The sequence below is a fragment of the Balaenoptera acutorostrata genome, chromosome 9, assembly GCF_949987535.1.
Source record: "Balaenoptera acutorostrata chromosome 9, mBalAcu1.1, whole genome shotgun sequence".
Classification (NCBI taxonomy): Eukaryota; Metazoa; Chordata; class Mammalia; order Artiodactyla; family Balaenopteridae; genus Balaenoptera; species Balaenoptera acutorostrata.
The window spans coordinates 104,624,894-104,696,982 of record NC_080072.1 but is presented as its reverse complement, the minus strand read 5'-3'; the positions used below and the strand labels follow the sequence as shown (position 1 = coordinate 104,696,982).

General features: G+C 37.9%; 1 protein-coding gene across 3 annotated transcripts; it reads right to left on the bottom strand.

Moving 5' to 3' along the window:
- Positions 1-44,575: 44,575 nt before the first annotated feature.
- On the bottom strand, positions 44,576-70,694 carry CHEK1 (checkpoint kinase 1). 3 transcript variants are annotated; one of them, XM_007183405.2, is made up of 13 exons: positions 70,623-70,694; positions 69,772-69,856; positions 67,664-67,887; positions 66,405-66,469; positions 66,243-66,312; positions 62,290-62,478; positions 61,523-61,627; positions 58,390-58,485; positions 54,252-54,360; positions 53,886-54,063; positions 53,384-53,515; positions 46,692-46,793; positions 44,576-45,457 (listed from the first exon to the last, which is right to left on the bottom strand). In XM_007183405.2, exons 2-13 carry the CDS (start codon positions 69,834-69,836, stop codon positions 45,362-45,364), a joined length of 1,431 nt encoding a protein of 476 aa, XP_007183467.1. In that variant the 5' UTR covers positions 69,837-69,856; positions 70,623-70,694; the 3' UTR covers positions 44,576-45,361. The 3 variants fall into 3 exon arrangements, with proteins under 3 accessions (XP_007183467.1, XP_057409928.1, XP_028022620.1); XM_057553945.1 differs by lacking the exon at positions 70,623-70,694 and adding an exon at positions 70,394-70,593; XM_028166819.2 differs by lacking the exon at positions 70,623-70,694 and adding an exon at positions 70,122-70,282.
- Positions 70,695-72,089: the final 1,395 nt, after the last annotated feature.

Sequence of the window (72,089 nt, the reverse complement as noted above, 5' to 3'; positions counted from 1 at the left end):
ATGGTAAATGGGAGTGTTTCCTTAATTTCTCTTTCAGAATTTTCATCATTAGTGTATAGGAATGCAAGAGATTTCTGTGCATTAATTTTGTATCCTGCAACTTTACCAAATTAATTCATTAGCTCTACTAGTTTTCTGGTGGCATCTTTAGGATTCTCTATGTACAGTATCATGTCATCTGCAAACACTGGCAGTTTTACTTCTTCTTTTCCACTTTGTATTCGTTTTATTTCTTTTTCTTCTCTGATTGCCATGGCTAGGACTTCCAAAACTATGTTGAATAATAGTGGTGAGAGTGGACATGCTTGTCTTGTTCCTGATCTTAGAGGAAATGCTTTCAGTTTTTCACCATTGAGAATGATGTTTGCTGTGGGACTGTTGTATATGGCCTTTATTTTGTTGAGGTAGATACCCTCTATGCCCACTTTCTGGAGAGTTTTTATCATAAATGGGTGTTGAATTTTGTCAAAAGCTTTTTTCTGCATCTATTGAGATGATCATATGGTTTTTATTCTTCAATTTGTTAATATGGTGTATCACATTGATTGATTTGTGTATATTGAAGAATCCTTGCATCCCTGGGATAAATCCCACTTGATCATGGTGTATGATCCTTTTAATGTGTTGTTGGAATCTGTTTGCTAGTATTTTGTTGAGGACTTTTGCATCTATATTCATCAGTGATATTGGTCTGTAGTTTTCTTTTTTTGTGATATCTTTGTCTGGTTTTGGTATCGGGGTGATGGTGGCCTCATAGAATAAGTTTGGGAGTGTTCCTTTCTCTGCAATTTTTTGGAGGAGTTTGAGAAGGATGGATGTTAGCTCTTCTCTAAATGTTTGATAGAATTCACCTGTGAAGCCATCTGGACCAGGACTTTTGTTTGTTGGAAGGTTTTTAATCACAGTTTCAATTTCATTACTTGTGACTTGTCTGCTCATATTTTCTATTTCTTCCTGGTTCAGTCTTGAAAGGTTATACCATTCTAAGAATTTATCCACTTCTTCCAGGTTGTCCATTTTATTGGCATAGAGTTGCTTATAGTAGTCTCTCAGGATGCTTTGTATTTCTGCGGTGTCTGTTGTAATTTCTCCTTTTTCATTTCTAATTTTATTGATTTGAGACCTCTCCCTCTTTTTCTTGATGAGTGTGGCTAACGGTTTATCAAGTTTGTTTATCTTCTCAAAGAACCAGCTTTTAGTTTTATTGATCTTTGCTATTGTTTTCTTTATTTCTATTTCATTTATTTCTGCTCTAATCTTGTTGATTTCTTTCCTTCTGCAAACTTTGGGTTTTGTTTGTTCTTCTTTCTCTAGTTCCTTTCGGTGTAAGGTCAGATTGTTTATTTGAGATTTTTCTTGGTTCTTGAGGTAGGCTTGTATAGCTATAAACTTCCCTCTGAGAACTGCTTTTGCTGCATCCCATAGGTTTTGAATCATCGTGTATTCATAGTCATTTGTCTCTAGGTATTTTTTCATTTCCTCTTTGATTTCTTCAGTGATCTCTTGGTAATCTAGTAACGTATTGTTTAGCCTCCATGTATTTGTGTTGTTTACGGTTTTTTCCCTGTAATTGATTTCTAATCTCATAGTGATGAAGTCAGAAAAGATGCTTCATATGATTTCAATCTTCTTAAATTTACTGAGGCTTGATTTGTGACCCAAGATGTGATCTATCCTGGAGAATGTTTCGTGCGCACTTGAGAAGAAAGTGTAATCTGCAGTTTTCAGGTGGAATGTCCTATAAATATCAATTAATTCTATCTGGTCTATTGTGTCATTTAAAGCTTCTGTTCCCTTATTTATTTCCATTTTGGATGATCTGTCCATTGGTGTAAGTGAGGTGTTAAAGTCCCCCACTATTATTGTGTTACTGTTGATTTCCTCTTTTGTAGCTGTTAGCAGTTGCCTTATGTATTGAGGTGCTCCTATGTTGGGTGCATATATATTTATAATTGTTATATCTTCTTCTTGGATTGATCCCTTGATCATTATGTATTGTCCTTCCTTGTCTCTTGTAACATTCTTTATTTTAAAGTCTATTTTATCTGATATGGGTATTGCTATTCCAGCTTTCTTTGATTTCCATTTGCATGGAATATCTTTTTCCATCCCCTCACTTTCAGTCTGTATGTGTCCCTAGGTCTGAAGTGGGTCTCTTGTAGACAGCATATATATGGGTCTTGTTTTTGTATCCATTCAGCGAGCCTGTGTCTTTTGGTTGGAGCAATTAGTCCATTCACGTTTAAGGTGATTATTGATATGTATGTTCCTATTACCATTTTCTCAATTGTTCTGGGTTGTTTTTTTTTTTTAAAGTTTAATTTTTATTTATTTATTTATTTATGGCTGTGTTGGGTCTTCGTTTCTGTGCGAGGGCTTTCTCTAGTTGTGGCAAGTGGGGGCCACTCTTCATCGCGGTGCGCAGGTCTCCCATTATCGCGGCCTCTCCTGTTGCGGAGCACAGGCTCCAGACGCGCAGGCTCAGTAATTGTGGCTCACGGGCCTAGTCGCTCCGTGGCATGTGGGATCTTCCCAGACCAGGGCTCGAACCCGTGTGTCCTGCATTGGCAGGCAGACTCCCAACCACTGCGCCACCAGGGAAGCCCCTGGGTTTGTTTTTGAAGGTCCTTTTCTTCTCTTGTTTCCCACTTAGAGAAGTTCGATTAGCATTTGTTGTAGATCTGATTTGGTGGTGCTGAATTCTCTTAGCTTTTGCTTGTCTGCAAAGCTTTTGATTTCTCCATCGAATCTGAATGAGATCCTTGCTGGATAGAGTAATCTTGGCTGTAGGTTCTTCCCTTTCATCACTTTAAGTATATTATGCCACTCCCTTCTGGCTTGTAGAGTTTCTGCTGAGAAATCAGCTGTTAACCTTATGGGAGTTCCCTTGTATATTATCTGTCATTTTTCCCTTGCTGCTTTCAATAATTTTTCTTTGTCTTTAATTTTTGCCGATTTGATTACTATGTGTCTTGGCATGTTTCATCTTGGGTTTATCCTGTATGGGACTCTCTGTGCTTCCTGGACTTGGGTGGCTATATCCTTTCCCATGTTAGGGAAGTTTTTGACTATAATCTCTTAAAATATTTTCTCATGTCCTTTCTCTCTCTCTTCTCCTTCTGGGACCCCTATAATGCGAATGTTGTTGCGTTTCGTGTTGTCCCAGAGGTCTATTATGCTGTCTCCTTTCTTTTCATTGTTTTTTCTTTATTCTGTTCTGCAGCAGTGAATTCCACTATTCTGTCTTCCAGGTCATTTATCCGTTGTTCTGCCTCAGTTATTCTGCTATTGATTCCTTCTAGTGTAGTTTTCATTTCAGTTATTGTATTGTTCATCTCTGTTTGTTCTTTAATTCTTCTAGGTCTTTGTTAAACATTTCTTGCATCTTCTCGATCTTTGCCTCCATTCTTTTTCCGAGGTCCTGGATCATCTTCACTATCATTACTCTGAATTATTTTTCTGGAAGGTTGCCTATCTCTACTTCATTTAGTTGTTTTTCTGGGGTTTTATCATGTTCCTTCATCTGGTACATAGCCCTCTGCCTTTTCATCTTGTCTATCTTGTTGTGAATGTGGTTTTTGTTCCATAGGCTGCAGGATTGTAGTTCTTCTTGCTTCTGCTGTCTGTCCTCTGGTGAATGAGGCTATCAAATGGATGCATTTTTTAACAATTCCATATTCCTCAAAGCGAAGGGGTTCCCCAGGGCAGGGAACATGAAGAGGAATGCAAAGTAGGTGTTAAGCTTTTAGGAGCTTAAAACAATATTGCAGATCTTTCTCTCTGACCCCACCTTTTCCATCCCTGTAGAAACCATACCCACTTCTACTTATCACGGTGTTCAAAACTCACCCCTTCTTTGGCTCTTGAGAGTTTTCAGTGAAGTGTCTACTCTTAACATAATTATAACAATAAAATGACTCCTTTTAATTTATTTGCTTCATAAACAGAACAAGTCATAATTATCTTAATTAAGTCTTTTTCTCACACACAGTGTTATTGGTTCATCTCAGCATAGAGGGGCAGGTGGAAATAGTATAATAGTCCCTCTCACTTTGTATTAATGTTATGTTCTTCAAAGTGTTTTCACATCTGATCCTCAGAAAAGAGCCCAGAAAGGTAGTCAGGAAAGATAACATCATCCTTAGTTTATAAGTAAGAAAGTCTGACATAGAAATGTTTTATTTATTCATACTCCATGTTGTTCCAAACTTGCCATGTTTACAGAACAACAGTGAGTAAGGGCCAGATTTCAAAACCAAATCTGGGGGCTTCCCTGGTGGCACAGTGGTTAAGAATCTGCCTGCCAATGCAGGGGACATGGGTTTAAGCCCTGATCCGGGAAGATCCCACATGCCGCGGAGCAACTAAGCCCATGCACCACAACTACTGAGGCTGTGCTCAAGAACCAGTGAGCCACAACTACTGAGCCTGTGTGCCACAACTACTGAAGCCCACATGCCTATAGCCTGTACTCCACCAAGAGACGTCACTGCAATGAGAAGCCTGCGCACCGCAATGAAGAGTAGTCCCCACTCACTGCAACCAGAGGAAAGCCTGCGAGCAGCAACGAAGACCCAATGCAGCCAAAAATAAGATATAAAATAAAATAAATTTATTTTTAAAAATCTACTAAGTCTTTTAGATACAGAAAATTATTTCTGGTAATAGTCCTCTTCCTGATATATACCCCCTTTCTAAATTCTTTTAGGCAGCTAAGGAGGAGGTAGAAAGCTTTTCCTGATTCTGCTTGGTTTTGAATGCCTTTAGCTCAAAATAATCCACAGGACAAAGTGGCACATTTTGGCACATTTCTGCTCCCTTTTAACTTCTAAAAAGTAAAACATTTAAACTAGATTCCTTACTTCCCTAACATCTTTTATCTTTAAACAGTGCTAAAATTCTATCATTAACATTCCTTCCCAATGTCACATATGAAGAATAAAATACCCATGAAAGACATAGTCCTTCTCTAGATGGTGTCTGAGATGTTAAGGGAGAGTGATGTTATTTATGGGGATAACCTTGACCAGACTGTAATTCATAAAAAGTGAATCATTCCCAAACTGTGGTATCTTAAATATTGTTTGTAACAAGTTACCTATAACACATCCTTATGACTGATTACAACACAACCAATTTGCCACTGCTCTGTAGCTGAAAAATCACTGGATTACAAAAAGTTGACCTTTTCAATGGATTTTCTAAAGGGTTTGTGCAAATTTTCCATTTTAAAGGAAGCTTCCTCTGTGTGTTATAAAACGTCATCATAATTTGTCTTCAAAAAAACAAAAAAAAATCTGCATGATCTCAATCTGAGCTATTTCCACCACACTATGAATATTAGCCAAAATGGTTCTTTCAAGACCAAAATCAAACCTCTGTCCTATACAAGCCCATTTCCTATCAGCTGTTGCTCTTCACACCTCTGTTTAAAAGCCCCTGAAGAAAATAGATGAAAGCCCTTGAAATCAACTGGGTAGTCTTAACAGTGCCTTTTGCAGAGCAAAAGTCTTTAATTGTGATAAAATCCAATTTATCAATGCTTTTGCTCTGGTTTTGTTTTGTTTTTTTTTTAAAGAGCACCAGATTCTTTTTTTTTTTTTTTAATTTATTTATGTTTGGCTGTGTTGGGTCTTCGTTTCTGTGCGAGGGCTTTCTCTAGTTGTGGCAAGCGGGGGCCACTCTTCATCACGGTGAGCAGGCCTCACTATCGCGGCCTCTCTTGTTACGGAGCACAGGTTCCAGACGTGCAGGCTCAGTAGTTGTGGCTCACAGGCCCAGTTGCTCTGCGGCATGTGGGATCTTCCCAGACCAGGGCTCAAACCTGTGTCCCCTGCATTGGCAGGCAGATTCTCAACCATTGCGCCACCAGGGAAGCCCTTTGCTCTGGTTTTTATCAAAGTTTTTTTTTTTTTATGATTTATAGGAGAGATTTATTTGAAGAAATATTACCACATATAAAAACTACATCGTCTTAATTTCCACTCATACAGCGGTAAATTTGATATAATGCATAATTAAGAGATTTTAAAATCCAGAATGGACAAAGTACTGCACAGTTTGACCACAAAGTCAAATTAGTTGATAAGCAAACCTCCCAGAACAGCTTCATGTCAGCCGAGGCCACAAACATCGTGTACAACACACCTGAATTGACAGATTGTATGTTAAAAAGGTAGCAACATCAGTGCACGTTGGGGATCCCTGGTGCCAGAAACAAAAGAAGAAAAATAAAATTGTACTAACATTGTAGATACTTTTTTTGAGGGAGGGGGATAAATATTAACTAAATATATTAAATACAGCTAAATCTATTAGCTATATATGTTGAGGAAATAAAGTCAAGTATGTTGTTACAATTTAAGAGTAGGGAAGTTCTGGCTTCCAATAATGGTGGATTTGTTTGGTTGAACTAACCTTCCTTCAGATAACAATGATAAACTCTGGATAAAAAATTTAAAAACTATTGGAAAGTTCCTCAAAAGGAACTGGAGAGAAGTCACCTCTAAAAAGACCAGAACAGGGTGAGATTGACGGTTCCGTGGCTTTATGCCTCAGGGGACTTCTCAATTCACATATCATAGGGTGGCAAAAATCCAGTTTACCGGTTCGAGGGTTCAAAGAACATAGGTTGGGGCTAGCAGAGCAGCTGTAAAATTAGGGGGAAATCCTGGAAAGAAGGGAACCACAGAGGGGATAAACTCCAAACCTTGAGCATAAACTGTGACCAAATTCTTGGCTGACACTGACTCCAGAAGCTCAACAGCAATAGCACATGGAAGCAGAAAGAACTGAGCAGAGATTTTAGCTGTTATCTACCTCAAAGAAGACCGAGTTTGGAGTTCAAGTCAACCCAAGTTAACTACCTACTAGAACAAAAGTCAATATTCTTCAGAGGAACATACAGAGTCCAGAATCTCTGAAATGCATCATTCACTATATCCACTATATAGTAAAAATTATTAGACATAGAAAATAACAGGAAAATGTAACCCACAGCCAATAAAATTAAAAAAAAAAAAAGATATTGGCCCCAAGATGAACCAGGCATTGAAATTAGTGAACAAAAGCAATAAACAACTATTTGAGATATGTTCAAGAACCTAAAGGAGAGAATTAAGAGGTACAAACTTCCACTGACAAAGAAGTCATGGGGATGTAATGTACAGCATAGGAAGTATAGTAAACAATATTGTAATAACTTTGTATGGTGATGGATGTTAACTAGACTTATTGTGGTGACCATTCTGTAATGTATAAAAATATCAAATCATTATATTGTACACCTGAAACTAATAGAATACAGCAAGTCAATTATACTTAACGATAAATTAATTAAAAATTTTAAAATAAATAAATTAATTAATTAAAGGGGGGAAAAGAACCTAAAGGAAAGTAGAGTCATATGAATAAACAGGTAGGGAATCTCAACATAGAAACTGAAACTATTCAAAAGAACCAAATGGAAATTTTAGAACTGAAAAGTTCAATAACTGAAAAAAAAATCACTACATGTTTTTAACAGCATATTGGAGACCACATAAAGCCAGCATATTTGAAGAGAGATCAATAGAAATTATCCAATCCCAAACAGAGAAAAAAATACTAAGAAAATTAACAAAACCTCAATGACATATGAGACAATATCAATCAATATAAGACATAAGTGGGGCTTCCCTGGTGGCGCAGTGGCTGAGAGTCTGCCTGCCAATGCAGGGGACACGGGTTCGAGCCCTGGTCTGGGAAGATCCCACATGCCACGGAGCAACTGGGCCCGTGAGCCACAACTACTGAGCCTGCGCGTCTGGAGCCTGTGCCCCGCAACGGGAGGGGCCGCGATAGTGAAAGGCCCGCGCACCGCGATGAAGAGCGGCCCCCGCACCGCGATGAAGAGTGGCCCCCACTTGCCGCAACTAGAGAAAGCCCTCACACGAAAACTAAGAGACCCAACACAGTCATAAATAAATAAATAAATAAAGTATTAAAAACTATTAAAAAAAAATATATATAAGACATAAGTAACTGGAGTCCCAGAATGGGAGACAAATAATGAGACAGAAAAAGCATTTAAAGAAATAATGGCCAAAATTTTCCCAAACTGGGTGAAAAACATAAACTTACACATCTAAGAAGCTCAGTGAACTGAAGGTAGAATAAATATAAAGAAGAACAGGCATAACATAGTCAAATTACTAAAATTCAAAGATAAATAAGAAAAACTCAAAATTGGTCCAAACAAAAGAAACATTGTAATAGGTAAATAGGAGAACACTGATACAAATGTTGGCTGACTTCTCCTCAGAAATAATGGAGAGCAGAAAACAAGAGAATTATATGTTCAAAGCAATTTTTAAATTTTTTAATTAAAAAATACCTGTCATGGGACTTCCCTGGTGGTGCAGTGGTTAAGAATCCACCTGCCAATGCAGGGGACACAGGTTCAAGCACTGGTCCGGGAAAATCTCACAGGCCGCAGAGCAACTAAGCCCGTACGCCACAACTACTGTGCCTGCACTCTAGAGCCCGCAAGCCACAACTGCTGAAGCCCGCGCACCTAGAGCCCGTGCTCCGCAACAAGAGAAGCCACCTCAATGAGAAGGCTGTGCACTGCAATGAAGAGTAGCCCCTGCTCGTCACAACTGGAGAAAGCCCGTGCACAGCAATGAAGACCAAACGCAGCCAAAAATAAATAATATATTAAAAAAAAAAAAACTTTCAGGCAGAATGTAATAAATAAGACATTTTCCTTGAAAAATGAAGGTAAGAAAGAAACTTCCATATAACCAAAAACTAAGAGAATTTACAACAAACAGACCTGCACAAGAAAAGTTAAAGGAATTTCCTCAGTCTAAAGGATAATGATACCAGATGAAACTTTAATCTACAAGAAGAAATGTAAAGAACTAGACATAGTAAATATGTAGGAATATTTAAGACATACATACTATTTCTTTTCCCAATTTTAAAAGCCATGCCTGAGTAAAGCTAAAATTATTTTTAATGTAAATAGATCTAATATATCTGACAATAGCAGCACAAAGAACAGAGGAAGTAACTGGAACAATGCTTTTCAAAAGTTCTTATTTTTAAGTGAAGTAGTTCAATATTAACGTTAATTCAACTGTGATAAAATATAGTAATCCTTAGAGAAAAATCATTTTAAAAATATAGAAAGGTACAGCTAAAAAGCCAATAGAAAATTAAAATGGAATATTTAAGATATTTGATTAACTCAGATAAAGGCAGAAAAGGAAGAACAAAAGAACAACAATTGGTTGGGTCAAATTGAAAAATGGTAGACAAACAAAGAAGTATCGAATTGTAAATAAAAATCCAAACATCAATAATCGAGAAGGACACATCATCACTACAGTGGTCTTCCTATCAAAAGGAAATTAGGTATGTATAACTGGATCACTGTGCTGTACACATAAAACTTACACAATATTGTAAAGCAACTATACTTCAATAAAAAATTTTAGACTCCCTCTTTCAAGAACACTGGAATCACAGCTAACTGCTGAACAATCATCGATAGAAAGACACTGGAACTCACCAAAAAAGATACCCCACATGCAAAGACAAACAAGAAGCTACAGTGAGATGGTAGGAGGGGCACTATCACAATAAAATCAAATCCTATAACTGCTGGGTGCGTGACTCACACACTGGAGAACACTTATACCACAGAGGTCCACCAACTGGAGTGAAGGTTCTGAGCCACATGCCAGGCTTCCCAACCTGGGGGTCTGGCAATGGGAGAAGGAATTCCTAGAGAATCAGACTTTGAAGGCTAGAGGGATTTGATTGTAGGACTTTGGCAGGACTGGGGGAAACAGAGACTCCACTCTTGGAGGGCTCACACAAAGTAGTATGTACGGAGGGCTCACACAAAGTAGTATGTACATCGGGACCCAGGGGAAGGAGCAGTGACCCCATAGGAGACTGAGCCAGACTTATCTGCTAGTGTTGGAGGGTCTCCTGCAGAGGCGGGGGGCAGCTGTGGCTCACCAAGGGACAAGGACACTGGCAGCAGAAGTTCTGGGAAGTACTCCTTGGCGTGAGTCCTCCCAGAGTCCGCCATTAGCCTCACCAAAGAGCCCAGGTAGGCTCCAGTGTTGGGTCGCCTCAGGCCAAACAACCAACGGGGGGGGGGGGGAACCCAGTCCCACCCATCAGCAGACAAGCGGATTAAAGTTTTACTGAGCTCTGCCCACCAGAGCAACAGTCAACTCTACCCACCACCAGTCCCTCCCATCAGGAAACTTACACAGTCCTCTTAGATAGCCTCATCCACCAGAGGGCAGACAGCAGAAGCAAGAAGAACTACAATCCTGCCGCCTGTGGTACAAGAACCACATTCACAGAAAAATAGACAAGATGAAAAGACAGAGGGCTATGTACCAGATGAAGGAACAAGATAAAATCCCAGAAAAACAACTAAATGAAATGGAGATAGGCAAACTACCAGAAAAAGAATTCAGAATAATGATAGTGAAGATGATCCAGGACCTTGAAAAAAGAATGGAGGCAAAGATCGAGAAGACATAAGAAATGTTTAAAAAAGATCTAGAAGAATTAAAGAACAAACAAACAGAGATGAACAATACAATAACTGAAATGAAAACTACACTAGAAGGAATCAATAGCAGAATAACTGAGGCAGAACAGATAAGTGACCTGGAAGACAGAATAGTGGAATTCACTGCTGTGGAACAGAATAAAGAAAAAAGAATGAAAGAAATGAAGACAGCCTAAGAGACCTCTGGGACAACATTAAACGCAACAATGTTCACATTATAGGGGTCTCAGAAGGAGAAGAGAGAGAGCAAGGACACGAGAAAATATTTGAAGAGATTATAATTGAAAACTTCCCTAATATGGGAAAGGAAATAGCCACCCAAGTCCAGGAAAGGAATAGAGTCCCATAAAGGATAAACCCAAGATGAAACATGCCAAGACACATAGTAATCAAATTGGTAAAAATTAGACAAAGAAAAATTATTGAAAGCAGCAAGGGAAAAGCAACAAATAACATACAAAGGAACTCCCATAAGGTTAACAGCTGATTTCGCAGCAGAATCTCTACAAGCCAAAAGGGAGTGGCATGATATACTTAAAGTGATGAAAGGGAAGAACCTACAACCAAGATTACTCTACCCAGCAAGGATCTCATTCAGATTCGATGGAGAAATCAAAAGCTTTGCAGACAAGCAAAAGCTAAGAGAATTCAGCACCACCAAATGAGATCTACAACAAATGCTAATCGAACTTCTCTAAGTGGGAAACACAAGAGAAGAAAAGGACCTTCAAAAACAAACCCAAAACAATTAAGAAAATGGTAATAGGAACATACATATCAATAATTACCTTAAACGTGAATGGACTAATTGCTCCAACCAAAAGACACAGGCTCGCAGAATGGATACAAAAACAAGACCCATATATATGCTGTCTACAAGAGACCCACTTCAGACCTAGGGACACATACAGACTGAAAGTGAGGGGATGGAAAAAGATATTCCATGCAAATAGAAATCAAAAGAAAGCTGGAGTAGCAATACTCATATCAGATAAAATAGACTTTAAAATAAAGAATGTTACAAGAGACAAGGAAGGACACTACATAATGATCCAGGGATCAATCCAAGAAGAAGATATAACAATTATAAATATATATGCACCCAACATAGGAGCACCTCAATACATAAGGCAACTTCTAACAGCTCTAAAAGAGGAAATCGACAGTAACACAATAATAGTGGGGGACTTTAACACCTCACTTACACCAATGGACAGATCATCCAAACAGAAAATTAATAAGGAAACAGAAGCTTTAAATGACACAATAGACCAGATAGATTTAATTGATATTTATAGGACATTCCATCTGAAAACTGCAGATTACACTTTCTTCTCAAGTGCGCACGAAACATTCTCCAGGATAGATCACATCTTGGGTCACAAATCAAGCCTCAGTAAATTTAAGAAAACTGAAATCATATCAAGCATCTTTTCCAACCACAACACCATGAGATTAGAAATCAATTACAGGGGAAAAAAACGTAAAAAGCACAAACACATGGAAGCTAAACAATACGTTACTAAATAACCAAGAGATCACTGAAGAAATAAAAAAGGAAATCAAAAACTACCTAGAGAAAATGACAACGAAAACACAACAATCTAAAAACCATGGGATGCAGCAAAAGCAGTTCTAAGAGGGCAGTTTATAGCAATACAAGCCTACCTCAAGAAACAAGAAAAATCTCAAGTAAACCATCTAACCTTATACCTAAAGGAACTAGAGAAAGAACAAACAAAACCCAAAGTTAGAAGAAGGAAAGAAATCAAAAAGATCAGAGCAGAAATAAATGAAATAGAATCAAAGAAAACAATAGCAAAGATTAATAAAACTAAAAGCCGGTTCTTTGAGAAGATAAACAAAATTGATAAACCATTAGCCAGACTCATCAAGAAAAAGAGGGAGAGGACTCAAATCAATAAAATTAGAAATGAAAAAGGAGAAGTTACAACAGACACTGCAGAAATACAAAGCATCCTAAGAGACTACTACAAGCAAATCTATGCCAATAAAATGGACAACCTGGAAGAAATGGATAAATTCTTAGAAAGGTATAACCTTCCAAGACTGAACTAGGAAGAAGTAGAAAATATGAACAGACCAATCACAAGTAATGAAATTGAAACTGTGATTAAAAATCTTCCAACAAACAAAAGTCCAGGACCAGATGGCTTCACAGGTGAATTCTATCAAACTTTTAGAGAGGAGCTAACACCCATCCTTCTTACTCTTCCAAACAATTGCAGAGGAAGGAACACTCCCACACTCATTCTATGAGGCCACCATCACTCTGATATAAAAACCAGACAAAGATACTACAAAAAAAGAAAATTACAGACAAATATCACTGATGAATATAAATGCAAATATCCTCAACAAAATACTAGCAAACAGAATCCAACAGCACATTGAGAGGATCATACACCATGATCAAGTGGGATTTATCCCAGGGATGCAAGGATTCGTCAATATACGCAAATCAATCAATGTGATACACCATATTAACAAATTGAAGAAGAATAACCATATGATCATCTCAGTAGGTGCAGAAAAAGCTTTTGACAAAATTCAACACCCATTTATGATAAAAACTCTCCAGAAAGTGGGCATAGACGGAATCTACTTCAACATAATAAAGGCCATATATGACAAACCCACAGCAAACATCATTCTCAATGGTGAAAAACTGAAAGCATTTCCTCTAAGATCAGGAACAAGACAAGGATATCCACTCTCACCACTATTATTCAACATAGTTTTGGAAGTCCTAGCCATGGCAATCAGGGAATAAAAAGAAATAAAAGGAATACAAATTGGAACAGAAGAAGTAAAAGTCTCAGGGTTTGCAGACGACGTGATGCTAACATAGAGAATCCTAAAGATGCCACCAGAAAACTACTAGAGTTAATCAATGAATTTGGTAAAGTTGCAGGATACAAAATTAATGCATTGAAATCTCTTGCATTCCTATACCCTAATGATGAAAAATCTGAAAGAGAAATTAAGGAATAAAAATTTTTTTAATAAAATAAAATGCCTAAAAAAGGAAATTAGGCAAAGTATATGAGATAACTGGCCTATAATCTTTTAAAATCTCAAGGTCAAGAAACATAAAAACAGAGAATTGTTCCAAATTAAAGTAGAATAAGGAGATATAAAAACCATAGGTGATCCTGACTTAAACATAACTTAAGGGGAAACATTTTTATAAAGAATATTATTGGGACAATTGACAAAATCTGAATATACTCCATAAAGTATATACTAGTATTAGAACAATGTTAAATTTCCTGATTTATGTAAAATAAACTAGGTTTTCTATGAGAAAATCCTTATCTTTAGGAAATACATATTAAATTATTCAAAGGAAAAAATAACACTGAGACTTAATGGTGGAAAAGATTATTTGGACTAATACTCACACTGAAAAAAATAACTAAAAAACTGGAAAATATTTTAAATATCCTAAAAGACCCAAAGGGCTAACAAGATAGTATGGAATTGACACACCAGAGTTTATTTGTTTTGTTTTGGTTTGGTTTGGTTGGGGTTTTTTTGGGTGGTGGGGGTGGGGGGCATGATGAATGGCCTGTAGGATCTTAGTTCCCTGAAGAGGGATTGAACCCAGGCCCTTGTGAGTGAGAGCACAGAGTCCTAACCACTGGACCACCAGGGAATTCCCAGCACAGCAGAGTTAAACGGAAAACAGAATCCAGAGAGTAAGTGAATAACTGAAGCCACTTTTTTCCTGTGAGCGTTTGACAATTCTAGAACTAGAACTTTTATTTTGATGGTCAAAGGGAAGGAAATTTAAACCCACAGCACACATAGAAGGTAGAGACACTCTACTGCCTATACCCCAGTGTGGAGGTGAACCAGAAGTAAACCAGCCCTTTCAGAACTGAAGCTCAAATTCCCATTTCCTGGAGAGTACAATAAACCTCAAGTATTGAACTTTATTTAAAGTGGTTCCAAAGTGTTAGTGCCCAAAAGTGCCCAATAGAAGCAAATGCACATCTTCTCTGGATGAAGTTTTCTTCATTTCATGCTCAATTTACTCCTAGGAATAATTATTTAAGGATAATGAGCAGCACATTTTAAAAGATAACCTAGCAGACAAAGAAATAATCACAAGTAACAGTAGAAACAACACACAGAAACAGATCCACAAAGACTTCAGATTGGAATTTCAAACACACAAAACTGTGTGCAAGAACCAGAAAAGAAGAAGAAATTAACTAGAATGTAGCACAGAAACAAAAATAAGTGAGAGATCAAGAGACATGAAAGACAGAAGATCTAAACAAGTTTAACTGGATTTTAAGGAAAAGAAGAGACCAAAAATGGGCCAAAGGCAATATCTGATAAAATAATGACTGACAGTTTTCCAGAATAAATTAAAGGCAAAAATTCACAGACTGAATATGCCCAATGAATCCAAGCAAGATAAATAAAAATAAATCTACATCTATATATAGCACAGTGAAATTGTAGTCACCTCAGACAAAAAGAAAATCTAACACATCAACCAGAGACAAAAGACAGAGTCCCTAGAAAGGAACAATGGTTAAACTTACAGCTGACTTCTCAACAATGATGGAATGGTAGTATCACTGAAATAACTATCAGCATAGAACTCTCTATGAGACAAAGCATATTCTTTAAGAATTAAGGCCAGAACTTCCCTGGTGGTGCAGTGGTTAAGAATCCACCTACCAATGCAGGGGACATGGGTTCGATCCTTGGTCCAGGAAGATCCCACATGCCACGGAGCAACTAAGCCCATGCACCACAACTACTGAGCCTGTGCTCTAGGGCCCACGAGCCACAACTACTGAGCCCACGTGCCACAACTACCGAAGCCCCCGTGCCTAGAGCCCATGCTCTGCAACAAGAGAAGCCACCGCAATGAGAAGCCTGCACACTGCAACAAAGAGTAGTCCCCACTCGCTGCAACTAGAGAAAGCTGGCACACAGCAACAAAGACCCAACACAGCCAAAAATAAATAAATAAATAAAACTAATTAAAAAAAAAAGAATTAAGGTCAAATAGGGCATTTTCAGACAAGCAAAATCTAAGCACCTGCAGATCCTCACTAAAAGGAAATTTAAAAAGATAAAGGAAAGGAAAATGATCCCAGGAAGAAGACCCTAAGAAGGAATGAATAGGAAAAAATAATTAAAAGAAAAATATATGGCTGAATCTACACTATATGGATAAAATAACAATAATGACTTAAAGGATTAAAAAAAATCACACATTTACATTTAAAACTTATTTACACCTAAGGGCTTCCCTGGTGGCGCAGTGGTTAAGAATCCACCTGCCAATGCAGGGAACACGGGTTTGATCCCTGGTCCGGGAAGACCCCACATGCCACGGAGCAACTAAGCCCATGCAACACAACTACTGAGCCTGCACTCTAGAGCCCATGAGCCACAACTACTGGGCCTGCGTGCCACAACTACTGAAGCCCGCGTGCCTAGAGCCTGTGCTCCTCAACAAAAGAAGCCACCACAATGAGAAGCCCATGCACCGCAAGGAAGAGTAGCCCCCACTCACAACTAGAGAAAGCCCGTGTGCAGCAACGAAGACCCAACGCAGCCAAAAATAAACAAACAAAAATTTTTTAAAAATGAATAAAATCTATCTTTCCAAAAACTTATGTACATCTAAACTGCTTCTGGGAGGTGGAGTAAGCATACTTTTCCCTATTCCTCCCTCTGAATACAACCCCTGGACATTATATATAAAACATAAGAAGAATCCTTTGAAAAGGAAAGACAAAAATGTAGAGACCTCAGGACCGAAGGAACAACACAGGGTTGAGTTCTCTGGGACTTTTTTAACTTCTTATATACCAGATAGAGAGCTGAAGAATCCAGCAACCCAGAAATGCCAATGGGCAAAGACAAAAATGCCAAGGAAAGCCTATCTCTAAACAATGAATCAATTAAGAGGCAATTTGTCAAAACAGAAAACTTTTAGATGATAACCACTCCATTAGAGCTAAATGCCATAGAAAAAGCTATGGCCCCACCCCCACCTGTGCAAGCAAAGCCAAGTGAGGAGGCTGCACTTCCACCCTAATGAGGCTACAGTTAGGTGCCCAGCATCCCTCCTGGGGTTGTGTCAGAGAAGGTCAAGTAGGGAGCCAGCAATTTCATCCCACGGGTCAGTAACAGGGCCCTTGCCAAAGAGTGTCAGTGGAGGCCATGGAGGAAGCCAGGACTTGTGCCTCCAGTCAGCAATAAAGGGGAGTAGCTTCCCACACTCACTGGAGCCAGATCAGAGGAAGTGTAGTGGGAGTCAGGACATTCACCACCTCCCGGCACTAACAAGGCAATCCTCATTGCAGTATCAGTAAAGACCACATGTGGAGCTGAAACTCACACCCCTGCACAGCAGTAATGAAGAGCACCCCAACCTGGGTGTCAACAGAGGTCAAATGGTGAACCTGGACATCTACCTCTACCTGATAATAACAAGTTAATATCCCTTCTCATTGCTGGAGCAGTATCACTAAAGACCAACGAAAGCAAAAGTTCAAAACAAGATTCAGACTACAGAACATGATTTTTGAAAATCCAAATTTCAGTTGAAAAATCATTCACCATATCAAGAACCAGGAAAATCCCAAACTAAATGAAAAAAGACAATCAAGCAATGTCAAAGCTTAGATGACAGAGATGTTATAATTAGCTGAAAAAGATTTTAGCAGCCATGATAAACATGCTTCCATGAGGAATTACGAACATCCTTAAAACAAGTGAATAGAAAGCCTCAGTTGATGAAATACCAAATGGAAATTTTAGAACTGAAAAATATAATAACCATCATAAAAAGTTCAGTGGATTGGACTCACGAGCAGGATGGATGGGTGAGAGGAAAGAACAAGAGAACCAGAAGATAGAACAATAGAAATTACTGAATCAGAAAAAAACAATAGAGATAAACAAATAAACAACGACAAAAAAATGCAAACACAAAGAACAGAGACTGAGGTATCCATTAAATTTTAACAAAAGATCTAACATTCATGTCATTGGTGTCCCAAAAGAGAAGAAAGAAAGCAGGACTGAAAAAGCATTCAAAGAAATCATGGCTGAAAACTACCCAAATTTGGGAAGAGACCTAAACTACATTCAAGAAGCTGAGAAAACACCAAAGAGTAAAAATCTAAGGAAATCTACACCAAGAACCATTATAATTAGACTTCTAAAAACTAAAGACAAAGAAAAATAATCTTTAAAACAGCCAGAAAAAAATGACACCTTATGTATAGGAAGAAAACAATTAGAATTCTAGTAGATTTCTCATCAGAAGCAAGTGGCACAACATTTTCCATGTGCTGGAAGAAAAGAAATGTCAAAAAAGAGACCTATACCCAGCAAAATATCCTTCAGGATAAGGAGAAATCAAGAGTCTCATATTAAGGAAAACTAAGGGAATTTGTCACCAGTGGAATTACCCTAAAAGAATGCCTGAAGGAGGTATTCTAAACAGAAAGGAAAGGATAAAAGAATGAATCTTGGAACTTTACTGTGGTAAGCAGGAAAAAGGTGCATATCCTACCCTCAAAACAAGCAAATATGTCACCTTACATGGAATAGGAAAATTAAGCTTGTGATGGAATTTAGGTTGCTAACTAGCTGACTTTAAGATGGGGAGATTATTCTGGATTATTCTGTATTGGCTTAGGGTAAACACCAGGGTCTGTACAAGTGGAAGAGGGAGACAGAAGAAAAGGTCAGAGCGATGCCATATAAGGGCTAGATCCTCTGTTGCTGGCTTTTTTTTTAAAATTCATTTATTTATTTTTGGCTGTGTTGGGTCTTCAATGCTGTGTGCGGGCTTTCTCTAGTTGTGGCGAGCAGGGGCTACTCTTCGCTGTGGTGCGTGGGCTTCTCACTGTGGTGGCTTCTCTTGTTGTGAAGCATGAGCTCTAGGCACTCAGGCTTCAGTAGTTGTGGCAAGCAGACTCAGTAGTTGTGGCTCGCAAGCTCTAGAGCACAGGCTAAGTATTTGTGGTGCACTGGCTTCGTTGCTCCGCGGCATGTGGTATCTTCCCGAACCTGTGTCCCCTGCATTGGCGGGCAGATTCTTAACCACTGCACCACCAGGGAAGCCCAGTGTTGCTGGCTTTGAAGTTAGAGAAAGGGGATAATGAGCCAAGGAATATGGGTGATGCATAGAAGCTGGAAAAGGCAAGGAAATGCCTCCAGAAAGGACCACAGGCTGGCCAACACTTGGATCTCAACCCACTGAGACATGTCAGACTTCTGACCTATGGAAGTGTAACATAATAATTTTGTGTTGTTTTAAGCCATTTGGTTTGTGGTAATTTGTTACACCAGCAACAAACAGCAAATACAAATAGCCAGACAGAAAATCAGTGATGATATAAAACTCAAAAGATTATAAACCAAAGGGATCTAATCCACATTTATACACACCCACACAGCAACAACAGTTAACATCCTTTGCAAGCTCCCATGAAAAATACAGCAAGATGGACCATATCATGGGCTACAAAACACACTTCAACTACAAAAGAATTGAAATCATGTAGACTGTGTTCACCAAACAAATGGAATCAAACTAGAAATCAGTAACAGAAAGATAAGAGCAGACAACTAGGGCACCTACCAGGCACCGGTGGGGGACCACGGACACCTAAGGGGATGGGAGGAACCCCCAGCAACTGGCTTGCAGGATCTTCGTTCCCAGGCCGGAGGTCGGGCCCAAGCTCCTTTGGTGGGAACTCCAAGTCCAAACTGCTGGACTAACAGAGAACCTCAGACCTCAGGGAGCATCAATTGGAGTGAGGCCTCCCAGAGGACCTCATCTCAGCACCAAGACCCAGCTCTATCCAACTGCCTGCAAACTCCAGTGCTGGACGCCTCAGGCCAAACAACCAGTAAGACAGGAATACAGCCCCACCCATCAAAAAAAAAACAAAAAAAAGAAACAACAAAAAAATATGTTACAGACGAAGAAGCAAGGTAAAAAACCTACAAGAGGGCTTCCCTGGTGGCGCAGTGGTTAAGAATCCACCTGCCAATGCAGGGAACATGGGTTTGAGCCCTGGTCTGGGAATATCCCACATGCCGCAGAGCAACTGGGCCCGTGAGCCACAATTACTGAGCCTGCGCGTCTGGAGCCTGTGCTCTGCAACAAGAGAGGCCGCGATAGTGAGAGGCCCGTGCACCATGATGAAGAGTGGCCCCCGCTTGCCACAACTAGAGAAAGCCCTCGCACAGAAACAAAGACACAATACAACCATAAATAAATAAATTAATTAATTTAAAAAATATATATATTTTTTAAAAAACCCAAAAACCTACAAGACCAAATAAATGAAGACGAAATAGGCAACCTATCTGAAAAAGAATTCAGAGTAAGGACAGTAAAGATGATCCAAAATCTGGGAAACAGAATGGAGAAAATACAAGAAACATTTAACAAGGATCCAGAAGAACTAAAGAGCAAACAAACAGTGATGAACAACACAATAACTGAAATTAAAAATACTCTAGAAGGAATCAATAGCAGAATAACTGAGGCAGAAGAACAGATAAGTGAGCTGGAAGATAAAATGGTGGAAATAACTGCCAGGAAGAAGAATAAAGAAAAAATGAAAAGAATTGAGGACACTCTCAGAGACCTCTGGGAAAACATTAAATGCACTAACATTCGAATTATAGGGGTCCCAGAAGAAGAAGAGAAAAAGAAAGGGTTTGAGAAAATATTTGAAGTTGAAAACTTATTTATAGTTGAAAACTTCCCTAACCTGGGAAAGGAAATATTCCATCAAGTCCAGGAAGTGCAGAGAGTCCCATACAGGATAAACCCAAAGAGAAACAGGTCAGGACACATATTAATAAAACTATCAAAAATTAAATACAAAGAAAAAATATTAAAAGCAGCAAGGGAAAAGCAACAAATAACATACAAGGGAATCCCCATAAGGTTAACAGCTGATCTTTCAGCAGAAACTCTGCAAGCCAGAAGGGAGTGGCAGGACATATTTAAAGTAATGAAAGGGAAAACCCTACAACCAAGATTACTCTACCCAGCAAGGATCTCATTCAGATTCGATGGAGAAATCAAAAGCTTTGCAGACAAGCAAAAGCTAAGAGAATTCAGCACCACCAAATGAGATCTACAACAAATGCTAATCGAACTTCTCTAAGTGGGAAACACAAGAGAAGAAAAGGACCTTCAAAAACAAACCCAAAACAATTAAGAAAATGGTAATAGGAACATACATATCAATAATTACCTTAAACGTGAATGGACTAATTGCTCCAACCAAAAGACACAGGCTCGCAGAATGGATACAAAAACAAGACCCATATATATGCTGTCTACAAGAGACCCACTTCAGACCTAGGGACACATACAGACTGAAAGTGAGGGGATGGAAAAAGATATTCCATGCAAATAGAAATCAAAAGAAAGCTGGAGTAGCAATACTCATATCAGATAAAATAGACTTTAAAATAAAGAATGTTACAAGAGACAAGGAAGGACACTACATAATGATCCAGGGATCAATCCAAGAAGAAGATATAACAATTATAAATATATATGCACCCAACATAGGAGCACCTCAATACATAAGGCAACTGCTAACAGCTACAAAAGAGGAAATCGACAGTAACACAATAATAGTGGGGGACTTTAACACCTCACTTACACCAATGGACAGATCTTCCAAACAGAAAATTAATAAGGAAACAGAAGCTTTAAATGACACAATAGACCAGATAGATTTAATTGATATTTATAGGACATTCCATCTGAAAACTGCAGATTACACTTTCTTCTCAAGTGCGCACGAAACATTCTCCAGGATAGATCACATCTTGGGTCACAAATCAAGCCTCAGTAAATTTAAGAAGATTGAAATCATATCAAGCATCTTTTCTGACCACAACGCTATGAGATTAGAAATCAATTACAGGGAAAAAATTGTAAAAAACACAAACACATGGATGCTAAACAATACGTTACTAAATTACCAAGAGATCACTGAAGAAATCAAAGAGGAAATCAAAAAATACCTAGAGACAAATGACAATGAAAACATGACGATTCAAAACCTATGGGATGCAGCAAAAGCAGTTCTAAGAGGGAAGTTTATAGCTATACAAGCCTACCTCAAGAAACAAGAAAAATCTCAAATAAACAATTTAACATTACACCTAAAGGAACTAGAGAAACAAGAACAAAGAAAACCCAAAGTTAGCAGAAGGAAAGAAATCATAAAGATCAGAACAGAAATAAATGAAATAGAATCAAAGAAAACAATAGCAAAGATTAATAAAACTAAAAGCCGGTTCTTTGAGAAGATAAACAAAATTGATAAACCATTAGCCAGACTCATCAAGAAAAAGAGGGAGAGGACTCAAATCAATAAAATTAGAAATGAAAAAGGAGAAGTTACAACAGACACTGCAGAAATACAAAGCATCCTAAGAGACTACTACAAGCAAATCTATGCCAATAAAATGGACAACCTGGAAGAAATGGATAAATTCTTAGAAAGGTATAACCTTCCAAGACTGAACTAGGAAGAAGTAGAAAATATGAACAGACCAATCACAAGTAATGAAATTGAAACTGTGATTAAAAATCTTCCAACAAACAAAAGTCCAGGACCAGATGGCTTCACAGGTGAATTCTATCAAACTTTTAGAGAGGAGCTAACACCCATCCTTCTTACTCTTCCAAACAATTGCAGAGGAAGGAACACTCCCACACTCATTCTATGAGGCCACCATCACTCTGATATAAAAACCAGACAAAGATACTACAAAAAAAGAAAATTACAGACAAATATCACTGATGAATATAAATGCAAATATCCTCAACAAAATACTAGCAAACAGAATCCAACAGCACATTGAGAGGATCATACACCATGATCAAGTGGGATTTATCCCAGGGATGCAAGGATTCGTCAATATACGCAAATCAATCAATGTGATACACCATATTAACAAATTGAAGAAGAATAACCATATGATCATCTCAGTAGGTGCAGAAAAAGCTTTTGACAAAATTCAACACCCATTTATGATAAAAACTCTCCAGAAAGTGGGCATAGACGGAATCTACTTCAACATAATAAAGGCCATATATGACAAACCCACAGCAAACATCATTCTCAATGGTGAAAAACTGAAAGCATTTCCTCTAAGATCAGGAACAAGACAAGGATATCCACTCTCACCACTATTATTCAACATAGTTTTGGAAGTCCTAGCCATGGCAATCAGGGAATAAAAAGAAATAAAAGGAATACAAATTGGAACAGAAGAAGTAAAAGTCTCAGGGTTTGCAGACGACGTGATGCTAACATAGAGAATCCTAAAGATGCCACCAGAAAACTACTAGAGTTAATCAATGAATTTGGTAAAGTTGCAGGATACAAAATTAATGCATTGAAATCTCTTGCATTCCTATACCCTAATGATGAAAAATCTGAAAGAGAAATTAAGGAATAAAAATTTTTTTAATAAAATAAAATGCCTAAAAAAGGAAATTAGGCAAAGTATATGAGATAACTGGCCTATAATCTTTTAAAATCTCAAGGTCAAGAAACATAAAAACAGAGAATTGTTCCAAATTAAAGTAGAATAAGGAGATATAAAAACCATAGGTGATCCTGACTTAAACATAACTTAAGGGGAAACATTTTTATAAAGAATATTATTGGGACAATTGACAAAATCTGAATATACTCCATAAAGTATATACTAGTATTAGAACAATGTTAAATTTCCTGATTTATGTAAAATAAACTAGGTTTTCTATGAGAAAATCCTTATCTTTAGGAAATACATATTAAATTATTCAAAGGAAAAAATAACACTGAGACTTAATGGTGGAAAAGATTATTTGGACTAATACTCACACTGAAAAAAATAACTAAAAAACTGGAAAATATTTTAAATATCCTAAAAGACCCAAAGGGCTAACAAGATAGTATGGAATTGACACACCAGAGTTTATTTGTTTTGTTTTGGTTTGGTTTGGTTGGGGTTTTTTTGGGTGGTGGGGGTGGGGGGCATGATGAATGGCCTGTAGGATCTTAGTTCCCTGAAGAGGGATTGAACCCAGGCCCTTGTGAGTGAGAGCACAGAGTCCTAACCACTGGACCACCAGGGAATTCCCAGCACAGCAGAGTTAAACGGAAAACAGAATCCAGAGAGTAAGTGAATAACTGAAGCCACTTTTTTCCTGTGAGCGTTTGACAATTCTAGAACTAGAACTTTTATTTTGATGGTCAAAGGGAAGGAAATTTAAACCCACAGCACACATAGAAGGTAGAGACACTCTACTGCCTATACCCCAGTGTGGAGGTGAACCAGAAGTAAACCAGCCCTTTCAGAACTGAAGCTCAAATTCCCATTTCCTGGAGAGTACAATAAACCTCAAGTATTGAACTTTATTTAAAGTGGTTCCAAAGTGTTAGTGCCCAAAAGTGCCCAATAGAAGCAAATGCACATCTTCTCTGGATGAAGTTTTCTTCATTTCATGCTCAATTTACTCCTAGGAATAATTATTTAAGGATAATGAGCAGCACATTTTAAAAGATAACCTAGCAGACAAAGAAATAATCACAAGTAACAGTAGAAACAACACACAGAAACAGATCCACAAAGACTTCAGATTGGAATTTCAAACACACAAAACTGTGTGCAAGAACCAGAAAAGAAGAAGAAATTAACTAGAATGTAGCACAGAAACAAAAATAAGTGAGAGATCAAGAGACATGAAAGACAGAAGATCTAAACAAGTTTAACTGGATTTTAAGGAAAAGAAGAGACCAAAAATGGGCCAAAGGCAATATCTGATAAAATAATGACTGACAGTTTTCCAGAATAAATTAAAGGCAAAAATTCACAGACTGAATATGCCCAATGAATCCAAGCAAGATAAATAAAAATAAATCTACATCTATATATAGCACAGTGAAATTGTAGTCACCTCAGACAAAAAGAAAATCTAACACATCAACCAGAGACAAAAGACAGAGTCCCTAGAAAGGAACAATGGTTAAACTTACAGCTGACTTCTCAACAATGATGGAATGGTAGTATCACTGAAATAACTATCAGCATAGAACTCTCTATGAGACAAAGCATATTCTTTAAGAATTAAGGCCAGAACTTCCCTGGTGGTGCAGTGGTTAAGAATCCACCTACCAATGCAGGGGACATGGGTTCGATCCTTGGTCCAGGAAGATCCCACATGCCACGGAGCAACTAAGCCCATGCACCACAACTACTGAGCCTGTGCTCTAGGGCCCACGAGCCACAACTACTGAGCCCACGTGCCACAACTACCGAAGCCCCCGTGCCTAGAGCCCATGCTCTGCAACAAGAGAAGCCACCGCAATGAGAAGCCTGCACACTGCAACAAAGAGTAGTCCCCACTCGCTGCAACTAGAGAAAGCTGGCACACAGCAACAAAGACCCAACACAGCCAAAAATAAATAAATAAATAAAACTAATTAAAAAAAAAAGAATTAAGGTCAAATAGGGCATTTTCAGACAAGCAAAATCTAAGCACCTGCAGATCCTCACTAAAAGGAAATTTAAAAAGATAAAGGAAAGGAAAATGATCCCAGGAAGAAGACCCTAAGAAGGAATGAATAGGAAAAAATAATTAAAAGAAAAATATATGGCTGAATCTACACTATATGGATAAAATAACAATAATGACTTAAAGGATTAAAAAAAATCACACATTTACATTTAAAACTTATTTACACCTAAGGGCTTCCCTGGTGGCGCAGTGGTTAAGAATCCACCTGCCAATGCAGGGAACACGGGTTTGATCCCTGGTCCGGGAAGACCCCACATGCCACGGAGCAACTAAGCCCATGCAACACAACTACTGAGCCTGCACTCTAGAGCCCATGAGCCACAACTACTGGGCCTGCGTGCCACAACTACTGAAGCCCGCGTGCCTAGAGCCTGTGCTCCTCAACAAAAGAAGCCACCACAATGAGAAGCCCATGCACCGCAAGGAAGAGTAGCCCCCACTCACAACTAGAGAAAGCCCGTGTGCAGCAACGAAGACCCAACGCAGCCAAAAATAAACAAACAAAAATTTTTTAAAAATGAATAAAATCTATCTTTCCAAAAACTTATGTACATCTAAACTGCTTCTGGGAGGTGGAGTAAGCATACTTTTCCCTATTCCTCCCTCTGAATACAACCCCTGGACATTATATATAAAACATAAGAAGAATCCTTTGAAAAGGAAAGACAAAAATGTAGAGACCTCAGGACCGAAGGAACAACACAGGGTTGAGTTCTCTGGGACTTTTTTAACTTCTTATATACCAGATAGAGAGCTGAAGAATCCAGCAACCCAGAAATGCCAATGGGCAAAGACAAAAATGCCAAGGAAAGCCTATCTCTAAACAATGAATCAATTAAGAGGCAATTTGTCAAAACAGAAAACTTTTAGATGATAACCACTCCATTAGAGCTAAATGCCATAGAAAAAGCTATGGCCCCACCCCCACCTGTGCAAGCAAAGCCAAGTGAGGAGGCTGCACTTCCACCCTAATGAGGCTACAGTTAGGTGCCCAGCATCCCTCCTGGGGTTGTGTCAGAGAAGGTCAAGTAGGGAGCCAGCAATTTCATCCCACGGGTCAGTAACAGGGCCCTTGCCAAAGAGTGTCAGTGGAGGCCATGGAGGAAGCCAGGACTTGTGCCTCCAGTCAGCAATAAAGGGGAGTAGCTTCCCACACTCACTGGAGCCAGATCAGAGGAAGTGTAGTGGGAGTCAGGACATTCACCACCTCCCGGCACTAACAAGGCAATCCTCATTGCAGTATCAGTAAAGACCACATGTGGAGCTGAAACTCACACCCCTGCACAGCAGTAATGAAGAGCACCCCAACCTGGGTGTCAACAGAGGTCAAATGGTGAACCTGGACATCTACCTCTACCTGATAATAACAAGTTAATATCCCTTCTCATTGCTGGAGCAGTATCACTAAAGACCAACGAAAGCAAAAGTTCAAAACAAGATTCAGACTACAGAACATGATTTTTGAAAATCCAAATTTCAGTTGAAAAATCATTCACCATATCAAGAACCAGGAAAATCCCAAACTAAATGAAAAAAGACAATCAAGCAATGTCAAAGCTTAGATGACAGAGATGTTATAATTAGCTGAAAAAGATTTTAGCAGCCATGATAAACATGCTTCCATGAGGAATTACGAACATCCTTAAAACAAGTGAATAGAAAGCCTCAGTTGATGAAATACCAAATGGAAATTTTAGAACTGAAAAATATAATAACCATCATAAAAAGTTCAGTGGATTGGACTCACGAGCAGGATGGATGGGTGAGAGGAAAGAACAAGAGAACCAGAAGATAGAACAATAGAAATTACTGAATCAGAAAAAAACAATAGAGATAAACAAATAAACAACGACAAAAAAATGCAAACACAAAGAACAGAGACTGAGGTATCCATTAAATTTTAACAAAAGATCTAACATTCATGTCATTGGTGTCCCAAAAGAGAAGAAAGAAAGCAGGACTGAAAAAGCATTCAAAGAAATCATGGCTGAAAACTACCCAAATTTGGGAAGAGACCTAAACTACATTCAAGAAGCTGAGAAAACACCAAAGAGTAAAAATCTAAGGAAATCTACACCAAGAACCATTATAATTAGACTTCTAAAAACTAAAGACAAAGAAAAATAATCTTTAAAACAGCCAGAAAAAAATGACACCTTATGTATAGGAAGAAAACAATTAGAATTCTAGTAGATTTCTCATCAGAAGCAAGTGGCACAACATTTTCCATGTGCTGGAAGAAAAGAAATGTCAAAAAAGAGACCTATACCCAGCAAAATATCCTTCAGGATAAGGAGAAATCAAGAGTCTCATATTAAGGAAAACTAAGGGAATTTGTCACCAGTGGAATTACCCTAAAAGAATGCCTGAAGGAGGTATTCTAAACAGAAAGGAAAGGATAAAAGAATGAATCTTGGAACTTTACTGTGGTAAGCAGGAAAAAGGTGCATATCCTACCCTCAAAACAAGCAAATATGTCACCTTACATGGAATAGGAAAATTAAGCTTGTGATGGAATTTAGGTTGCTAACTAGCTGACTTTAAGATGGGGAGATTATTCTGGATTATTCTGTATTGGCTTAGGGTAAACACCAGGGTCTGTACAAGTGGAAGAGGGAGACAGAAGAAAAGGTCAGAGCGATGCCATATAAGGGCTAGATCCTCTGTTGCTGGCTTTTTTTTTAAAATTCATTTATTTATTTTTGGCTGTGTTGGGTCTTCAATGCTGTGTGCGGGCTTTCTCTAGTTGTGGCGAGCAGGGGCTACTCTTCGCTGTGGTGCGTGGGCTTCTCACTGTGGTGGCTTCTCTTGTTGTGAAGCATGAGCTCTAGGCACTCAGGCTTCAGTAGTTGTGGCAAGCAGACTCAGTAGTTGTGGCTCGCAAGCTCTAGAGCACAGGCTAAGTATTTGTGGTGCACTGGCTTCGTTGCTCCGCGGCATGTGGTATCTTCCCGAACCTGTGTCCCCTGCATTGGCGGGCAGATTCTTAACCACTGCACCACCAGGGAAGCCCAGTGTTGCTGGCTTTGAAGTTAGAGAAAGGGGATAATGAGCCAAGGAATATGGGTGATGCATAGAAGCTGGAAAAGGCAAGGAAATGCCTCCAGAAAGGACCACAGGCTGGCCAACACTTGGATCTCAACCCACTGAGACATGTCAGACTTCTGACCTATGGAAGTGTAACATAATAATTTTGTGTTGTTTTAAGCCATTTGGTTTGTGGTAATTTGTTACACCAGCAACAAACAGCAAATACAAATAGCCAGACAGAAAATCAGTGATGATATAAAACTCAAAAGATTATAAACCAAAGGGATCTAATCCACATTTATACACACCCACACAGCAACAACAGTTAACATCCTTTGCAAGCTCCCATGAAAAATACAGCAAGATGGACCATATCATGGGCTACAAAACACACTTCAACTACAAAAGAATTGAAATCATGTAGACTGTGTTCACCAAACAAATGGAATCAAACTAGAAATCAGTAACAGAAAGATAAGAGCAGACAACTAGGGCACCTACCAGGCACCGGTGGGGGACCACGGACACCTAAGGGGATGGGAGGAACCCCCAGCAACTGGCTTGCAGGATCTTCGTTCCCAGGCCGGAGGTCGGGCCCAAGCTCCTTTGGTGGGAACTCCAAGTCCAAACTGCTGGACTAACAGAGAACCTCAGACCTCAGGGAGCATCAATTGGAGTGAGGCCTCCCAGAGGACCTCATCTCAGCACCAAGACCCAGCTCTATCCAACTGCCTGCAAACTCCAGTGCTGGACGCCTCAGGCCAAACAACCAGTAAGACAGGAATACAGCCCCACCCATCAAAAAAAAAACAAAAAAAAGAAACAACAAAAAAATATGTTACAGACGAAGAAGCAAGGTAAAAAACCTACAAGAGGGCTTCCCTGGTGGCGCAGTGGTTAAGAATCCACCTGCCAATGCAGGGAACATGGGTTTGAGCCCTGGTCTGGGAATATCCCACATGCCGCAGAGCAACTGGGCCCGTGAGCCACAATTACTGAGCCTGCGCGTCTGGAGCCTGTGCTCTGCAACAAGAGAGGCCGCGATAGTGAGAGGCCCGTGCACCATGATGAAGAGTGGCCCCCGCTTGCCACAACTAGAGAAAGCCCTCGCACAGAAACAAAGACACAATACAACCATAAATAAATAAATTAATTAATTTAAAAAATATATATATTTTTTAAAAAACCCAAAAACCTACAAGACCAAATAAATGAAGACGAAATAGGCAACCTATCTGAAAAAGAATTCAGAGTAAGGACAGTAAAGATGATCCAAAATCTGGGAAACAGAATGGAGAAAATACAAGAAACATTTAACAAGGATCCAGAAGAACTAAAGAGCAAACAAACAGTGATGAACAACACAATAACTGAAATTAAAAATACTCTAGAAGGAATCAATAGCAGAATAACTGAGGCAGAAGAACAGATAAGTGAGCTGGAAGATAAAATGGTGGAAATAACTGCCAGGAAGAAGAATAAAGAAAAAATGAAAAGAATTGAGGACACTCTCAGAGACCTCTGGGAAAACATTAAATGCACTAACATTCGAATTATAGGGGTCCCAGAAGAAGAAGAGAAAAAGAAAGGGTTTGAGAAAATATTTGAAGTTGAAAACTTATTTATAGTTGAAAACTTCCCTAACCTGGGAAAGGAAATATTCCATCAAGTCCAGGAAGTGCAGAGAGTCCCATACAGGATAAACCCAAAGAGAAACAGGTCAGGACACATATTAATAAAACTATCAAAAATTAAATACAAAGAAAAAATATTAAAAGCAGCAAGGGAAAAGCAACAAATAACATACAAGGGAATCCCCATAAGGTTAACAGCTGATCTTTCAGCAGAAACTCTGCAAGCCAGAAGGGAGTGGCAGGACATATTTAAAGTAATGAAAGGGAAAACCCTACAACCAAGATTACTCTACCCAGCAAGGATCTCATTCAGATTCGATGGAGAAATTAAGACCTTTACAGACAAGCAAAAGCTAACAGAATTCAGCACCACCAAATCAGCTTTACAACAAATGCTAAAAGAACTTCTCTAGGCAGGAAACACAAGAGAAGGAAAAGACCTACAAAACCAAACCCAAAACAATTAAGAAAATGGTAATAGGAACATACATATTGATAATTACCTTAAATGTAAATGGATTAAGTGCTCCAACCAAAAGACATAGACTGGCTGAATGGATACAAAAACAAGACCCGTATATATGCTGCCTATAAGAGACCCACTTCAGACCTAGGGACACATACAGACTGAAAGTGAGGGGTTGGAAAAAGATATTCCATGCAAATGGAAATCGAAAGAAAGCTGGAGTAGCAATACTCATATCAGATAAAATAGACTTTAAAATAATGTTACAAGAGACAGAAAGGACACTACATAATGATCAAGGGATCAATCCAAGAAGAAAATATAACAATTATAAATATATATGCACCCAACATAGGAGCACCTCAATACATAAGGCAACTTCTAACAGCTCTAAAAGAGGAAATCGACAGTAACACAATAATAGTGGGGGACTTTAACACCTCACTTACACCAATGGACAGATCATCCAAACAGAAAATTAATAAGGAAACAGAAGCTTTAAATGACACAATAGACCAGATAGATTTAATTGATATTTATAGGACATTCCATCTGAAAACTGCAGATTACACTTTCTTCTCAAGTGCGCACGAAACATTCTCCAGGATAGATCACATCTTGGGTCACAAATCAAGCCTCAGTAAATTTAAGAAAACTGAAATCATATCAAGCATCTTTTCCAACCACAACACCATGAGATTAGAAATCAATTACAGGGGAAAAAAACGTAAAAAGCACAAACACATGGAAGCTAAACAATACGTTACTAAATAACCAAGAGATCACTGAAGAAATAAAAAAGGAAATCAAAAACTACCTAGAGAAAATGACAACGAAAACACAACAATCTAAAAACCATGGGATGCAGCAAAAGCAGTTCTAAGAGGGCAGTTTATAGCAATACAAGCCTACCTCAAGAAACAAGAAAAATCTCAAGTAAACCATCTAACCTTATACCTAAAGGAACTAGAGAAAGAACAAACAAAACCCAAAGTTAGAAGAAGGAAAGAAATCAAAAAGATCAGAGCAGAAATAAATGAAATAGAAACAAAGGGAACAGATGAACCGGTTTGCAAGGCAGAAATAGAGACACAGATGTAGAGAACAAACGTATGGACAGCAAGGGGGGAAAGCAGGGGTGGGGGGGGAGGGAGCTGGTGGCAGTGGGATGAATTGGGAGATTGAGACTGACATATATACACTAATATGTATAAAACAGATAACTAATAAGAACCTGTTGTATAAAAAATTAAATAATATAAATGTTTTTAAAAAAAGAAAGAAAACAATAGCATAGATCAATAAAACTAAAAGCTGGTTCTTTGAGATGATAAACGAAATTGATATACCTTTAGTCAGAGTCATCAAGACAAAGAGGGAGATGACTCAAATCAATACAATTAGAAATGAAAAAGGAGAAGTTACAATGGACACCACAGAAATATAAAGCATCATAAGAGACTACTACATGCGACTCTATGCCAATAAAATGGACAATCTGGAAAAAATGGACAAATTCTTAGAAAGATATAACCTTCCAAGACTGAACCAGGAAGAAATAGAAAATATGAACAGACCAATCACAAGTAATGACATTGAAACTGTGATTAAATATCTCCCAACAAACAAAAGTCCAGGACCAGATGGCTTCACAGATGGACTCTATCAAACATTTAGAGAAGAGCTAACACCCATTCTTCTCAAACTCTTCCAAAAAATTGTAGAGGAAGGAACACTCCCAAACTCATTCTACAAGGCCACCAACACCCTGATACCAAAACCAGACAAAGATACTATAAAAAAAGAAAATTACAGACCAATATCACTTATGAATATAGATGCAAAAATCCTCAACAAAATACTAGCAAACAGAATCCAACAACACATTAAAAGGATCATAAACCATGATCAAGTGGGATTTATCCCAGGGATGCAAGGATTCTTCAATATACACAAATCAATCAATGTGATACACCATATTAACAAATTGAAGAATAAAAACCATATGATCATCTCAACAGAGGCAGAAAAAGCTTTTGACAAAATTCAATACCCATTTATGATAAAAACTCTCCAGAAAGTGGGCATAGAGGGAACCTATCTCAACAAAATAAAGGCCATATATTACAAACCCACAGCAAACATCATTCTCAATGGTGAAAAACTGAAAGCATTTCCTCTAAGATCAGGAACAAAACAAGGATGTCCACTCTTGCCACTATTATTCAACATAGTTTTGGAAGTCCTATCCACAGCAATCAGAGAAGAAAAAGAAATAAAAGGAATACAAATTGGAAAAGAAGTAAAACTGTCACTGTTTGCAAATGACAAGATACTATACATAGAGAAATCTAAAGATGACACCAGAAAACTACGAGAGCTAATCAATGAATTTAGTAAAGTTGCAGGATACAAAATTAAAGCACAGAAATCTCTTGCATTCCTATACACTAACAATCAAAGATCAGAAAGAGAAATTAAGGAAATAATCTCATTCACCATTGCAACAAAAAGAATAAAATACCTAGGAATAAACCTACCTAAGGAGGTAAAAGACCTGAATTCAGAAAACTATAAGACTGATGAAAGGAATCAAAGATGACACAAACAGATGGAGAGATATACCATGTTCTTGGATTGGAAGAACCAATATTGTGAAAATGACTACCATACCATGTGAAAATGACTACTATACTACCCAAAGCATCTACAGATTCAATGCAATCCCTATCAAATTACCAATGGCATTTTTTACAGAATTAGAACAAAAAATCTTAAAATTTGTATGGAGATACAAAAGACCCTGAATAGCCAAAGCAATCTTGAGGGGAAAAAAAGGAGCTGGAGGAATCAGACTCCCTGACTTCAGACTATACTACAAAGCTACAGTAATCAAGACTATATGGTACTGGCACAAAAACAGAAATATAGATCAATGAAACAGGATAGAAAGCCCAGAGATAAACCCACACACCTATGGTCAACTAATCTATGACAAAGGAGGCAAGGATAGACAATGGAGAAAAGACAGTCTCTTCAATAAGTGGTGCTGGGAAAACTGGACAGCTACATGTAAAAGAATGAAATTAGAACACTCCCTAACACCATAGAGAAAAATAAACTCAAAACGGATTAAAGACGTAAATGTAAGGCCAGACACTATAAAACTCTTAGAGGAACACATAGGCAGAATACACTATGACATAAATCACAGCAAGAGCATATTTTACCCACCTACTAGAGAAATGGAAATAAACAAAAATAAGCAAATGGGACCTAATGAAACAAGAGCTTTTGCACAGCATGGGAAACCATAAACAAGACGAAAAGACAACCCTCAGGATGGTAGAAAATACTTGCAAATGAATCAACGGACAAAGGATTAATCTCCAAAATATATAAACAGCTCATGCAGCTCAATATTTTAAAAAACAAACAACCCAATCAAAAGATGGGCAGAAGACCTAAATAGACATTTCTCCAAAGAAGACATACAGATGGCCAAGAGGCACATGAAAAGCTGCTCAACATCACTAATTATTAGAGAAATGCAAATCAAAACTACAGTGAGGTATCATCTCACACCAATTCAAATGGGCATCATCAGAAAATCTACAAACAGCAAATACTGGAGAGGGTGTGGAGAAAAGGGAACCCTCTTGCACTGTTGGTGGGAATGTAAATTAATACAGTCACTATGGAGAACAGTATGGAAGTTCCTTAAAAAACTAAAAATAGAATTACCATATGACCCAGCAATCCCACTACTGGGCATATACCCAGAGAAAACCGTAATTCTAAAAGACACATGCACCCCAATGTTCATTGCAGCACTATTTACAATAGCCAGGTCATGGAAGCAACCTAAATGCCCATCAACAGACAAATGGATAAAGAAAATGTGGTACATATATACAATGGAATATTACTCAGCCATAAAAAGGAATGAAATTGGGTCATTTGTAGAGACGTGGATGGACCTAGAGACTGTCATACAGAATGAAGTAAGTCAGAAAGAGAAAAACAAATATCATATATTAACGCATATATGTGGAATCTAGAAAAATGGTACAGATGAACTGGTTTGCAAGGCAGAAATAGAGACACAGATATAGAGAACAAACGTATGAATACCAAGGGGGGAAAGACGGGAGGGGGTGGTGGTGGGATGAATTGGGAGATTGGGTTGACATATATACAGTAATATGTATAAAATAGCTAAGTAATAAAAAAAAATAAAAACGGGGAGTGACTATTAATGCATATAAGGTTTCTTTCTGGAGTGATGAAAATATTCTGGAATTAGATAGTGGTGATAGTTGCACAACTTTGTAAATACATTTAAAGCTACTTAAAGCTTTAAAAGGTGAACTTTATGGTATATAAATTGTATTTCAATAAATGTTTTTAAATAAAAACAATTCCCAAAGCTTTGGAAACTCAGAAACATAATTCTAAATAATCTATGAGTCAAAAAGTAAATCATAAAGAAATTAGAAAAAAATTCGAGCCAGATGACAAAAATACAACACATGAAAATTTGTGGCATGAAATAAAGTGATACTTAGAAGGAAATTTATGAGTTTAAATACTTATATGCAACACATATAATTGACACAGGACTAGTATCCTGAATGTCTGTATTTATAGAAAACACACAAGACAGATGAAAACATGTAGAAACTGAACCACAGTGATGCAATCAGCAAGTTCAGACTAAAGAAAATTATACAGTAAACCAGTTGGATTCTTCTACCAATAAACTGCAAGGGGAAAAAAAAATCAGAGAGAGGGAGGATGAAAGGGGGACTTACAGACCAAAAGCAACTTAGACACCAGTCAATTGCTAGTATGGACTTTATTTGGATCCTGTTACAAAATATACTGTAAAAAATAAGAATTGGAAATCTGAACACTAGATGTGTATCAATGAAGAGCAATGAGAAAAGGATAATCTTTTCAATAACCAGTGCTAAGTTAGATAGGCATATGGGGGAAAAATGAAAATTTACCTCTATCTAATATTATACACAAAAATCATTTTCAGGTAGATTGTAGATCTAAAGGTGAAAGTCAAAACTATAAAGCTTTTGGAAGATAACATACAAGAAAATCTTCATGATCTTGAAGTAGGGAATGAGTGTTTAAATAGGAAACAAAAGCTGCTAGCCAGAGGAAAGTCTTAATTGGACTACATTAAGACTACAATCTTAAATGAAGTGTGAAACAATAAGCCATAGAATGGGAGAGTATACATGCAACACAGAACAAAGAACTAGAATGCTAAACATACAAAGAACTGAAATCATTAAGAAAAAGAAAAAGTAGTAGAAAAATGAGCAAAAGACTGGAACAGGCACATAATAAGTTACTCAACCTCATTTAAACTTAAGAACAAGCAAATCAAAAACACACTGAGATATTATACACCAACTACTTTGTGAAAATTCCACTGACAACATCAAATGTAGGTGAAAATTTGGAATACTAGAAACATGTTCTGCTGCTATGAAAATTCCTATGCTTTAGTAGATCATTCCAAACTGTTTTTCTAGCAATGGCAAATTCTTTTCCTATGGCAATATAAGTTGGTACAATCACTTCAGAAAACAGTTTGCATTATTCTACTGAAGTGGAAAATATGCATATCCTAAAACCCAGCAATTCCACTCCTAGGTATGCACCCTAGTCTCCAGGGACTAGAGAAACTCATGGACATGTACAAGACTGCTCTTAGCAGAGCTGTTAATGATAGTATCAACCTGTAAATAATCCAAATATCTATTAGCAGTAGAACAAATAAACAATTAACGGTATGTTCATAAATGGCATCCTATACAATAATTAAAATCAATAAATTCGATACATACAATAGCATGAATATAAAGTAAAAGCAACAGACAAAAAATACATATAGCCCAATTTTACTTCTATAAAGTTGAAAAAAGGGAAAACTAAACTGCATCATTTAAAAATGCATAAATAGCTGAGAAAACTAAAGTAAGTCAAAAGGATTACTATAAAAATAAATTTTGTTATTACTTTCAGGGGGAAGGAGTAGGTTATGACTGGGAAGAGGTACATGGGGAGGCTGCTGAGGGTCTCGAAATGATCTTTCTTCAACTGAATTGTGGTTAAGCAGACGTTGACTTTACAAATGCTTGTTAAACTGTACATATTTTATGTATTTATATTTATCTCCACAATCACACACACTGCACACACCAAACTACACACACACACACACACACACACACACACACACACACACACAGCATAATGGATCTTTTCATCAAAGTTTTAGCTGCTATAAATTCTTCTCCCCACATTTCCACACTCTGCAAATTTTCATTCATAAGCAATTAATTTTCATAATGGGAGTAAATACCTTCCCCCAATAGCATAATGAACACTGCTGAAAAATTATGGCAGCTAATGTTTATTGATTACCTTTTTATGCAACACAGTATACTACACTCTTCATATAAATTAACACATTTAAGATAAAAAACAACTCTAAAAGGTAGCTATGGGGCTTCCCTGGTGGCGCAGTGGTTGAGAATCTGCCTGCTAATGCAGGGGACACGGGTTCGAGCCCTGGTCTGGGAAGATCCCACATGCCACGGAGCAGCTGGGCCCGTGAGCCACAACTACTGAGCCTGCGCGTCTGGAGCCTGTGCCCCGCAACGGGAGGGGCCGCGATGGTGAAAGGCCCGCGCACCGCGATGAAGAGCGGTCCCCGCGCCGCGATGAAGGGTGGCCCCCACTTGCCGCAACTGGAGAAAGCCCTCGCACGAACCGAAGACCCAACACAGCCAAAAATAAATAAATAAATAAATAAAGTAGCTATAAAAGGTAGCTATGATCAGCCTCTTTACAGAGGTAATTGCCAGTGTTCACATAATTATAAATGTCAGAGCTAGTCAGTCTGAACTGAACTTTTCCCACCATTCTACACAAAGTCCAATAGTTGATAAAGTTTGTTTACTAATCTTTTATTCACCTTCCCCTTATAATATTCTGTGGCATTTTCCTCATCTGATATTTAACTACTTCATTCATTTATTCAACATTCATTCATTTATTCAACACATTTATTTAGTACCTACTATATTCCAGGTACTACTCTATATACAGGATATACAGGGGTGAAAAGGAATGACAAAGTCCAAGCTTATATTTTAGTGGGGGAGGTAGACAATAAACAAATAATTTCAGATAGTGATCAGTTCTATGAAGAAAATAGAATAATGTGATAGTGATTGGGGGTAGCAGAAACATTTGGGCTGAGATTTGAGTGCTAAATCAGCTATGCAAACTACTGGAAGGGGTTCCAGGTTGGGGACGCTGTAAATATCAAACCCCTGAAAGGGAAATGAGCCTTGGCATATTCAGTGAACAGAAAGAAGGCTGCTCTGCCTGCAGTACAGTGAGCAAAGAACACAGAGGGTGAACCATGGAGGGCCAGGTCAGCCAGAGCAAGGAACTTAGATTCCATCTTGATGCAATGGGAAGACATTGGAAGCTTTTAAGGGAGTGTCACAGAACAATTTACCTCTGAAAGAAAAAAAAATAACTTAGGACCTATGTAAAGCAAAGACTGTTGGGGTAGGGGGCTGAGGGAGTACAGGTGGGAAATGACAAGAGTGGAAGTGGGAAGGCAGTTTTTATTAAGAAACCCAGGGAGGGAAGGAGCTTGAACTAGACGGGTAGCAATAAAAATGGAGAGAAGACTCTAGATGGGATCAATAGTAGAATAACTGAGGCAGAAGAAAGGATAAGTGACCTGGAAGATAAAATGGTGGAAATAACTACTACAGAGCAGGATAAAGAAAAAAGAATGAAAAGAACTGAGGACAGTCTCAGGGACCTCTGGGACAACATTAAACGCTCCAACATTCGAATTATAGGGGTACCAGAAGAAGAAGAGAAAAAGAAAGGGACTGAGAAAATTTTTGAAGAGATTATAGTTGAAAACTTCCCTAATACGGGAAAGGAAATAGTTAGTCAAGTCCTGGAAGCACAGAGAGTCCCATACAGGATAAACCCAAGGAGGAACACGCCAAGACACATATTAATCAAACTGTCAAAAATTAAATATAAGGAAAACATATTAAAGGCAGCAAGGGAAAAAAAACAAATAACACACAAGGGAATCCCCATAAGGTTAACATCTGATCTATCAGCAGAAACTCTGCAAGCCAGAAGGGAGTGGCAGGATATACTTAAAGTGATGAAGGAGAAAAACCTACAACCAAGATTACTCTACCCAGCAAGGATCTCATTCAGATTTGATGGAGAAATTAAAACCTTTACAGACGAGCAAAAGCTGAGAGAGTTCAGCACCACCAAACCAGCTTTACAACAAATGCTAAAGGAACTTCTCTAGGCAAGAAACACAAGAGAAGGAAAACACCTACAATAACAAACCCAATACATTTAAGAAAATGGGAATAGGAACATACATATCGATAATTACCTTGAATGTAAATGGATTAAATGCTCCCACCAAAAGACACAGGCTGGCTGAATGGATACAAAAACAAGACCCATATATGTGCTGTCTACAAGAGACCCACTTCAGACCTAGAGACACATACAGATTGAAAGTGAGGGGATGGAAAAAGATATTCCATGCAAATGGAAATCTAAAGAAAGCTGGAGTAGCAATTCTCATATCAGACAAAATAGACTTTAAAATAAAGACTATTACAAGAGACAAAGAAGGACACTATATAATGATCAAGGGATCGATCCAAGAGGAAGGTATAACAATTGTAAATATTTATGCACCCAACATAGGAGCACCTCAATACATAAGGCAAATACTAACAGCCATAAAAGGGGAAATTGACAGCAACACAATCATAGTAGGGGACTTTAACACCCCACTTTCACCAATGGACAGATCATCCAAAATGAAAATAAATAAGGAAACACAAGCTTTAAATGATACATTAAACAAGATGGACTTAATTGATATTTATAGGACATTCCACCCAAAAACAACAGAATACACATTTTTCTCAAGTGCTCATGGAACATTCTCCAGGATAGATCATATCTTGGGTCACAAATCAAGCCTTGGTAAATTTAAGAAAATTGAAATCGTATCAAGTATCTTTTCCGACCACAACGCTATGAGACTAGATATCAATTACAGGAAAAGATCTGTAAAAAATACAAACACATGGAGGCTACACAATACATTACTTAATAACGAAGTGATTACTGAAGAAATCAAAGGGGAAATCAAAAAATACCTAGAAACAAATGACAACGGAGACACGACGACCCAAAACCTATGGGACGCAGCAAAAGCAGTGCTAAGAGGGAAGTTTATAGCAATACAAGCCTACCTCAAGAAACAGGAAACATCTCGAATAAACAACCTAACCTTGCACCTAAAGCAATTAGAGAAAGAAGAACAAAAAAACCCCAAAGCCAGCAGAAGGAAAGAAATTATAAAGATCAGGTCAGAAATAAATGAAAAAGAAATGAAGGAAACAATAGCAAAAATCAATGAAACTAAAAGCTGGTTCTTTGAAAAGATAAACAAAATTGATAAACCATTAGCCAGACTCATCAAGAAAAAAAGGGAGAAGACCCAGATCAATAGAATTAGAAATGAAAAAGGAGAAGTAACCACTGACACTGCAGAAATACAAAAGATCATGAGAGATTACTACAAGCAACTCTATGCCAATAAAATGGACAACCTGGAAGAAATGGACAGATTCTTAGAAATGCACAAACTGCCAAGACTGAACCAGGAAGAAATAGAAAATATGAACAGACCAATCACAAGCACTGAAATTGAAACTGTGATTAAAAACCTTCCAACAAACAAAAGCCCAGGACCAGATGGCTTCACAGGTGAATTCTATCAAACATTTAGAGAAGAGCTAACACCTATCCTTCTCAAACTCTTCCAAAATATTGCAGAGGGAGGAACACTCCCAAACTCATTCTACGAGGCCACCATCACCCTGATACCAAAACCAGACAAAGATGTCACAAAGAAAGAAAACTACAGGCCAATATCACTGATGAACATAGATGCAAAAATCCTCAACAAAATACTAGCAAACAGAATCCAACAGCACATTAAAAAGATCATACACCATGATCAAGTGGGGTTTATTCCAGGAATGCAAGGATTCTTCAATATACGCAAATCAATCAATGTGATACACCATATTAACAAATTGAAGGAGAAAAACCATATGATCATCTCAATAGATGCAGAGAAAGCTTTCGACAAAATTCAACACCCATTTATGATAAAAGCCCTGCAGAAAGTAGGCATAGAGGGAACTTTCCTCAACATAATAAAGGCCATATATGACAAACCCACAGCCAACATTGTCCTCAATGGTGAAAAACTGAAACCATTTCCACTAAGATCAGGAACAAGACAAGGTTGCCCACTCTCACCACTATTATTCAACATAGTTCTGGAAGTCCTAGCCACAGCAATCAGAGAAGACAAAGAAATAAAAGGAATACAAATCGGAAAAGAAGAAGTAAAGCTGTCACTATTTGCAGATGACATGATACTATACATAGAGAATCCTAAAGATGCTACCAGAAAACTCCTAGAGCTAATCAATGAATTTGGTAAAGTAGCAGGATACAAAATTAATGCACAGAAATCTCTTGCATTTCTATACACTAATGACGAAAAATCTGAAAGTGAAATTAAGAAAACACTCCCATTTACCATTGCAACAAAAAGAATAAAATATCTAGGAATAAACCTACCTAAGGAGACAAAAGACCTGTATGCAGAAAATTATAAGACACTGATGAAAGAAATTAAAGATGATACAAATAGATGGAGAGATATACCATGTTCCTGGATTGGAAGAATCAACATTGTGAAAATGACTCTACTACCCAAAGCAATCTACAGATTCAATGCAATCCCTATCAAACTACCACTGGCATTTTTCACAGAACTAGAACAAAAAATTTCACAATTTGTATGGAAACACAAAAGACCCCGAATAGCCAAAGCCATCTTGAGAACGAAAAATGGAGCTGGGGGAATCAGGCTCCCTGACTTCAGACTATATTACAAAGCTTCAGTAATCAAGACAGTTTGGTACTGGCACAAAAACAGAAATATAGATCAATGGAACAGGATAGAAAGCCCAGAGATAAACCCACACACATATGGTCAACTTATCTTTGATAAAGGAGGCAAGCATATACAGTGGAGAAAAGACAGCCTCTTCAATAAGTGGTGCTGGGAAAATTGGACAGGAACATGTAAAAGTATGAAATTAGAACACTCCCTGACACCATGCTCAAAAATAAACTCAAAATGGATTAAAGACCTAAGTGTAAGGGCAGACACTATCAAACTCTTAGAGGAAAACATAGGCAGAACACTCTATGACATACATCACAGCAAGATTCTTTTTGACCCAGCTCCCAGAGAAATGGAAATAAGAACACAAATAAACAAATGGGACCTAATGAAACTTAAAAGCTTTTGCACAGCAAAGGAAACCATAAACAAGACGAAAAGACAACCCTCAGAATGGGAGAAAATATTTGCAAATGAAGCAACTGACAAAGGATTAATCTCCAAGATTTACAAGCAGCTCATGCAGCTCAATAACAAAAAAACGAACAACCCAATCCAAAAATGGGCAGAAGATCTAAATAGACATTTCTCCAAAGAAGATATACAGATGGCCTACAGACACATGAAAGAATGCTCAACATCATTAATCATTAGAGAAATGCAAATCAAAACTACAATGAGATATCATCTCACACCGGTCAGAATGGCCATCATCAAAAAATCTAGAAACAATAAATGCTGGAGAGGGTGTGGAGGAAAGGGAACACTCTTGCACTGTTGGTGGGAATGTAAATTGATACAGCCACTATGGAGAACAGTATGGAGGTTCCTTAAAAAACTACAAATAGAACTACCATATGACCCAGCAATCCCACTACTGGGCATATACCCTGAGCAAACCATAGGTCAAAAAGAGTCATGTACCAAAATGTTCATTGCAGCTCTATTTACAATAGCCAGGACATGGAAGCAACCTAAATGTCCATCGACAGATGAATGGATGAAGAAGATGTGGCACATATATACAATGGAATATTACTCAGCCATAAAAAGAAATGAAATGGAGGTATTTGTAATGAGGTGGATGGAGTTAGAGTCTGTCATACAGAGTGAAGTAAGTCAGAAAGAGAAAAACAAATACAGTATGCTAACACATATATACGGAATCTAAGGGAAAAAAAAAAAAAATAGGCCATGAAGAACCTAGTGGCAAGACGGGAATAAAGACACAGACCTACTCGAGAATGGACTTGAGGATATGGGGAGGGGGTGGGGTGAGATGTGACAGGGTAAGAGAGTGTCATGGACATATATACACTACCAAATGTAAAATAGATAACTAGTGGGAAGCAGCCGCACAGCACAGGGAGATCAGCTCGGTGCTTTGTGACCACCTAGAGGGGTGGGATGGGGAGGGTGGGAGGGAGGGAGATGCAAGAGGGAAGAGAAATGGGAACATATTGTATATGTATAACTGATTCACTTTGTTATAAAGCAGAAGCTAACACACTATTGTAAGGCAATTATACTTCAATAAAGATGTTTAAAAAAAAAAAAAAATGGAGAGAAGTGTTCAGCTTCCAGATATATTTTGAGGGTAGAGCAAATAAACTGAATGTCTATTTTTTTGTTAACTATTTATTGCATGCTATAATGTACCAGGCACTGTTCTAGGTGCTGGGGATGCAGAACTGAATAAGACAAGTAGGGTCCCTGACCTCAAGGAGCTTATATAGTACATATTCCAGTGGGAGAAACAGACATTTAATAGATAAACAAATAAAAATACCCCATAATGTCAGATAATAAATGCTATGATGAAAAATAAAGGAGAGAGCGTGGCAGAGGTGGGGTAATATATTAGGTAAGTCAGGAAAAAGACTTTGCATAGGAGGTGACACTTAAGCAAAGACTTAAAGTGAAGCACAGGCCACACAAATACTTTGGTAAGTACTCCTGGCAGAGGGAAGAGCAAACGAAACGATCACCTCAACGATCTTGAGGTGAGAATGTACCTATGTTGTGAGCACAAGAGCAAAGCCAAGGTGGCTAGAGTGGGATGAGCCAGTAGAAGTGGCAGATGAGGCCAAAGAGAACAGATCCCATAAAGTCACGTAGGTCGTAGAGAATATTTTGAATTTTATTTGAAGTGTGACAAAAAGCTATGAGAGTTGACAGCAGGAAGGGATACTTGATTCACATTTTAGAAGGACCATTCTGACTGCATTTCTGAACTACTGAAGGACAAGAAATATGAAAAGAGAGATAACGATGGCTTTGATTAGAGTGGTACTAGTAGAGGTATTACATTTGCTGAATTAAATAGGAGTTGCTGAATTGAATACAAAATATGAAAACCGTGTCAAGGATGATTTCTAGAGCTTTGGCTTAAGAAAACTAGGGAGTGAATGTCACATTTACTGAGATGGGGAAGCTAGGGAGGAATAGGTTGGAGGATAGGGATCAAAAGTTGTTTTTGTTCATGAGATGACTATTAGTCAGGGGGAAATTTCAGGTAGGCTGTGCCTATAAAAGTCTGGAGCTCAGCGGATAGGTCAAAGCCAGAGACAACTTTGTTTTAGAGAGTTACTAATGGCTGGCTGACAATTCTCAGGAACAAAATTTCTTTCATATTTGAGAATGTACTGGCTCAATTCTTAGGAGCCGCCTATAAGTTCAATCTTATTCCTCCTATGGGTATGCGGCAGTAATACCATTTACCAGGATATACTATATATGATAAACTCTATAAAATTTCATGTCCTTGGCTTCCTTTTTTTTTTTTGCCACGTCACACGGCATGTGGGATCCTAGTTCCCTGACCAGGGATCAAACCCATGCCCCCTGCAGTGGAAGTGTGGAGTCCTAACCACTGGACTACCAGGGAATTCCCTGTTCTTGGCTTCAGACTAAGATAATTAACTAATTTTTATAAATTACCAAGAAAAGAGAATACTGGGTCCCAATCTAACATATTCAAAAATTAATATAAATTTTATTGAAAGAACAAGGTCTTACTAAAACTAATAGGTAAAAAAAAGCCAGGAATCAGATCTATGTCCATTATAGCTTCCTTACATCTCCCCTCCTTCTTTCATGCCTTATCACCTAGAAGCTTAGTCACCAATAAGTTCACAGAGTTAGCTATTCATTTTCAAAATAGAATTTATTTCTGTAATAAAGAATTAAAATATAGCTGTGAAAGTAGAAAATAATATAGAAAAATATTTAAAATGTGCAACAGTAATTTTGAGTAAAGGTAGTTAAGCACTAGAGGTTATGCTCAACTTCTATTTGAACGACCAATCATATATATTATTACCTACACCAGAAAAAACATACCTACTTGCAGTTTTAATTAATAATTATAATTCAAAAACAGGTTTATACACCTGGTCAGGCTTTAAAATATAAGTACAAATCTTGGGGATATATTTTTTGAAGCTGGCTTCACTTCACAGACTGATAAATCTACTGTCCCAAAATCACAAGGTTGTTTTTACTAATTTATCCATGTAATTAAGTCAAAGTGGAGGAAATATGTACTTTTTGGATGAAACCTAATGTTTTGGTAAAAATGGGACAAGAGTATCATTTTTCATTATGTTGGTATAAAAGCTGGTAAGCTCACGTATCCCCAGAGCTTGGTTTCCACCAGGTGGGTCTCAAATTCAGACACTAAATGCAGATGAAGAAATATCTAGTGAATTCTATCTATCCCTTCCCCAAAGTTTTACGTACAATTAAGATATAGGTATTATTTGTATGAAGAACATACAAAAAGAATTGGAAATTGTTTGGCTAGAGGGAAGACAACTCTTCAGGGGCTACTGTTTGCAGTTTGCAGAACATGATAATCTTCTCTAGGAAGAATAATGTCCACATAGCAGCACTATATTCACCAGGAATCCCAGAGCCAGTGGATCTATCATGTAGCAGGAAGCCAAACCTTCTGGCTGCTCACAACATCACTCAGCTTCCCTTTAATCTTCAGGAAGTGTCTCTTGAATTCCAATCCATCACCCTATATTAGGAATAATATCCAAAACTAATGTCAAAAAAACAAGAAAAAGAGACTATGCCATAAAATCAAACTTTCTTTAGGGGTAAGTAGAGACAAACATCCATGGATATGTCCAGCTACAGTTATCTTCCGGTCCTCTTATGAATACAAAATATCTTGGTAGAAGAAATGACTACATAAATAATTCTGACTTGACTTTGGGCCCATCACTGCTCCCACCACCCTGGGCCCAGAGAGCAGAAACAATGGCATCCTGTCCATTTCAAGGGTTGGTATCTCTGGACCTATGTCATTGTTTTTCATAGGCACTAGGCGTTTATAAACTAAAAATAAGCTACACAACTACGCTTTCAAGTCTTGCCACAACAGAGCCAGTGATTCAGTTATGAGAAGGGTTTCTCTACACTAGGATCTTAATTTAATTCCATACCAAGCATCTGGACAATAGCACTGCAGCAAATCTCCAACATAAAGAATGTGAGCAACTCCTCCAACCTCATTTAGAGCCACACACAATCTTTCGGTAAACAGAGAAAATGCTAGCTATTTTGGTCTTATATGTCAAAGGCTTTAAAACTGTAACCTCAGAACCACTAATTTCTAAAGAAAGAATCAGAAATGTGAACAAAACCATGTATATGAGTATTAATCATAGAGTAGCTTGTAACAAACAGATAAAGTTTCATTAATTATAATGTGCAAACATTTGGACAAATCGTAATTATTATGAAAAAATATTAAATACAAATTCAATAAGAAAAAGCTTAGAATGCTACAAAATATTAAGGGTAATTATTTTAAGGACGAAAATAATTTAGGACTATTTTAATTTTTTTATGTTATTTATTTACACATTCTACAAAAAACAAAAACTTTTATAATAAGGAAAATGTCATTTGAAAAAACTGTTTTAGAATAGCTAATGACAAGAACAAATGTTCATAATATTAAATTTAAAAAACCAGTTACCATATGTTTATAAATATAATGCCATTTAAAAAAAATCTACACATAAGAGTAATTCCATAGAGCATATATTATAAGTAATAGTAAGGTTATTGTAATACAATATCAAAAATAAATCTGTGTTCTCTTTGGATGATAAAATTAAAGTTGATTCTTAGCTTCTTTATACTTTTTTGTGTTTCTAAAATTTCCAAAATGAACATGTAATACTTCTTTAAAAATAGCAAAACAAAGTTTTTTCTTTTAAAAAGTGTTCTATTCTACATACCTTAGAAAGCCGGAAGTCGACCAAGATCTTCTCATCCATTTCTACCAAATTCACTTTGAAAATGAGTTTATTGTTTCTTCTATCAGTTGTTGATACAGTGACCTAAGACAATAAAAATAAGGTCAAACCAGATGTGTGGGCAGAAAATACTCTAAATAAAAACTATAATCTTAGTTCAGTGATACTACTGGGATAAAAATTTGAGAGGCGCCTCTATAACAGGAACTATGCCAGCTGAAAATCCCACTCCTTCTAGGACTTTCCTCTCCCAATGGGTATGTGTGTGTCCAACCAGACCAACCTGTAAACAGGACGCAGCCCTGTTATCAGGGATTGAGTCTATGTGAACTCTTAGCAACAAAATAAATTTAGTATTTTACCAAGATACAACTGAAAGAAGAAACAATTGAAGAGAATAAAAATGAGGGACTTCCCTGGTGGTCCAGCAGTTAAAACTCCATGCTTCCAATGCAGGGGGTGTGGGTTTGTTCCCTGGTTGGGGAACTAAGATCCCACGTGCCATGCAGCATGGCCAAAAAATGGAAAAAAAAAAAAAAAAAAGAGAGAGAGAGAGAGAATAAAAATGGACTGAGAGGAAAAACAAGATTATTAAAACATAAGAAAGAAAAAGAGAGGCCAGATTTGTGGGTAAAAAGCTACAGCAGCAATCAGAAGACGGTGAAGGTCTTGAGAGGCCTTTCAACTTCCACTTTCAGTGTTTTAGAAGCTCAGGCTAGAATAGTGACGTGGAAAGAAAGGCATAGCCAACAGCCAGCAACAAGACCCCAAGCATGGATGAGGCTGTCCTGGACCACAGAAAAGCCATCACCTCCAGCTGGATGAATGAGCCCAAGCAAGATCAGATTTGCCTAGCTGAGCCCAGCCCAAATTACAACAACATTTTTAATAATTCTTGCTTCAAGAAATGACTATTAAAGAAACACAGGTGTACCACAACGGTGCAACACTGGAACAACATTATGTTCTGGGAAAACACAAGACACTCAGCACATCTTAAGTAGGTTATTAAACTTCAAAGACAAAGAAAATTCTCCAAAGATTCAGGCAGAAAGAATTAATTGAGGAGTAATGTCGGTAACAATGGCAGATTAGGAAACTTCAAAAGCCCATTAACTCCACAAAAGCAATGAAAAATCTGGCAAAAACTGTCAGAATCAACTTTTTCAGAACACTGAAAACTAACGAAAAGCTTGCAGCAACACAGGGGCACTCACACAAAACAGATGAGCTTTCTCACATTGTAACTACCTTATTCCCAACTCCCACTCCTTAGCTCAGTAGTAGGCTTGAAAATAACCATCCACATTCCAGGTCCAGGTACAAATGCAAGAATAAACGTCATTCATAAACTGTCTTAAGCTGTTGTACCTTCCTGGAAGACCTGTTCAACACACTTGTCTTTATTTTGCCTGCCTAACTACACAGGACTTGTGTTAAAGTTGCCACCTGGGGAGCATCTGTCAAAAGTACCTACGGGCAAATGCTTTAACCCTTGCTTACTGGGGTAATGCAGAACAGTTGGGACAAACAGATTACCTAAAAAGGCTGGAAGGAAAGGTTTAGGAGTGAGATGTTTTTGAGGGATAAGAGTTCTGAAAATCTCTCACATATTCCTGGGACTGTAAAGGCTATACTTATGCCCAGGGCACTGTACATGCTCAAGAAATGTCTGAGAAGTCTCTAAGCTCTACCTCTGGCTGACCATGAGGCACCACACAAGCAGGAAGTGAAGGCTAATGCAGAGCTGTAAACTGCCTGGCTGGGTATCGACAGTATGCCCCAATACGCACACAGAACCCATCTGCAAAAACTAGCTTTTGGTTCCAGGAATTTAATGTTTAACCATTAGCTGACCATTGAGCTAACAGAACAAAGATTTCAGAGACCACACACAACAAAGAAGACAGACACTACAATATTTGATCAGAAACGTCACTAAACAATCAAAAACTACATCAATTGTCAATGATAACAAACCCTGGGAAGAGGGGAAAATCTACTTCCAGGGTTGTCACATTATAATATTCAAAATGTCCAGTTTTCAATAAAAAAGGATAAAGCATACAGAAAAATGAGAAAATATGGCCCCCACACAGGAAAAAAGAAGTCAGTAGAGACTGTTCCTAAAGAACAGAAAGAAGAATGAAGAAAAATGAACAGAGTCTAAGAGACCCGTGGGACATCATCAAGTGTATCAGAATATGCACAATGTGAGTCCCAGAGAGAGAGGAGAGAATGGGGCAGAATGAACATTTGAAAAAATAATGGCCAAAAACTTCCCAAATTTGATGAAAAACAATCCTATCCAGGAAGCTGAATGAACTTCAACTAGGATAAAATGAAAGAGATCCACACCAAGATACATCATATTCAAACTGTTGAAAGACAGTGACAACAAGAGAATCTTGAAAGCAGCAAGAGAAAGTGACACATCATGTACAAGAGATCCTCAATAATATTAACAGCTGATTTCTCATTAGAAACCACAGAAGCCAGAAGGCAGTGGAATGACACAAAGAGCTAAAAGGAAAAAACTGTCAAGAAGTCCATATCTGGGGGCTTCCCTGGTGGCGCAGTGGTTGAGAATCTGCCTGCCAATGCAGGGGACACAGGTTCGAGCCCTGGTCTGGGAGGATCCCATATGACGGGGAGCAACTAGGCCCGTGAGCCACAATTACTGAGCCTGCGCGTCTGGAGCCTGTGCTCCGCAACAAGAGAGGCCACGACAGTGAGAGGGCCGTGCACCGCAATGAAGAGTGGCCCCCGCTTGCTGCAACTGGAGAAAGCCCTCGCACAGAAACGAAGACCCAACACAGCCAAAAATAATAAATAAATAAATAAATAAATTTATTAAAAAAAAAAAAAAAAAGAAATAGTAAAGGAAGTCCTTCAGGCTGAAATGAAAGAACGCTAGATAGCAACTCAAATCCACGTGGAGAAATAAAAAATATTGGTAAAGTTAATTTACATAGGTAAATACAAATGACAATAATAATCAATTTTGTTGTTTGTAACATCTATTTTTTCCCTATCTGATTTAAAAAGACAGCCACATAAAGTAATAATTATAAATCCATGTTGTTGGGTATACAATGCAAACTATAATCAAAACAGAACTAAAATGGCTATACTAATATCAAACAAAAGACTGTAACAAAAATTTTTGCAAGAGACAAATAAGGACATTATATAATGTTAAGATGATCAAGAAGATATAGCAATTATAATCATATATTTATCTAGAATCCAAACTCCAAAATTTATGAGGCAAAAACTAACAGGTTTAAAGTAAGAAATAGAATTCAGCAATAACAGCTGGAGAGTACAACATTCCACTCTCAATAATGGATATAAAAATTAGACAAAGATAAACAAAGAAATAGGGTTTTCCTGGTGGTGCAGTGGTTAAGAATCTGCCTGCCAAGGCAGGGGACATGGGTTCAAGCCCTGGTCTGGGAAGATCCCACATGCCGCGGAACAACTAAGCCCATGCGCCACAACTCCTAGGCCTGCGCTCTAGAGCCTGTGAGCCACAACTACTGAACCTGCATGCCACAACTACTGAAGCCCACGTGCCTAGAGCCCATGCTCCGCAACAAGAAGCCACCACAACGAGAATCCTGCACACCTCAACAAAGAGTAGCCCCCACTCACCACAGCTGGGGAAAGCCTGCACGCAGCAACAAAGATCCAACACAGCCAAAAATAAATAAATTTAAAAAATAAATAAAAAAAAGAAAAACAAAGAAATAAAAGACATGAACAACACTATAATGCAACTAGACCTAACAAATATGCCCAGAACACCTCACCCAACAACAACAGAATCTACATTCTTCTCAATCACACCTGGAACATTCTCCAGTATAGACCATATGTTAGGCAACAAAACAAGTCTCAATAAATTTTAGATAATTAAAATAATACTAAATATCTTCTCTGACCACAATGCAATTAGAAACCAACAACAGAAAGGATTTTGAAAAATTCACAAATATGTGGAAATGAAACAGCATACCTAAATAACCAAAAAGGAAATCACAAGGGAAATTAGAAAATACTTTGATATGAAAAAAACTGAAAACTCAAAATATCAAAACTTATGGGAAGCAGCAAAAGCAGTGCCCAGACATACATTTATACCTATAAGCACTTACACTAAAAAAGAATGATATCCAATCAACAACTTAGCCTTCCACCTTAAAAAACTAGGAAAAAAAAGAGCAAGGTAAATCCAAAAGAAGGAAATGATAAACATAGTAAGGAGAAGAGATAAATTGGCAAACCTTTAGCAGACTGATCAAAAAAAAAAAAAGAAAAAAAAGATTCCAATTACTAAAATCAGGAATAAAAGTAGGATGTTACTACCAACTTTACAGAATCTAAAAGGACTATAATACTACAAAAAATGGTATGCCAACAAATTGGATAACCAAGATGAAATGGACAAACTCCTAGAAACACACAAACTCCCACAAATGACTCAAGAGGAAATAGATCTATAACAAGTGAAGACATTGAGTCAGCAATCAAAAAATTTCCAACAAAGGAAAGCCCAGGACCAGATAGCTTCACTGGGAATTCTACCAAACCTTTGAAGAATTAATATCAATCCTTCTTAAACTCTTCAAAAAATAGAAGAGAAGGGAATACTTCCTAACTTGTGCTACGAGGTCAGTATTACCCTGATACCAAAGCCAGACATCACAAGAAAACTACAGATCAAATCCCTTATGAACACAAAAAAATTTTCAACAAATACTAGTAAACTGAATCTATCGAACACACTACAAGAATTATGCACCATGATCAAGTGGGATTTATCCCAGGAATGCAAGATGGTTCAAAATACAAAAATCAATTAATGTATCCTTATTAACAAAGGAGAAAAGTTTAGCCAAAAAGTAGATACATCCCAGATGTCCATCAATGGATAAATGGATAAACAAAATGTAGTCTATCCACACGATGGACTATCATTCACCCATCGAAAGGAATAAAGTATTAATAAATTCTACAACATGAATTAACCTTGAAAATATTATGTTAAGTAAAAGAAGACAAACGCAAAGGGTCACATACTATACAATTCCATTTATATGAAATGTCCAGAATAGGTAGTTCACAGAAAGTATATTAGTGGTTGCCAGGGAGGAAAGTATGAGGAATGACTGCCAATTGGTATGGAGTTTATTTGGGGGGCAGTGGAAGGTTCTAGATTTAAATGGTGATAGTTGCATAATCTTGTGAATATACTTAAAACTACTAAATTGTACACTTTAAAATGGTTAAAGTGATAATTTTTATAGCATATGAGTTTTATCTCAATAAATCTACCTAAAAAAAAAAAAAAGAGTGAATTATCTATACAAGTGAGAGGAAAATCAGGCTGGCCTCAGATTTCTGCACAATAATATTTTCCCCTAACTTTTAATATTGAAAGCTTACAAATCTACAGAAAAACTGGAAGAACTGTGCAATAAATAACCACAAACCCTTTATTGGCCTTATCAACCTAGATAGCATGTTTACTTTTCTTTTTTTATGTGATTGTCTTTTTTTTTTTTTAGCTTTTAAACTAAGTTATCAACGGCACACACTTCACCATGTGCCTCCTGCAAAGACATTCTCCTACAAACCACAATATTATCATCACACCAAAAATCTGACACTGATTCAAAAACATTATCTCATATAAAACCCATATTCAAATTTCCCCAACTGTTCCAATAACATCCTTTATAGCTTTTTTTCTTTAAATCCACCATCTAGTGAAAGATCATGCATTGCATTATTTATCAGGTCTCTTTGGTCTCCTTTAATACAAAATATCCCTCTCTGATTTTCATGATATTAAGATTTGTGAAAAGCCTGAAGACAGATTAGAATGTCAATGTTATAAAAATGCTATAATAACATAAACAACAAAAATTGGTAGATGGGAGCAGGGAGATGGAGGAAATGTGGAGTTGTTCATGGATCCATCTTTCATAGAAGGGAGTTGATTGTTAACTGTTACAATTTAAGTATTATACATAGTTTTAAAGAATGACTTGAGTCTCTTAGTGTCTTTAATAACCTTAGAGAAGTCTTTTAAGAAATATTATTTCTTATGATAAAGAACATTTTACTTAAATTTCTTCAGTTTCAACTGTTTCTTTTTCAAATTAAACTAATTACTTTATTTTTTTTTTCTTATTTTGCTAGCACCCAGTCTATGTTTTTAGACATTCTTTATTACTTTAAATATCTTCTGAAAGTTCTTCTCCTTATAATCAGTTATGAATTTTAAACAACTTTTATTTTAAACTGTACATTTAAATTTTTTCTACTTTTTATGTTTGCAACTGATGTACATATTCTTTTATCAGGGTATAAGTTTTCAGCAAGGAAATGCTCACATTTTCTTTGCACATTTCCATATACAAAAATGAGTTTACGTTTTTTAATCTTTTAAATCAACAGGCTAAGTTTTCTTTACAGTCATTCTTATTTAATATGTCATGGATATTAAATTATGTTTGTATATTGTTATTTAGGTGACTATTATATGGTTAAAAAGATTTTGGAGGAAAATATATTTTTAAAATATACTGACAATGATAGTTTTTTATTCAAATATTTAAATTTTTCTTCAGGAAAAAAATATAACGAAAATCAATGAAACATACCTGATTCATACAACTTTTCTTCCACTGATAGCCCAATTTCTCACAAGTCTCTTTCAGGCATTGATAAGATTTGTCGGCATCCAATTTGGTAAAAAATCGTGTCATTCTTTTGACCAAGCGCTGCCAGGGGTTCTACATGTCAAATAGAGGAAAGCTAAATACATCATCAGATTTATCACCAAAAGCAGTCATATCATAGCTATTTGGTCTGAAAATTTTTTTCTCTGACTTGAGATTCTTATACATCAGAGTCTCCCCTAGGAATTCCCTGCTGCTCCAGTGGTTAGGACCCTGCGCTTCCACTGCAGGGGGCATGGGTTCTATCCCTGGTCGGGGAATTAAGATCCCATGTGCCATGATGTGGTCAAAAAAACAAACAAAAAACAAAAAAAATCTGCAAGTTTTAATATTATATTTCTTAGATTTATATATTAAAAGAAAAAAAAAGACTTTAAGACAATAAAAAACAAAGGGCTGCCATTATTTATTTGAAAAACCTTACCTGTGAGGATCCCGGGGTGCCAAGCAACTGACTATTCAGAAGCATATGATCAGGACATGTGGGCTGGGAAAAACTGATCCCTTGTACCAGTTTATCAATGTATGAAGGGCTGGTGTCCCATAAGGAAAGACCTGTCCGTGGTTCTGGCTGAGAACTGGAGTACTTCACATTTTCTTCACTGCAGCATTAAGATATGGAGAAAAGTATATCTTTAAATAAAATTCATCAGGCCTTTCTTATATCACATTACCATTCTCACACTGAAAAACATTATATTCATCCTAAGAAAACAATATATGCATGTATTATTTTTCATGGGGACTATTATATCCAACAACTACTTGATCTTTTATTAATCAGTCTTACCTAGAAGCACTGTTTACTGGAGAGAAGTCCAAATTCGATTGAATATGCTTAGAGAATCCGCCAGGAGACTCTGATACACCACCTGAAGTGACTCGGGGCCTCTTTGCCCCTAAAAAAGAAAACATAAATACAAACGCTTTCAAGTTTTCTATGCAGATATTTTTTAATTAACCCAGCTGACAACTTGAAGAAGTAAAACCATATCTAAATTCATTTATTTAACACAAAATACTTATACGACAAATAGTGGCTCTTCCTACATGATTTTATGAGAAACGTGGTCGTTAGGAACTTAGTAGGACTCACTTGCCAAGTTGTACAAACTACACATTTCATAAATCCTGACCTGTAAGTATGGTCCAAGTGCAGGCCATAATTTTAATGGTACCATTTATAGTAACAGAACAATGTTCGATGAAGACTGAGAGACCCAGCTAAGGCATCAAAACTTTTTAAAATAAAAAATAATTTGTGATGATGACAATGAACATTATGAGTCTGCTCTACCCAATCTTCTTTGCTCCTCTAGAAAAGCTCTACCTAAAATAATCATTATATAGAATATGATGCTACTATAAATTCATGGCTACTACCCTCAGCTGGATCCTCAACCTGGACAGTTAGTCCTACGTTTCTCTAGTCAGTTTCCTCTCCCTTTCCACAATGATTCTTTCAAAACTTCTATACTCCTGTCAGATTAACCAAGACCACCCTCCAGGACCTCATTACTTAGCATATGATACCATCTCCCATTTCACAAAGAAAATAAAGTCACTGGAAACTCCCTCAACTTGCCACTACCAAATCTGCTAACTTACTTGCATTCCTACCCATCCTCTCCCCTTCCATCCTCCCATCAAATGTCCATCCCTCTACCTGTAGTTGAGCCCATACCCTCCTTTCTCCTCAGGGACCTTGATGCTCTTTTATTCCCTCTCTCTTAGACTTTGAGCCTCTTCCTCTCAACTGGATCTACCCCCAAACCATTTAAACATGCTTAAGTTTAACCAACCTTTTTATTTATTAATCCATTCATTCAAATATTTTATTAAGCCTACTACGTTATCAGGCAGTAAGATGGGAGAAACGGCATGTTGTTATGCTGATAAGAAAGATCCAGTAAAGAGGGAAGGGTTAATAATGAAGCAGAAACAGAGAAGAATTGCTAGACTGAGTAAGCAAAAGAGAACTGCGTCTAGTGCACAAGAGAAAGGGCTGGTTTATATCTGGAGCAATTTACCCAGAGCAACGGGAGAAAGCAGAGTATATGAGCACAGAGGCAGTTAATCAGGTGGGTGGAGATGGTGGTAGGAGTTTGTGGAAATTCCTTTGTTATTGTTTCTATTTCCCAGTGAAATAGGAAGTATTGCCACCAACTGAGAGTGAGGATGGAGAAGGAGGTATTAGAAGTTGAAGAGAAAATGAAAGGTATAAAAATGTGATTTAGGAGAGTAGGGCTATGAAAGAAGTGGGGAAATGCATTATGATTGCCTGGAAGGAGTAAGGGCCCACTTGAGATCAGTGATCTTGAATTTAAAGCAGACAGTGCTGCATAGTTTTCTCCAGCTGCAATCAGCTGTGGAGGTATAAGTGTAGAGTGGGTACAAAACAGGATTAAACTTAGGTTACGTAGACTTGCTCAGTAAGTATGATGAAGAGAGAATGGGCAATGGACTTCCCTGGTGGCTCAGTGGTTAAGAATCGATCTGCCAATGCAGGGGACACGGGTTCAAGCCCTGGTCTGGGAAGATCCCACATGCCGCAAAGCAACTAAGCCCGTGTGCCACAACTACTGAGCCTGCACTCTAGAGCCCGCGAGCCACAACTGCTGAGCCCATGTGTCACAACTACTGAAGCCCACGTGCCTAGAGCCCATGCTCCGCAACAAGAGAAGCCACTGCAATGAGAAGGCCGCGCACCTCAACAGAGAGTAGCCTCCACTCGCTGCAACTAGAGAAAGTCCGTGCGCAGCAACAAAGACCCAACACAGCCAAAAATAAATCAATAAAATAAATAAGTTTTTTTAAAAAAGAGAGAATTGGCAAGGAGGTTGAAGATAAATGTAAAGAAGTCATTACAGTGACTAACCTTGGGATTAAAATAGTGAGGATGGAACTTGGGACCGAGAAGGGGGCAGATAAAAGATAGTGAAAAGGTAGTAGAATTGATGGACTGCAAGTCCAGGTGCGGTCAAAGGGTTGCTGGAGTCAGGGTACTGGAGGGAGGAAACCAGAAAAAAATATACTGGTGGTCCAAGCAGGATGCTTGAAGACAAGATCGCTAGAGGAGAGAAAGTCAAGGAAATGTGAGATGATGACAGTGGAAGGACCATCTAAATGAATATTTAAATTACCAAGAACCATGACAAAAATTACGTCAAGAGCTGTGTTGGAGAGAGTAACAATGTGGCAGGAATTTTAATTTGAGGTTCAGAAGGTGATTATTACGAGGGAATAGTGGGTGGTAGAGTCTGATAATAGGATTCAAAATGAAGGGTGGAGGAATGTGAAGAAAGAACAAGGAGGATGCCTGCTCCACTCCCAGATCAAGGGTATGAGGGTGCAGGAAAGAAAACACCTACCACCTGAGAAGAAGCAATGTCCTGAGAAGAAGCAATGTCCTCAGGGGAGAGCTGGATTTCAATTAGAATAAGGTGAAAGGTGAAAGAAACATTCAGGGAAGAGTTAAAAACTCCTCATTCATCTCTAGCTATCGTTCTCTCTCAGCCGAGCTTCTTTACTGAGCTGTCTACACTCTGCTTAACTCTCTTTTACACTAGAATCCCTGTACAATAGAGTTTATTCTTAACTCTCCACCAGAACTGTTCCTGCCAAGATCATGAATAACTGCCATATCATGGAATCCACAGGACAAATTTACTCCACATTCTTCTGATGTCCCACCTCTCTGGCTACTTTTCTGTTTCTCTGGCCTCCGCCCATCACTTAAACACTGGCATTCCTTAAGATTTCATATACTCAATTTAATCTACTACCACAGCTTAAATCACCATCTATTTACAGAAAACACCTAAATTGATATCTCCAGCTTAGCCCTGTTTCCTGAGTTACACACATGCATGCACACAAGCACACACAAACACACACACACACACACACTCTCCTATGAGACAGTTTTACTTAACTTCTCAAATTCAAATAAAATATCCAAAATCAAATAAAATTTCCCTGCAAATCTGTTTTTCCTTTTGAGTTACATCCAAGCAAATGGTTTCACCATTTACACAGTTGTTCAAACCAGAAAGGAGACATCCTTTGACTCCTCATTCTCCTTCATTTTCCACATATAAACAATCACCAGTATTATCAACTCTAGTTCTTAAATTTCTCTGGAATCAACTTCTTCTTTCCAATCCCGCTATCACTAACCTAGTCCAGCCTACCATCTTCTCATATCTAGGATCAAAAACAGTGAAAAAAAGTAGCTAGAAAGATCTTTCAAAACCAAACATATAAGCATGTCATTTCCTTGCTTAAAATCTCTCAAAAGGTTTTCCCAACAGCCTTTGGTTAAAGCCCAAGATCCTTAACGTGGCTTACAAGGTCTTCCACGGTTTGGTTGCTATCTACCTCTCCAACCTCATCTCAAACCTCTCTCCCTCTCTCCCTTCTCCATTCACTTACTTTCTCAGCAAACATTTACTGAATGCCTATGATGGACCACTATGCTAAGCACAGGTGATGCAATGATGAACAAGCCAGACATGGTCCATGCCATACTGGCCTTCCCTCCAGTTCCTCAAATGCACCACTTTCTAACCTCCAAGACATCCCAGATGCCGCTTCCATGTTCAGAATCTGCCACTCATCTTGCTACTACTCTTCTGGCTAGCTCCCCTTTAATCTTCAAATCTTAGATTTAATGTGATTTCCTCAGCAAGATAAGTGTTCTTTGTCACTTAAGACTTGGTCAAATTCTTAGCTGTAGTACCCTGACTTTCCACTTTATAATTATTAATGAGCTTAAAATTATTTTTTCTATTTCTGGTTTTTGTACTAGACATTATAATCTTCATGAGGACAGAGACAACAGCTCTTTTGTGTTGTTGACTTATACTGACTTTACAAGTACCTTTTTTTCACAGAAAAAAAAAATACTTGTATTTTAAGGATATTACCTTTCTTGAGTGGTTTGTTGTACCATCTATCTTTTTTGATGTCTGGGATGGTAATCCTTACTGATGGATTCTCAACTAGGATTTTATGCAGCAGAGCTGAAAACAAAACATTAAGACAACATTTATAAAAGACTCAAGTAGATTAGAAAAGCCTACAGCTTGTGGTGTAGAACACACATCCTCTATTGCTTTCCTTATGTCCAAATATTATTTCTGGGAAAGAGAAAGAATAAAGCTACTGATTTTTTGCTTTAATTTCATGCAGTCATTCTTTGCTACTGTCTATATCTTTGAATATTCTTCCCAGAGCTGACTCTCAGTTGTTTGCAAATAAATAGAACAAGAGCTAGGTGGAAATGTTTCTCTTCACTCGATGATATTTATACGAAGATACCAAAAAAAACCCCCTCTTATCCATTTTCAATACCAAACTTCACTGTTCCAATATGTCATATTAAGTCTTCATTTTATAAGGGAAATTTACTTTCCAATAACTTTTTAAAAAAATATTTATTTATTTATTTATTTGGCTGCGCTGGGTCTTAGTTGCAGCACATGGGATCTTTGCTGCTGCACGCGGGATCTTCACCGCCGCATGCGGGATCTTTAGTTGTGGCATGTTAACTCTTAGTTGCAGCATGCATGTGGGATCTAGTTCCCTGACCAGGGATCGAACCCAGGCCCCCTGCATTGTGAGCACAGAGTCTTAGCCACTGGGCCACCAGGGAAGTCCCTCCAATAACTTTTTAAGAGACAGTAATAAAAGCAACCATCATCCTAAGGTACCTTAATTATACTGATAAAGAATTCATTCATCTCCCAACACCAAAATAACTTCTTAATGGACCGAAGATTTAAATGAAAAAAATAAAGTCTTAAAAACATAAATGTGGGGCTTCCCTGGTGGCGCAGTGGTTGAGAATCTGCCTGCCAATGCAGAGGACACGGGTTCGAGCCCTGGTCTGGGAAGATCCCACATGCCGCAGAGCAGCTGGGCCCGTGAGCCACAATTACTGAGCCTGAGCGTCTGGAGCTTGTGCTCCGCAACAAAAGAGGCCGCGATAGTGAGAGGCCCGCGCACCGCGATGAAGAGTGGCCCCCGCTCGCCGCAACTAGAGAAAGCCCTTGCATGGAAAAGAAGACCCAACACAGCCAAAAATAAATAAATAAATTAATTTTAAAAAAAAAAAAACATAAATGAAAACATCGGTAATTTTTTTCTAATGCTGAGGATAGGAAAGACCTTTCCAAACATGACGATATAGTCAGAAACCACAAAGGACACGTACTAGATTTAAATAAATAAAAATATAAAACTTCTGGGGACTTCCCTCGTGGTCCAGTGGGTAAGACTCCATGCTCCCAATGCAGGGAACCCAGGTTTGATCCCCGGTCAGGGAACGAGATCCCGCATGCATGCCACAACTAAGAGTTCACATGCCACAACTAAGAAGCCCGCATGCTGCAACTAAGACCCAGTGCAGCCTAAATAAGTAAGTAAATAAATAAATACTTAAAAAAAAAGTTAAGTTTAAAAAATATATATAAAACTTCTGCATGTCAAAATAGCATAAACAAAATAAAAATACGTGACAAATTGTCAAAAATATTTGTAATGAATGCAAAGATCTAATGACATTAATATGTTTTTCAAAAACCTCATATAAAGTAAAAAGAAAACTTCCTACCAAAAATGAGCAAAACAAACATGTTCACAAAAATAGACTAAAAGCTAGTAAATATACAATGAATATACAACTTCATTGGTACTAAATTTAAAATAAAAATAAAAAACATAATATATTTCTTATATGTAGGCCTATTAGATTAGTCAAAAAAAAAAGTTTAAGGGACTTCCTTGGCGGTCCAGTGGTTAAGACTCTGCACTTCCACTGCAGGGGGCACGGGTTCCATCCCTGGTCAGGGAACTAAGATCCTTCATCCCGCACAGCATGGCCAAAAAAAAAAAGTTTAAATGTAAACTAATTAGACTGTGATGAAATGGTACAAACTTTCTGGAAAACAATTTGGCAAAGTAAACAATAATAATTAAAAACTGCATACATCTTTGACCCTGCAATTCCACTTCCGGGGTTTTACTTTAATTAAATAATTTAAAGGTATGTGCAAAGATTAAGTTATATGGATGATCATCATATCTCTTTCACAGCAGTGAAAAATTAGAAAAAATCCTGAATCTCTAAAAAGCTGAACTGGGTAAGTATAGTAAGCCATGTCCATATAGCAGAATACCATCACAGTCTTTAAAAACAGTGATGTAGACCTACAATTAGTCATGAAAAAATGTTCACAAAGCATTAACACACACAAAAAAAACTGGTTACAAAATAACATGTATAGTGGGATGCCATTTTTTGTGAAAACACACATACTTATAAATAATATACATATATAACAAACACATAGTTTTTACTACAAAATATAGAAGCACATATCAAAACATTAAAAGAAGCTATTCCGTGGAAGGGAGGGAGACGCAAGAGGGAAGAGATATGGGAACATATGTATATGTATAACTGATTCACTTTGTTATAAAGCAGAAACTAACACACCATTTGTAAAGCAATTATACTCCAATAAAGATGTTAAAAAAAAAAAAAGAAGCTATTCCTGAGTGCTGGGATGATAAGGGTTGGATTTTACAATTTTTTAATTTATTATTCTTCTACTTCATCTATAAAGATCATGGATTATTTACGTAATGATTTAAAAGTTAAAAAGAGGGGGCTTCCCTGGTGGCGCAGTGGTTGAGAATCCGCTTGCCAATGCAGGACACACGGGTTCGAGCCCTGGTCTGGGAAGATCCCACATGCCACGGAGCAGCTGGGCCCGTGAGCCACAATTACTGAGCCTGCGCTCCGCAACAAGAGAGGCCGCGATAGTGAGAGGCCCGCGCACCGCGATGAAGAGTGGCCCCGCTTGCCACAACTAGAGAAAGCCCTCGCACAGAAACGAAGACCCAACACAGCCATAAATAAAATAAATAAAATGAAACTTAAAAAAAAAAGAAAAAAAAAAGTTAAAAAGAAAAAAAATGTAAGAAAAAAATTCAAACAGCACTAGGCTTCATTATCCAAGAAATCAGTACTTTACATCAAAATAACCCAGTTACCTAGAGGAGCAGAATCGATTTTTTTCCAAGGGTTGAGGTATGTTTTTTTTTCTTTCCAATCACAATATTCCTGACAACTATCACTAGGTTGGTCCCATGGCAATTCTGAAAAAGAAACAAGTCCCAGTTTTCTAAGTGTTCAAATCATTATACAATTTTAAGGGAAAATAATCAATGACACAAATCTAGTAAAAGTTTCCTCCAAATTAATTCAATATGGTTTCCAAACTAAGAATGCCAACTCTAAGAAATTTTAGAGGCACTTCTAAGATAGATAGTCCACTTCCTGCCTTACTCTTTTCCAAAAGTATTCACATGAATTTTAAAAGAGAGTTACTGTGATATTTCATTTAATAGCTATACATACTTCATTTTTAAAAACATTAGGGATTAAAAGTTCCAACTTAGTTATAAATAAGTTAATATTAAAATACTATCACATAAATATGGATCCCCTTGATTCATTTCATTTATTTTGGTATAAGAAACCTGGCTTTCCTAAGGACAGGAATTTTATCATGATTAAAAAACTCAAAGCTGCTGCATAGCACAGGGAGATCAGCTTTGTGACGACCTAGAGCGGTGGGATAGGGAGGGTGGGAGGAAGGCTCAAGAGGGAGGGGATATGGGGATATATGTATACATATAGCTGATTCACTTTGTTGTACAGCAGAAACATACACAACATTGTAACGCAATTATAATGCTCCAATAAAGATGAAAAAAAATTACACAGAAAAATAAATAAATAAATAAAAAGCTCTTACCTCCAGCCAACATTGCAGTAAGTACTATTCCACAGGACCAAACATCAACTGGTTCTGCATGAAATTCTTTTCTCTTTAGAAGTTCTGGAGCAACATACGGTAAAGTACCACACATCTTGTTCAATAAACGCTCACGATTATTATGCCGAAACACTGTTGCCAAGCCAAAGTCAGAGATTTTGAGGTTATCTAAACCAAAGGAAAAGAGGATGGCACTGGATAAAAATGTTTTGTAAATAGATATACTTAAAGGAGTTGAGTTGTATTGGAAAACCACTGGTGTTATGACCAAAAAGAAATTTTTAAAAAGAAGAAATAAAAGACATCATCATATGGTTAAAACTAGAAAAAGGCCTCATGGCTTCCATTAACTTAAGACAAATATTGTCAATACACAAACAGTATGGACCAGATTAAAGAAAGATCCTGGAGTCAAAAGGGCCTTCTAGAAAAGAGCACTCCAGACTTGAACACTGAAAAGAGAGCCATGCCCTCATCGGGTTGTGCAGAGGGCAGGAGGGAGACATCAATAACATACTAGGTACAACTTTTCCAGCAGCGGACAAACCCAGCTGGCTGGACCGAAACTAAAGACCCACAAACCACCAGAACTTCTTGTCAAGGTGGCTAAGTTTAGAAAAGGAGGATGAACTCTGTACAGAAAACAAACCAGAAGAGCAAATTTCCACTCTAACTTCCCATCTTCAGCACACACAAGCTATAGGTAGAACTTTCACCTTAACTACACTTAGTGAATATCTACCGTAACTGAGTGACACTGTGCTAGCCATGTAGGTAGGTAAATTACTGAAGACTAACAATAACAACTGCTGTTGAGGTTATGAAAATACAGAACATTACAAGATCTTACAGAAAAGGAATCTAACCTAGTCTTCAGAGATAGGGGAGACTCCCCTATTATCAGGTATCAACTGGTACAACCTTTTTAGAAAGCAATCTGGCAAAAGATGCCAAAATTTGAAATACTCATGCTCTTTGAACTAGGAATTCCCACTTCTAGGACCATACCCACAAAAATACTTCCACAAATCCACAAACATAAGGATATCCACACCATAACAATACTGTTTGTAAATAACCTAAATGTCCATCAATAAAGAAATGATTAAATCTTATAGTACACATGTACAATGAGATTATGTAGGTAACAAAAAACAAACAAAAAAACACAAGGTATATCTATATGTACTGACATGGCATCAGGTATAAATGGAAAAAACGGCAAGTGTCATAACAAATATTCATTATAACACGACCTAATTTTTATATTGGCCTGTGTTAATTTATAGAATAGTCATCACTGCCTTATATTTTTTAAAGCTAGAAACAACTTAAATGTCCCAAAACAGGGGACTGATTCTTTAAAAATCAATTACATCCACCCAATATAATATGTAAGCCACTGATGTTTACTTCTATGACTTGGGAGGTAGCTACTGTAATTATCCTTTTAACAGCTATATATGACACAATCTTGACAAATCACTGAGATTAAGAGTTCCAAGTTACCTATAAGCAGTAATCACTGAAAATACTAATGGATGACCACAGTATTCCTTAGAGTCTGTTGTTTCACTATGTCTGTGATGTAATACTTAGAGAACTGTATATAATAAATTTTAAATTGAGGAGTGTGGTTACTTCTGAGAAAAAGAAAGGCGCACACATTTGGAAGGAATACAGAGGAGGACTTCAACTATATTGATAATGTTCTATTTCTTTTTTAAAAAATATTATTATTGAATAGAAACAAAAGATTATTTATATAATATGCAAGATATGAAAAATCATTATAATCAACATCCACTCACCTAACACCTAGTTTAAGTACACTCTATTTCCTTTGAAACCTCCTATAAATCCTTCCCTTTCCTAACCGCAATCCTTCCTTTCTAGAAGATTTTACGTAGCTTGAAACCTATATTTAATAAAAAAAAGGACTTAATTTGTATATGAGGAATGGGAAGAATTGATTATAATACCATCAAAGCTATTAGTATTCAAAAAGTAATGGACATAGAATGAAAAATAGAAGCAAAAGGAAGTCTCCCAGCTTGTGCTCTCGTTTCTTGGGATTCATCAACAGATCATTCTACAGTTCCTTTTCCCAATACACCAAATTTTTTGAATATCTAAAATTTTGCTACATACTTTATGGAACAACTTGCAGAAGGCTAAATAACCAAAGAAGGATCTTAAGTAGCTAGGTTAGTAGATGGGTTAATAAAAAGATACCTAAAAGATATTAACCAAAATATTAACACTGGTTATAACTGATTGGTGAATTTCTGGTGATTTTTTACTTTCTTTTTTATACTTTTGATCTTATTTCATGATTACTTTTATCTTTATAAAGAGAAAAAAACCCAGTATTTTTAGTTTGGGAACAAAGTTTTCACATTTCAGATATTACATACTCACATCTCCATTATTTATATAAGCTGGCTTAATTTATCCCCTTGTATGAAGGTCAATTATAGAGTTCAGAAAGAGGTAGAAGAAGGCTGATAAGAACATACACTGGTACTTACGATGGGGCACGATAATGCCAGAAACACTAAACCTCAGGGTTGGACAAGATGTGAAAAGTACTTTGGTCCAACCAGCCAAGCAATGTTTAAATTCCCTTTACAATATTCCTGATAATTAATAATCCAGTGTTTGAATCTCCCGTTAAAAACCTACTACAGGGACTTCCCTGGTGGCGCAGTGATCAAGAATCCACCTGCCAATGCAGGGGATGTGGGTTTGATCCCTGGTCCAGGAAGATCCCACATGCTGCAGAGCAACTAAGCCCGTGTGCCACAATTACTGAACCTGAGCTCTAGAGCCCATGAGCCACAACTGCTGAGCCCATGTGCCACAACTACTGAAGCCCCCGTGCCTAGAGCCCATGCTCCGCAACAAGAGAAGCCACTGCAATGAGAAGCCCGTGCACCACAACGAAGAGTAGCCCCCGCTCGCCGCAACCAGAGAAAGCCCGTGCGCAGGAATGGAGACCCAACGCAGCCAAAAATAAATTAATTAAATTAAAAAAAAAAACCTACAACAAAGCAACCTATTAAGTTTTTGGGCAGATCCATTAATGAGGGTCATCCTTGTACTAATCCAAATTGCCTCCATATAGTTTTCACCCACATACTGTGAAGAACTGTATTTAACAATTAGCAAGTTTCCCTTGAGTTCCTCAATTATGCCTTATTTTACATAGTTTCTAGCCCTTTCATCATTCTGGTCACTCACCTATAAAAGTACTTCAGTAGTCTACATGCCTTTCACAGTACTGTCCCAAACACCTATTATTCCCGCTGTGGCCTTCCAGAGAAGTGATGGACTGCTGCCTTCCTCATTCTCACCTTATCACCTTAATTTTCCAATGATCAAATTACACGGGTGACTAATATGAAGTCCGCTGCCTAGTAAGTCTTTTTAAACCTTCTTTGCTGCCAAAGACATGCCATTAAACTGTACTTATTTCGTTAGTTTTTTCAATCTAAATACTGAATTGAGTAACAATCCAGTATGTGTTAAATCTGACCCACCTCTCTGGTCTGCTAAATTCATTCATCTAATAAACATTTTTGAAAACCTACTATTTGCCAGGCACTATTCTAACACATTAAACAAAACAGACAAAAATCACTGCCTCATATGCAGTGGATATTTGTCACCTTTTTTGATCCTGATTCTATAAGCTAACACTAACACTATCCATCCCTCTCAGTTTTTATGACATCCATAAAATGTAAGTAAAAGCCCTGCATCTTTATCCAAGTCATAAATTAAAAAGAACAAATACGTCAAGGCTAAGGTCCAGGGTATTTCAATTTCATATTTTTTGCCCTGAAATTTCGGTAATGGAAGGCCTTGATCCTGCCTTTGTATGGCTGTATTAAAATGATTAGGTAGCAGCGACAAAATGCTAAACTTACCCCTTTCATCCAATAGGAGATTTTCTGGCTTGATATCCCTGTGAGTTATTCCAATACCATGCAGATAAACCTAAAAGAGAAGCAGAGGAAAGCATACCAGAATAGGGTAACTTACTTCACTAAGACTAATTTTAAGTAAAAGTTAGAGACAACTGTACCTACCACCCCTGCCATGAGTTGATGGAAGAACCTCTGAGCATCTTGTTCAGGCATGCCTATGTCTGGCTCTATAAGAATTAATTATGAAAGTTAGTTCACCAGGTAAATATAATCAGTCATCGACCACACAGTCTCCTAATTCTAAAGTTAAACATTTGTGATCATACTTTAGCAAAGAGAATCTAATGCTAACAATGAAAGATTCTGGAGTCCACTAGTACACATAGTACTTAATAACTCACATTTCCCCATGTGCTAAGTGGCAAAAATAAATTAACATCACAGGAAAAGTACAGAGAAATAACAAACTATCACCCAAATCAAGAATGCAAGCCATACCTTGAAAGCCCTTACTTATACTAACCATGATTTATTTGATATCTTTCAAATTCTCCCCTAATTTCTTCTAAATGCTATGCCAATATTTTTTCCATTCCTGAAATGTAATTGTCAAAGTGGAACCCTACACAAATCTAAGTTGATTTCACTAAATACTTAATAACAAATTTAAACTTCATATAATTTCTCACACTACTACAAAACCATGAATTCCTGTGAAGTTCCTTCAGGAAATAGTTTTATTAAGAAAGGTTCTATTGTCAGTTATCTTTTTATATTTTTATCTCCCTCATTAACTTTTGATTTCTTTTATTCTCAACTCTTTTCTGAGATAGATATTGAAGATTCTAATAATCACTTTTTAACTGCTAATACAGTAGCTCTAAATAATAAATTTAGATCCACAGAATATATTTTATGTACTTCTTAGTGTTCTTTAATATCAAGACTTTGAATCTACGCAGAACATTTAAGTAGCAAGCACAAAATTTACTTAGTATATATAAAGCAATCGTAGAAAATTCTCAATTTCACTTATGTAACAACTTGCTATTATTTTGGATCTGTAAATGTATGCAATGATTTCATGAGACTAGAATGTCTACAAAGAAAAAAAACTTTTTCTGCATATGCATACATCACACTTATGATACTTCACCATAAGACCACAGTTTATCATTCTTAAACTCTACAAAATAGCAATCCCAACCGAAATCACTTATACAACTTGGGAAAAAAGTTTCTTTGATGACTCTACATATGTATTCAGTGTTTACATAAGTTGCAAAAACAAGAAAATTTACTCCAATTTCACTATTGCATAAGCAAGTCTGAATGGACAATGAACAAGCAGCAGTCCCAAGATTAAAAAACAAATTTAAAAACTTATTTAGCATAAGAATTATCTTCAATCTTTTCCATACCTATTCTATCAAAAAGTTCTCCCCCACTACAGTACTCCAGAAATAGATACTGGATATTGCCTTCTCTCCTGTGACCATAGAATTTCACTACATTCTCATGATTTAACATTTTATTGATACAAATCTCTTTCTTAATATTTTCTGGACAGTCTACGGCACGCTTCATGTCCACAATCTTCACTGCAACTGCTTCTTCAGTTCTTCTATTCACAGCAAGTTGAACTCTAAAAAGAAAAAGGAAGAGTTATAATATTCCAGACATTTGAATTATATTTCTTTTAAAACTTCAAAAGGTTAAACATAGGGCTTCCCTGGTGGCGCAGTGGTTGAGAGTCTGCCTGCCAATGCAGGGGACACGGGTTTGAGCCCTGGTCTGGGAAGATCCCACATGCCGCGGAGCAACTAGGCCCGTGAGCCACAATTACTGAGCCTGCGCGTCTGGAGCCTGTGCTCCGCAACAAGAGAGGCCGCGATAGTGAGAGGCCCGCGCACCGCGATGAAGAGTGGCCCCCGCTTGCCGCAACTAGAGAAAGCCTTCGCACAGAAACGAAGACCCAACACAGCCATAAATAAATAAATAAATTTAAAAAAAAAAAAAAAAAAAAAAAGGTTAAACATAACTCATCCAAAACTATTTTACCTTTATTAGTTTCTCCACCTGGGAGAAACCATGGGAATGGTTTCTGCCATGTTCTCAACAGTACTACTCCTTTCTGAAATGTGAAGTATGATAGCTAGTGTTCGAAAGAAGTCATTATGCTATACATCCAAGTCATTTAATAAATTCTTAATAAACTAAAATGGGATAATAGCAATTCTAGGCCACATCACATATACACATGCTCTATTCATTTAATTTGTTTTTCTTCCACTTTTACTGAGCTATAGTTGACATAAAGCACTGAAACGATTATCACAAGTTTAGTGAACAACCATCATTTCATATAGATACAAAATTTTAAAAATCGAAAAGATACATATTTTCCCTTGTGATGAGAACTCTTAGTATTTACTCTTTTAACTTTCATATGTAACATACAGCAGTGATAATTATATTTATCGTGTTGTACATTACATCCCTAGTACTTATTTATCTTATAACTGGAAGTTTGTACCTTTGGACCGCCTTCATCCAACTTCCCCTCCCCCACACCCTGCTTCTGGTAACCACAAATCTGATCTCTTTTTCTATGAGTTTGTTTGTTTTTGAAGCATAATTGACCTACAACACTATGTGAGTTCCTGTTACAAAATAGTGACTCGATATTTCTATACATTTCAAAATGACCACGATAAGTCTAGTTAGGATATGTTGCCTTACAAAGATATTGCATAGTTCTTGACTATACTCCCCACACTGTACATTTCATACCGGAGACTCATTTATTTTGCAACTGGAAGTTTGTACCACAGGTATTTCTCTCCTCCCCAGCACCATCCTCCCCTCTGGCAACTACCTGTTTGTTCTCTGTATCTAACTCTGCTTCTCTTTGTTGTTTGTTCATTTGTTTAGTTTTTTAGATTCAACCTATTAAGTGAAATCATACAGTGTTTGTCTTTCTCTGTCTGACTTATTTAAACTTAGCATAATACCCTCTAGGTCCATCCATGATGTCCCAAACGGCAAGATTTCATTCTTGCTCTATTCATTTAATTGTAATAACATTACCTAGCATTTATTAATCCGATACTATATGTGTCTACAGTAACTGTTCTAAGTACGTGTGGGATATGCCATTTTACAGAGGCACACAAGGACATTAAGAAGCCTGCCTAAGAACACAGAACAATGACCGGTAACGTGACTCCAGAGTCTGTTCATTTGCTCATTTAACCACTATGTTTGAACCCCAGGAAGGAGTATGTGGGAGGAGAAACTGACTTCAGAAGTCTCCTCTAGCTCTTTAGGAAGAGAATGTTTTTGTTTTGTTTTGTTTTTAAAAGGAAGAAAAAAATTAACCCTTACAAAAGATTGTGTAGCTTCAGTTCCCCAAAGTTTTAGATTTCAAATGCAAAGATCTGTTTTCCAAAACAACCAACTTGTACTCAAAGGAGACAATAGAAAACTAAAGCAAGCGTGAAGTCAGGGTAAAAGGACTCAAACTCACTCTCCATAGGCACCTTCTCCCAGGGTTTGCACCAAGTCCCAGTCTTCCACAAAGGGCACTGCCATGACTCCACTAAGTCCCGCGGCTGTAAAAGCAGGAACCCAGAAAAGACGGTGGATGAGGACACGCTTCAATCATCTGTAAAGCCGCTGAGCTCCGCCTCTTGCCGTGATTCTTCAAGGTGAATCACAGCTCCTGGTTTCCCCTTACACCTCATCCATATTTTACCCAAGTCTTTAAAGCACAAGCAAGTATTCTAAACTCTGGCATTTCGTTGGTAACTCACAAGCCTCATTCCCACGCAAACGGCAGGCTGAAACCCCGCCTTCCAGGCGGCCGAGGAAACGTACCAGTGACGCGGAGGAGTTGGGGGACCAGTGCTTTACGGTGGGGAACCGGGGAAGGTGGTGAGAGGTGAAGCGTCGGGCTAGAGTAAGGGGATGCGGGCTAGTGGAGGAGGAAATAATCGCTACGAGGACCGCAGCCGCTCCTCCCGACCCGCTCACTCCCAGTTCCCACCCCCGCCCCGTCCCCAAGGCCAGGAGGAGCCCGGGGCGGAGCCAAACTGCCCCAAGAAGCGGAAGGAAGGGCTGGGTGACACGCGGACGGCTGGGGCCCAAACCTCGGGTGCTCTCGGCCAGCAGAGGAAGTCTTCTCTCCAGTCCCCGTACAACGGGGACCGCCTGGCACCCCACTCCTCCACCCTCCGAAACCGCCCCTCCGCAGGAGACTCTCCGATCCTCTAGGCTCGGCGCTGAGAACTTTCTCTCGCTGTGCCCCTCCTAAATCATATAGCCCCTGAACTCCGGCTCCAGGCGCTTTTCCCCCCTCTACCGGCCGCCCTTCCTCACCAGGCCGTCCTTTGCCCGCCACCACAGGAATCCAAATGTAGGGCTATTCCCGCCAAAACTTGCTGGCGTCACATTGTCGCAAACGCGCGCTCCCTTGCCGTAAAGCAAGGAGGCGCGCGTTCCTGGGCCGGCTGCTCTGCGATTCGGGCCGGCCAGGGCCTGGCGCCTGCATTTCCCGCAGGCTCACGCTGGCCGGGGCCGGGTTACTTTCAAACCAGGAGGAGATCCTGGCTGAAGAGGTTTAAGAACTGCCGAGTGCATCGGTGTGAATAACCTCCAGGCCCAAACGCGAAGTGGGGCACGGCGTGTGACCTCGGCCGGCCGTCCGTCCTCGCGCTCCCGGGGCTCGCAGCACCGCGGGGCTCGCTGCCGCCGCCCCGGACCCCCGAGCACCTCGCCCCGCTGCCTGGCAGGGTAGCGAGGATCACACTCCGTAAATGCTGTCTCTGGAACTTTAAAGCGCGGCCCAGATAAAACTGGAGCCGAGAAACCAGGGACAGCTGTTGAGCATTGATCCTGTTTAGAATGAAAGGAACTTTGTGATGGGAGCGAGAAGCATCAAATACCGGCCGCACTGTAATGGGGGGTGGGAAGGCATCGGGATGAAGAAAGCTACTCTTTTATAGCTGGAGGTAATGTCAGGATAACCAGTTTTACCATGTCTTGTCCGAACAGGCACCAAAACAATACCTCCACTCAACCTTTTTTAAGGAAGTGCAACTGCATACCTTAGTTCTACCAACTCTCTCTTTAATGTTTAAGAAACGGGCAGGTAGAAGCAAAAACGCTGCATTTTACAATGCAAATTTTAAAAGCAGAATAACCAGTTTAGGTGCGAAAAATTCTGAAAAAGGGACTGGCTAGAGAACAAAACAAAGTGGAAAAACTGAAATGGATACTCCCTCTCAACAGTAAACTAGACTGGGAACTCAAGGCGCAGGCAAGATCATCTATTCTCCAATTCTTAAAACTGGGCCACATACAATAAGCATAACTAGCTCTTGATTGTGATACTGGTAAAATAAGTGTAAAATATGTTACACAAAAATGCATACATTTGTTTAAAGCACAAAAAACAAGACCAGAACACTTCGAAATGCTTATGTGAGAAGTTTTTAACCGTGACATCACTGTTTAGGTTTCGTATAATAAAGTAAGTTTTCCAGATCGTTTACTCCATTTTCTCTAGTTTCTGCACTGCATGCTGCAAACAAAGAATATGAAGAAAGGAAGGAGGACCGGACCGGCACAGTTCCTTTATGTCTGGTTAGAATTAAGGTATCTTAGCCTGAAAAAAATAAGGCATACACATCTCAGGCAGAGTGTCAGTTAAAGAATAGATGCTCACAAAAACTTGTTCCCTTCTGAAACTTTACTAAAATAGTAAATTTTAAGAGTAAATTTTAAAATAAATTAACTTAATAATGAAATATTAAATTTACTATTTTAAAATAGTAAATGTTTAAA

Bases quoted from the DNA above. Each gene is read 5' to 3' on its own strand.
- CHEK1 (XM_007183405.2), bottom strand. From the start codon at position 69,836: ATGGCAGTGCCCTTTGTGGAAGACTGGGACTTGGTGCAAACCCTGGGA. The intron at 66,470-67,663 runs GTATGGAAAAGA...TAATTCTTATAG, and splicing joins AGAACTTTTTGATAGAATAG to AGCCAGACATAGGCATGCCT. The intron at 54,064-54,251 runs GTAAGACTGATT...TTAATGCTGCAG, and splicing joins CCAGTAAACAGTGCTTCTAG to TGAAGAAAATGTGAAGTACT.